General features: G+C 40.0%; 1 protein-coding gene across 6 annotated transcripts; it reads left to right on the top strand.

Moving 5' to 3' along the window:
- Positions 1–21,893: 21,893 nt before the first annotated feature.
- LOC138906468 (uncharacterized) lies at positions 21,894–48,768 on the top strand. 6 transcript variants are annotated; one of them, XR_011413871.1, is made up of 5 exons: positions 21,894–26,531; positions 38,731–38,794; positions 45,792–45,860; positions 46,814–46,877; positions 48,489–48,768. XR_011413871.1 is itself a non-coding variant. In XM_070195299.1 (5 exons), the coding sequence occupies exons 3-4, from the start codon at positions 39,260–39,262 to the stop codon at positions 46,873–46,875; spliced, it is 1,593 nt and encodes a 530-aa protein (XP_070051400.1). In that variant the 5' UTR covers positions 21,894–26,531; positions 38,731–38,794; the 3' UTR covers positions 46,876–46,877; positions 48,489–48,768. The 6 variants fall into 6 exon arrangements, 3 of the variants coding, with proteins under 3 accessions (XP_070051400.1, XP_070051401.1, XP_070051402.1); XR_011413870.1 differs by having other exon boundaries at positions 21,894–22,542; XM_070195299.1 differs by lacking the exon at positions 45,792–45,860 and adding an exon at positions 39,260–40,790.
- Positions 48,769–72,089: the final 23,321 nt, after the last annotated feature.

The raw sequence follows: 72,089 nt of genomic DNA on the forward strand, positions 1-72,089 counted from the left end.
AACTATAAGTATCATTGCATTAGCTTAGGATAACGGTGTAAAATTAATTTTACATTATCATATTATTTAAAAGCTAACTATTCATAAAAAGTCAAATTAGTAACATGAATATAAGATAAGTTACCAGGTACAACATATTAAATATATTAATAATATAAAATCTCTTTACACTATGATTATATTTAACTTAAACTCCTATTATTAGTCTTAGGGAAGGACTTGCTACTCTAACCGCATCAAAATATCTTTTCCGTCTAAATTATGGAATTTGTAACTTGTTCTCCTTATTACTTTCACGAATGTGATTTTCATTTTTTGATGTATACTCGAAAACCAAGTCCAGAATTTTCATTGTTAGTTGGACTGCCGAGCAAATTATTATTGGGACAATTATTATTCCAAGCATATAAACACAGTACAAAAAGTCTATTAGAAAAGATCATCATGTGCATGTACTCAGCAGTCACAATTCAAAGTTACCAAGTTCCTTAGTTAGACTACTTAGAGCAAAAAAAAAATTTCTGTATTTTTATTTTGCTTTAAAAGTTAATTTGTTCATTTAATTTCTTGAACAATGAGACACTGGGGACGTGGACAGAATGAAACGACTCAAGGAAAGTATAAAAGGAGTTCTTCGTGCTAGGTTTATTGCATCTCCAATATTACGATATATTTTATTTTCCATCTAGTAACTTCGATTAATTAATCGTTTGAGTTAATAGGAGTATTATATATAAAAGGAGTATTATATATATATAAACAGAGGCGGATCCAGAATTTAAACCATATGGGTTCAACTTTTAAATTTTTTAGCATTGAACCCATTATATTTTTAAAGTTATGGGTTCATATCTACTATTTTTGTAATTTTAATGAATTTTTACATATAAATTTTTACTCTGCGTCGAAAATTATGGGTTCAATTGAACCAATCGAGTATATACTACATCTGCCTCTGTATATAGACATTGCACCAATCACTGGTGAGGATTGATAAAAAGAATTAAAAAATATTATTTTGAAAATATTTCCACTTAGAAATGTCAATATCGTTTCATATGCATCATCTCAAATACGAACTATTGAGTGTAATTTCCATCATATAGGTTTCAAGCTTTCGTTCTTATATTCTTTTGATAATTGTAATTTTTTGTCAAAAGAATTAAGCGTTCTCTCTTTCAAGCGTAGAAGCAGTGACGTAGTGTACTGTTCGGTGTATATAACTTAAATTCATTGTGATAATTAATTTCAACATTTAAAATTAATTGTCTAATAACTTTTGAGTCAGTCAAAAATTACTTATCATTGAAGTCTAAAACACAATAATTTATATCTAGAACACAAAAATTCTGATCAACCACAAACGTTTGGTACATAGACCTAAAATCTCTTTTTCAGTTCTTTCATTACATCTGATTATTTTTTAAAGATTAGCGGTGAATATTTTTGTTACGGTACATACTAGCACGACAATAAAAATTTGGCCAAGTTTAAGTGCATAATCAATGAAAATAACATCTATATATGTTGGGATTGAAATAAAATATATTAAGGCATGATGCTATACGGAAGTGAATGTTGGGTATCTAAGGATCAACACATCCACAAGATTAGTATATTAAGATGAATATGCAATTATATAAGATTAAATAAGTTTAGAGATAACAAACGACAGAAGGTGCAAGTAGCACATATTAAAAGAAAAAAAAGAGAGAATGTTATCTAAGATGGTTAGGTGATCCTGTCATAGGTGTGACAATATGATCATTGAAAGTGTTAGAACTATATAGACCTAAAATCAGGGAATCAAACTGGTTTTAAAGATTTGCGATTTCTTAGAAACCTTGTCGATTCAGCAAAGTAAAGAAGACAATATAGTGGAGACAAAGTATAGCTAGGTGAGATATTGGGAATAAGGTTACTTATTAGTTGGTACAGTCACATTATGTACATTGTTTGAGTGAAGTCTTCTAAGTTTAGTTTGATACATTTAGTATATGTATGATATTTGGAGCATTCCTATTTTCAGAAAATCCTAATTTTCTTCTAAAGACACATTATTAAATGTGGGGAAATGAAAAAGCCCAGATGGAGCAGAGATGATACAAAGGATTCATATAAAGTTAGCCCTAATAATATTTTTTAATTGAGGCGTAATAATTGTCGTTAAATCATTCTCAATTATAACATATATTAGTAATATTACTGGCTAAAGCATTTTAACTCACAAATTTAGAATCTACACATTTTGTGTGCAAATACATGTCTGAGTTGTAATTCAATTCGTCAAGCTATATTCCTTACTCATGGTAAGCAGTTTCAACAAATTATAAACTGACTAAATTTCTATACCAATTCAGATTACATTGATACAGTTGTATGGTTACATATTTATTTGATATCTAAATCTTATTATGCATATTTGGTAACACATTAAATCTTTTAATAGATAATACAATTCTTTAAATTACATTTGAGAGCTATTAATATTGCCTAATTTCCCCATCACATTCGCACATGGTTCCTTAAAGAATATTGATCTTGCTTCTTGTTTCAAATCACCCATGGCATCATCAACAGGTTCAAACAACACGGTTCCAATTAAGAAAAGGTCCCTTAAGAATCAAAACAATGTAAGTTTTCCTATTTTGGTTATCTGATATGATACTATATAGAAAATATTTATCAAAATGTCATTTTAATTTTAGGTTAGGATAATTAATTTTATTTTCAATTCAAATATGTGCAAATCAACTACGGCTTTGTAACACGTACATAGATCTGGTTCATTTATGAGTACTCAATTAATATTTTGTTAGTTTATAAATGTATAACAAATAATTTTAGTAATTACTGAAAAAATAAAATAATGTATATATGTGAGACGAAGTATACAGTAGAAAGCTTATGTAAAGTACACGACAAAATAGTACGTAGAAGGCTATATAATATTTGATGGGATGACAATTAAGAATTCGTTAAAAAAACCAAATTCTAAACAACGCTTCGAGCCATAACTAAAGGTGTTACTAGCCAAATTTAAATGGTTTTTCTTATATCAATAAAGTTAATTTGTTCCGAATGCTTGAACTATTTCTATTTTGCCTATGATAATATATTTTTTTCCTCTTTGAATATGAAGAACAAAAGTGGCATTGATGAAAAACAACATGAAAAACCTTCGCCTATTCTCAGCCCCACTGAGAGTGCTATTACTCCACTTGCTTCCCTAAGTCCCACTCCTCCTACTAGTGGAGTAGTGGTAGGTGCCACAAGTGACACTCACATTAGTAGCAAGGCAAGTGTCACTTTAGGTGGCATTCCTCGAAATGTTAATGTCGCTCCTAGCCTCTTGCAGAAGCGGTCATACGATGTGTTCAGTGGAGGAAGCCGTATTCTACAACCATGCAATGTTCAACTGCTAAATGTGCCGCATCCTCTTAACTTTCCTTGGAATGGAGAGTATTTAGTGCGTAGTGGAAAAGATATTCATTCACCCAAATCCTTGGTTGGGTATATGAGCTCCCAGCCAAGCCACAAAAAGGAAGGCGCATATAATGAATCTGCTAATGTTCAGCCACTAAAAGAGGTTGCCAAGGAAAAAGGAAAAAAACAAGTTGCATCGCAAGGAAAAGAGGAGGCTGCCCCAGAACCAAGTCCAACTAGACGTAATGGCGAGAATGTTCCTGGTTTGAAATTAGTAGACAATAGGAAGAAGTACCGTGTGCCAGATCTCAACTTTCCTCCACCAGAGGATGATTGATAAAAACATGGTAGAACAAGCGTTTTGTATTTCTCTAAACAATAAATATTAAGTATTTAGTATTTTTTTCACCATACGTGGTAATGGTGTTGAATTACTAAACTTAGTTTTATTTATATTTCTTGTTTTCCATGATCAGGGAAAGGGGACAAACATTAATAGTGATTGCAATAAGTCCTCTTGATTTCTTTAATTAAGCAATATGTTGCGAGAGTTTCGAATTTTTGTACTTTTTTATTTTATGCATATTTTGCGTGTTTGTCTCTCTTCTTATTTTTTCCGTTATAGTAGTCCTTTTTATTTATATCTTTTTGTTTCAATTCTTTTATAATTTATATAACAATAGTACAAAAAAAAAAAGCAATACTTATTATACAAAGTTTACAGAACAAAGCTTGTGTAAAGCATGTGCAAAGCACGTGGCAAAAGTACAAAATGGTTAAGTTTGACTTGAATCAATGTTTTGAGTAAACGACCTTGGAAACGGGATTTGACGATCCCAATAGATTCGTATGATGATTTCAGACTTGGGAGTGTGTTCATATCGGGTTTCGGATGACCCGAGAGCGTTTCGACGCTTAATGTTGATAGTTGGAGCATTGAAGGTTTTCAAGTTCTTTAAGTTTGGTTGGAGTAGGTTTTGGTGTTATCGAGGTCCGTTTGGGATTTCGAGCTTGGGAATAGTTTCGTATGGTGATTTATGACTTACACGCAAAATTTAGTGTCGTTCCGGGTAGTTTAGGCATGATTCGGCGCGTTCGGAGTAAGTTGGAAGAACTTGAAGTCCATACGTTGATTTGATTTGGTTTGGGCTGTAATCCTTAGTTTTGATGTTGTTTTACGTGTTTCGAGGGTTTGAGCGAGTCCGTTTTATGATTACGAACTTGTTGGTATGTTTGGAAGAGGTCTCGGGGGCCTCGGGTTCTATTCAGACGATGTGCGGAACATGTTTGGACTTGGAAGAATTTGCTGAAGTAGCAAGGGTTCTGGTGCATTCGTACCTATGAAGAATTGGCCGCAGGTGCGGCACCGCAGAAGTGACTGGCTGACCGCAGGTGCGGACGTGGGGGGCGCAGGTGCGCGACAGCAAAAGCGGGTAGTGGCCTGCAGAAGCGGCCTGGAGTTGAAGGGGGCAGTGGCACAGGTGCGAGGGCTTGACCGCATTTGCGAGCCCACAGATGCGCAGAAGGCGTCGCAGAAGCGGAAAGAGGACAGCCAGGCGTGGGTCGCTGGTGCGACAGGCTTTCCGCAGAAGCGGGTTCGCAGAAGCGAAAACCTGTCCGCAGAAGCGAAGGGAGGCAACCTGGGCTAGGACTGCACCTGTGATGGATTTTTCGCATGTGAGGTGTCGCAGATACGACCCAAGGTCCGCAGAAGCAGAAATCGCTGGAGGCAGTGAGGTCCATTTAATGTCGGGACTCAGGCTTTTTGGTTCATTTCTTTCACTTGTTGGGCGATTTTAAAGCTCTTGGAAGAGGGCTTTTCACCTAGCACTTTGAGGTAAGTAATTTCTACGCAATAGGAGTTTAATACATGCATTTTGGGTAGATTCTTAACACATAAACTGTAGAAATTGTGGGTTTAGTTGAAAAATCTAGATTTTGATAAAAATGGGATTTAACCACGAAAATGATTATGGAATTGGATAAAAATTATATATATGAGTTCGTGAGGTTATGGGTAATATTTATCTTAAAAAAATTCAAGAATCCGGGCATAGTGGGCCCGGGGGTGAATTTTAGGAATCTTCCAATTTGAGTTGGGTAATTTCTCTAATAGCTAAATTATGAATTTGTGAGTGTATATTGATTAATTTATATAATATTTGGCTAGTTTCAGATATTTTAGCACCAAGTTGAGGCTTTAGAGGCGATTTGTGGACCGGAAGTGAGCTTGAGAACGAGGAAAGTCTCTTGCCTAACCTTATAAGAGGGAACTCATCCCCTTAGGTGTATCTTATTGTGTATTACTTGTGTGGGGAACTACGTACGCAGTAGGTGACGAGAGTCCATGCGTAGCTATATTTCATGAGGTGTCTGGGTAGACTTAGATCCACATCATGCCTTTAGTTGTACTATTGTGTTTATTATGCATATTAATCATCTTGAATAGAGCTGAGACTGGGGATTTTAAAGTTGCAATTTTCGACTTAGATTTCTTATTTTTTGAAGAATTGAGGAATACTTAATAACTTTGAGAAATCCATGGCCTCTCACGTCGCAAGTACTCCGCGAGCGAGGTAAACTTCTCTACTCTTATGGGATCGGCATGTTCGCCTCGATAGTACGATAACACTACTCTTATGGAAGCGGGCCGTTCGCCTCCGCAATCTAATAGATGCATCTATGGTTCGTGTCGTTCGATCCTCGGCAATGTACACATTATTCTTGATCGGGCCGTACGACCTCGGCATAAATCGTGCGTGATAAATGCTTGGAGCCCGAATACACTTGATATTATTTTTATCACTTGAGAGGTTATGATTTATTTAATGGCCTGAAATTGTTGAAGTTAGCATGTATCAATTAGAGATTTTAAATTGACTATCAGTTAAAGAACCATTTATTCAATGCTGATTATTGTGTTATTATTATTATTCATGTGTTCCATGCCTATTTAGAATTTCTGCATTTTTATTATTGGCCCGTAATAAGTTTTCGATGTCGATTCCTTGTCACTACTTCTTCGAGGTTAGACTGGATACTTACTGGGTAAATGTTATTTATGTACTCACGCTACACTTCTCATCTGGCATTCATTCAGGCGCGCACTCCCGATACCTTGAGTCATAGTGGTGAGCTGCTCTCTGAGTCCGTTCTGCAGCACCCGCAGTCACTCTTTTGTATTTAGTTTCAGTCTATCTTATTTCAGACAGTAGCATATGTGTTTTGTATATTCTACTAGTAGTTCATACACTTGTGACACTGGTTCTTGGGAACATGCTAGTAAATACTTTATAGTTTTGAGTATTTATTTTACCGTATTTGCTCTTTCATTAGTTTACACTTTACTTTATTAAATCTTCCACTTCTTATTTACTTAATAAATAAAAATCAACCACTTTGAAAGTATTAAAAGGAATAAATACATGGCTAGTTCACCATTGGCTTGCCTAGCGACGACGTTGGGCGCCATCACGGACTATAGGAGAAATTGGGTCGTGACAACATGGTATCAGAGCACTAAGTTCACATAGGTCCCACAAGTCATGAGCATGCCTAATGGAGTCTTGCAGATCGATGCAGAGATGTACGTATTTATCTTCGAGAGGTTATAGAGTGTTAGGAAACTACTCTTTCTTCATCTCCTATCGTCCAGTTGATCTTGTGCTAAGTATCTTTCTCTTATTCTCTCACAGATGGTGAGAATGCGCACGGAAGATGTACCCGACCGTGGAGGAGCTGCTCCCCTATTACTAGAAGCCAAGGCAGAGGCCGAGAGAGGGCTCCAGCTCGTGGTAGAGGACGAGGGTGTCCTAGAGTTTCTCCAGTTGTGCCACCAGTGGATCCAGTGGAGGATCCGGTTATTTAGGAGTAGGGCGAGGTGCCTGTAGAGGAGACGGCCCCAGTGGATTTCATGTCCGCACCAGGATTCCAGGAGGTCATGGGCCATATGCTGGAGTTCATGGATTCTATGACGCAGGCTGGTTTATTTCCAGCAGACCCAACCACATCTCAGGCGGGAGGGGGAGCACATATCCCTACCGCTCAGGCTCCAGGGCATGCAACTGCCGTATATCAGACCTCAGGCGCACTATCCGTGGGCAGAGCTCAGCCAATTGCAGCGGCTATACCTTAGCCCAGACCAACTGCGGCCGGCGAGCCACAAAAGCTGTTGGATAGATGGATCAGGCTACATCCTCCTGTCTTTGGAGATGGCGACATGAAGACCCCCAGGAATTTATTGATCGTTGCAGGGACAGACTGCACAACATGAGGATATTGGAGTCCCACGGTGTGGACTTTACCACCTTTCAGCTGGAGGCCAGGGCTCGTAGATGGTGTAAGTCCTATATGCTCGGCAGGACAACATGTTCTCCTCCCTTGACTTGGGAACAATTCACACGCCTCTTTCTAGATAGATATATTCCACCTTCTCAGAGAGAAAAGTTGCGATTTCAGTTCGAGCAGCTTTAGCAGGGCTAGATATCAGTGAACGACTATGAGGCGAGATTCTCTGAGTTGTCTTGCCATGCGCTTATGATACTCCCCACTGATGCAGAGAGTGCGGAGGTTTGTTGTGGGGTTGCACTTTAGTATCCAGGCCACTATGGCTCGAGAGGTTGAGATAGGGACTTGTTACGAGCTAGTTGTGGAGATAGCTCGGAGGATCGAGGATGTTCGTCAGCGGAGCCAAGAGCAGACGCCGAGGGACAAGCGATTTTGATATTCTGGAGGGTTCAGTAGTGCTCTGTCTGGGGGAAGAGGTCAGTTTGTGAGGGGTCAGTCTAGCAAGCCCACATATCCAACACCGCCTCCTCCTCGGGGTGCTCCAGTGCGGCTCTATTATAACGCCATTTCAGAGAGCTCCTACCGTCCACCAGCTATTCAGGGTTCCTCGAGTGGGTATTCAGGCCATCAGGGTCAGACTTCAGATCAGCATTCCACCATTCCGAGGGTTTGTTTCAAATGCGAGGATCTTGGCCAAGTGAAGAGGTTTTGTCCCAAACTTCGGGGCAAGGAAGTACATCAGGGTCATCAGCCTATGATAACCGCACCAGCTGCCGCACCAGCCGTCCGGCCGCCCAGAGGTAGAGGGTAGGTGGGTAGGGGCTGTCCTAGAGGTAGAGGCCAGTCAGGTGGCGCTCCAGCTAGGTTCTATGCCTTTCCAGCCAGACCAGATGTAGTAACCTTAGATGCCGTGATCACAAGTATTATTTCTGTCTGCGTTAGGGATGCTTCGGTACTATTTGATCCAGGGTCAACATATTCATATGTTTCATCTCTGTTTGCTCATTTTCTCGGTGTTCCCTGTGAGTCCTTGGGTACTCCTGTATATGTGTCCAAGCCAGTGGGCGATTCTATTATTGTGGATCGGATCTATCAGTCCTGTATCGTGTCTTTTTATTGGTCCAATTCAAATTACATTAATACAGTTGTATGGTTACATATTTATTTGATATCTAAATCTTATTATGAATATTTGGTAACACATTAAATCTTTTAATAGATAATACAATTCTTTAGATTACATTTGAGAGCTATTAATATTGCCTAATTTCCCCATCACATTCCCACCTGGTTCCTTAAAGAATATTGATCTTGCTTCTTGTTTCAAATCACCCATGGCATCATCAACTCGTTCAGACAACATTGTTCCAATTAAGAAAAGGTCCCTAAAGAATCAAAACAATGTAAGTTTTCCTATTTTGGTTATCTGATATGATACAAAATAGAAAATATTTATCAAAATGTCATTTTAATTTTAGGTTAGGATAATTAATTTTATTTTCAATTCAAATATGTGCAAATCAACTACGGCTTTGTAACACGTACATAGATCTGGTTCATTTATGAGTATTCAATTAATATTTTGTTAGTTTATAAATGTATAACAAATAATTTTAGTAATTACTGAAAAAATAAAATAGTGTATATATGTGAGACCAAGTATTCAGTAGAAAGCTTATGTAAAGCACACGACAAAATATTACACAGAAGGCTATATAATATTTGATGGGATGTCAATTAAGAATTCGTTAAAAGAACCAAATTCTCAACAACGCTTCGAGCCATAACTAAAGGTGTTAATAGCCAAATTTAAATGGTTTTCCTAATATCAATAAAGTTAATTTCTTCCGAATGCTTGAACTATTTCTATTTTGCCTATGATAATATATTTTTTTCTCTTTGAATATGAAGAACAAAAGTGGTTGTGATGAAAAACAAGAAAAACCTTCACCTATTCTCAGCCCCACTGAGAGTGCTCCACTTGCTTCCCTAAGTCCCACTCCTCCTACTAGTGGAGTAGTGGTAGGTGCCACAAGTGGCACTCACATTACTAGAAATGCAAGTTCCACTTTAGGTGGCATTCCTCGAAATGTTAATGTCGCTTTAACATGAGTACACCAACTCAGTAAGTAACAACAATAAATAAAGACTGAGCGGTAGTGACGAGCAATAAAGCATAATAAGTTCATATCATGAAATCTCAATAAAATACCTCATGCTTTTAAAATCAGGATTTGAATCAAAATATCTCGTTTAAACCCAGTTCCGGTAAAATCATTTAAAGATATTTTTCAACAACTTTCAAACAGAGGCTAAATGCAAATGTGAGAAACAAATGATGAAATCATAAATAGCCCCTCGGGCAAAACATCACTCATATACAGCCCCTCGGGCAAACCTTATAGTCACTCATGCCTCTCGGGCATACCTCACAGTCACTCGTACCACTCGGAGATACCTCACAATCACTCATGCCACTCGGGCATACCTCACCATCACTCATGCCTTCTAGTCATTCAGCACTCGGCACTCGAAACTCGCACTCAGTAGGTACCTGCGCTCACTGGGGGTGTGTACAGACTTCAGGGGGGCTCCTTCAGCCCAAGCGCTATATCAAACCAAATCATGGCAAAAATAACTCAGGCCCTCGGCCTATATAGAACATGCTTCAGCGTGCAGCCCGATCCCATAAATATCCTCACAAATCAGGCCCTCGGCCTCACTTAGTCATAAACCTGTCAAGCCACTCGGGCATTTCAATAAAAACAGGGCATTCAGCCCAAAACAACATTTATATGCATCAAAATAGAGTCATAAAACTGAGTTATGCAGTAAACAAGTATAACCATGACTGAGTATAGATTTTCAATCGAAAACAGTGAAAGGATAGTAAGAAAATGCCCCTAAGGGCACAAACAGCACTGGCACAAGGCCTAAAATATAGTATTCAGCCCCATTTACAGAAACTCTTTCTAAAACATATAAGTATCATATAGTTTCAATAAAATATGCAACTTTACAGTTGCTATGGGACGGACCAAATCACAATCCCCAACTGTGCACACCCACATGCCCGTCACCTAGCATGTGCATCACTTCAAAAATAGTAGAATGATACAAAATCCGGAGTTTCATACCCTCAGGACTAGATTTACAATCGTTACTTACCTCAACCCAGTCAAATCTCTACCCCGCAATGCTCTTGCCTCTGGACTCGGCCTCCAAATACTCCAAATCTATTCACAATCAGTACAATACCATCAATATATGCTAATGGAATGGATTCCACAAGAAAAACTATCAAATTGGCCCAAAAGCCCGAAATAAGCTCAAACCCGGCCCCCGAGCTCACGTCTCGAAATCGGACAAAATTTATAAAACTAGAAAGTCCATTCACTCACGAATCCATACATACAAAATTCATCAAAATCCGACATCGTTTGGTCCCTCAAATCCTTAATTTAAATTCTCCAAAATCCCAAGCCCTAACCCCTCATTTTCACTCCAAACTCCTACTAATTAATGATGAACAAAGCCATAGATTCACGAAATTTATACCATTATGGATTAGGATCACTTACCCCAACGTTGCTCCTTGAAAACCTTTGAAAAATCACCTCTCTCCCGAGTTTCTCAAATCCAAAAATTGAAAAATGAAGACAAAATCACGAGCTGGGGCTTTTTCTGCCCAGCACATTCGCACATGCGGCCAAATGTCGAATCCTCGCACCTGCAAGAACCACTTAAGTCCTCAAATTCCGGACCTGCACCCCAGGTTCCGCACCTGCGGGCACGCTCCTACGCGCTCCTCAAGGCCTCGCACCTGCGGGCTCGCAGATGCGGCAAATCCTTCGCACCTGCGTTCGCAGCCTAGGATTCAAATCCGAGGTCAAATGCTAAAAAGTCAGACTTGGTCAACTCTCCCAATTTAAAGCTTCAACAATGAAATTCTTTCTTCCAATTCGATTCCGAAATACCTGCAAAATCAAAAATGGCGATTCACATAAGTCAAGTACCTCATACGGATCTACTCATGCCCTCAAACAACCGAGCGATGTGCAAATATTCAAAACGACCGGTCGGGTCATTACATCCTCCCCAACTTAAACATACGTTCGTCCTCGAACGTGCCAGGAGTTGTTCCAAAAGCCATCAAATCACTGTGTAACTTTCCCATGCACATACCCGGGGGTGATCCCACGTCACCCTATCCCATACAGGTCTGATAGCACAGCATAACTGAAATTTCTCACTTCAACCTAGCCCACAAGCCTTCGAATCAAATTTCCGACATCTGAAATTTCCTATAAGATCAAAAGTTCGCATCTACATACCGTATAAGTCTGAACAAGCAGTACCAAAAGCCGTAACCATAACTCAAATACTGAAATTCAAATACCGCATAGCTCGAATGCTCGAAGCAATGATTTCTAATCACGGTATCAACTCAAATCAACCCAGTGCCGGTAATAAACCTCATATCAGACAAAACCTCATTCTAAAACCTTCGTACACTGCCGATGATGAAATAAACATACCGAATTCATAACCATTCATTAGACCAATAGGTCATGGAGCTTCCGTTCCTTCTACAAGAACTATAGCCAATTTAAAAGTCGACTTCCGATATTATCCTCCCAATTATACCACAATCAAATCTGATAGCATCCATTCTAGCCCCAATGACCTCGTCTCATCCAACACGACCTCTCTAGTGACATGACACATCAATACAATCTAAAGCCACAACCCATGCAATCCGTGCACCAGATAGCAACATTCCAAATGTACCCAATCGTAACAATGACCCAAACAGGAGAACCGTTCCGCAAGCTCGACGGGTACCACCCCGACGCAATGCTAAGAACCCATCACACACCGCAGAACCATAACACATGAATCTTACACAAAGGATCATATTTCCACATAACTCTGCTGTAATACGCGACCCTATCCAAATACTGGTCCATATGAAACACCTCAAGCTACCCTGCTAAAATCAATAACTATGCGCAATTCGACATCAAGTACCCAAAGTGCATTACCATAACCACGGAGAAGCAAACGATACCATGCCACACAAAACCCGAAAGAACATGACCAATATGCCATCAACCAAGCAATATCCAATACTATTCTCGCTCAAATTTCGCTATAAGGCCACAATAGAACCGCACCATATGTGCATATAACCAACGAATCACAACTCCTCGTAGCATAGAGGAGTAACTCACAGATCATTTCAGAACATGAATAAGCTTCACATCAACCGAATGGCACATCCTTCAACAATAGTAGTATGGAGCCAATCAATCCGGCTTGGTGTAGAATACACATCCTAATTGGGCCTACCAATGGGCCCCAAATCTACTATAGTCAGCCACCAATAGATAAATAACCAAAGTCCACAATGACTGAATCATAACACATTCTATCATCTGGCTAGCTCCGGCCCCAACTTCACAGTCCACATCCATGAAACAATCTGCTCCTGAGAATTCCCAATCTCCAATTCCATAGAGCACATGAATCACCATTTTTGATTCCACCTCCACCGCCCGAATGCCTAACACCTCTCTCACACACAATCATCCTACGAGAAATACTTTAAAAATTCTTCCGTGCCACCTGGAAAAAATTTGAATATCAACAGTCGATCAACCAGGAGAGTGCCGCAAAACCAGCGAAGTACCCATAAATCAAAATACATTGCCCCTTCTGAAATGTACACTCTCATCAAGCCATACCAAATAGTAATATCATTTACATAGTCATCGAAAACCGTCCATGCCGCCTAAAAATTTATGTCCTTCCCTTCAAAACTGAACTGTGACCTTGTACATGTAAATCCTATTCCCCCACAACATACCACATCTATTATGCCATCATGTGACAAGCATAAGAATTCCATTATCAACTCTGAGTCAGCAAATTACATACCTTATTAGTCAGAAACCTCTTTCTTGCTTCTTTCTTGGAGGAAATCATAACACACAACACGTTCCGTACACCGGTAGCAAATATCCGGTTCAAACCATGGTAGAAACCATAATGAACACTTTGAAATCGATTTGCACATAACCAAGCTATCTGAACTGAATTCCTCTAACTCCACCAAGCCACACAGGTTGCCAAATCTGATAGCATTGCCATGAAACACCTGTAGATACTAGCCACATCATAAGTACCCAAAGAACCGATCATACCCATTACTGTGCTACCCCAACCTACTACCAAGCTGTCCTATTTCTCCAAGTCCTTTCCAAATTGCCTTCAAATTGATACTTTTTCCTTGTTAGAACACTACTATCCTTAACTAAAACTTACCCCACGAACTCTAGCATAGAATCACACCGCCCTAAGGCTTATAAGCCGTTGAATCCACTTTTTATGTATCCCATAGGTACCACAACCAAAAATGCTTACTCCGAAGAGACTTTATGTGAACCTGAAAATGTTTCCTTCACCTTCTTGATAATGAAATGCATAATTCACAATGATATAAAATGTCATTAGTCTCGACACCGTTCAATGCAACTCCCAGTTTTCTAGCCATATATATAAATCTTGAAAATTCCAAATCGCTACATATAAATCTTGAATCCATTAGAACCATTCTTGAGAGTCATCCACTCTATTCAAATCTCGAATTAACCGACCAAACGGACCGAAACGACCTGTGCCCCATTAGCACACCAACACCTAAGGAAAATAAAGAGTAACCCACACTCCTACACAATAGAGAAAATTCCCGCTCCATGTACACTACATTCTTCGTGAATAACTACTCAATTATTTTATGGTCCTCCTATAACCATAGAGTGTAATACAACTTGTGTCCAGAAATTTTTTTACCCGAGTCATCCTCGATCTCGACCTCTGCAAGTCATAACTGATTCACCAGTATACCCCGAACCAAAACTAATACGACACATAACTGTGCAATCAACTCGTCGATAGCAGACTCCCCCACTTAGCCTCAAGCTGTAATTATATAAAACTAGAACCCGCAAGAATTTTTCCTTCTCAATTACCAAGATCTCGCACCGTTAACCCGCCAGACTTCTCGAAGTCTTTTGTTAAGCTTCTCATAAACATTTTGAATTGCCAACCACAGTCACACACTTGACCTCTTACCAGGTAGCAACTAATATTTCTCGCAGAAGTTTCATCAACATCACACCACCGCTAACTACTCACCAGAGATAACCCACATGTGGAATTCATTACTGACATCTTCCAACGATGTTGCGCTGGGTGCAACAACTACGTAATCATCAAATATTTCCTGAGCTAATGCTCGCCTACCATTTGTATAAGTTTGTACTTTCCCTATTGACATTAACTGAAAGTTCAACAATACCTTCCGAACTCAAGTCATATTGCGCCTGAAACAATAATCAGATCTTCACATCCCTCTTTGTTTCAAACAAACTCCTTTCTGCCATATTTAATCTTTCTTTGTACAGTAACCATCACTCCAAATAAAGTCTGCAGGCCAAATCACATTCTATCACGATTCCAAACCGTTCTACACTTTCTCAAGGTGCACGACTACCCTACCATTGAATTCATATGCCAATCTGCCACTTTTACTTCAGTTAAATCATCTCCTTTAAGAAAATTCTCAACCTCTACTTCTCCTACTTGACCTGCTAGTACTTCAACCATCGCGAAACACTTCCCGTCATGTCTTCCCTTATACTTTTCTACCCAACTTCTGCATCAAATCGAAATGCATCTTTGTCGCACCTGAACCAATAAAATATTACCGACTCTAAGTCTCTTCGAAGATCATCTTTCTCGAGCCATCAACATCAGAAATACCCACCACAATTACTACACAATCACTTACTCTTCTTGATTCCAAACTCATTGACAAGACATGAGAATTTAATTTGTCCAAAAATTTAACAACGTAGAGATCCTTCAAAACATTCACACTCGAGACCGTACGTCACATCAAAACGAAAATCAGGCGCCCAATGGCCTTCCTTTACATTTCAAGGAAACACTTCTCGTCACATTTAAATCATCTTAACACATCCCGCAGTTACATCATACTCATCACAAAGCCATTCCACCGCTCATCGAGCCACAAATTCCACTCGTAGGGGCATTACCGGATATATGAGTCCAAATGTACAGGTTACAACTGAAGCCATCAAGCCAAAGCTGTGGTCTAAATCAGGCCTCAAATCCTCCAGACTGGCCCATTACCAAAACACATAACACATTTCAAACATCGTTCGTAGAATCACAAGATGGCGATGAACAACTGATACCGAGTGCTCATGTGCGCATACGAACACGTGGAAGAAATTCAAGGAGTTATGTTCCAAGCTGAATCAATTTCACATGATAGAATACAAGAAAGAGAAATTTTCCTAAGGGTTTTGCAGCCTCTCGAAGATAAGTACGGACGTCTCTGTACCGATCCGCAAGACTCTACTAACCCGTTCATGACTCGTGAGACCTATGTAACCTAGGCTCTGATACTAATCTGTCATGACCCAAAAACCTAACCTGTCGTAATGGTGCCTATCGCGGAACTAGGTAAGCCGACTCATTCCAAAACAAACCGATATTTTCATTTCAAGGATAATTTCAAGGCTATATAGCGTAAAAACCTTCTTAAAGGAGTTCAAATCAAAACAAAAATACGGAAAAGAAAAGTCCGACATCGGGGTGTCACTAGTCATGAGCATCTACTACAAACTGTCTAACAATATCAAGACTAACTCAGCCTGGATAATAGCTAAATACAACTAAAGGAAGATAAGAGGGAGAAGAGTAGGGGCTGCGATCGCCAAGCAGCCACCTTGCTATCCCCGCGAGAATCTGCAACCAGAATAATCAACAACCGCTACCGTGTCCAGCTATACTGGATCTGCACACAAGGTGCAGGGAGTAACGTAAGTACACCAATTCAGTAAGTAACAACAATAAATAAAGACTAAGCGGTAGTGACGAGCAATAAAGCATAAAAAGTTCATATCATGAAATCTCAATAAAATACCTCATGCTTTTAAAATCAGGATTTGAATCAAAACATCTCGTTTAAACCCAGTTCCAGTAAAATCATTTAAAGATATTTTTCAACAGTTTTCAACATCCGGTCAACCTTTCAACTTAAGTCTCCAACCTTGAGACTAAGTGTCTCAACTCATTCTAAAACCTCTCCGAAACCAAACCAACTACCCCGGCAAGTCACATAACAACGATTAAGCAGGCAATGAGCAGTAAATAGGAGAACGGGGCTACAAGTCGCAAAACGACCAGCGAGGTCGTTACATCAATAATGTGTCGGATCCTCTTACGAAAGGCCTAACTAGAGAGGTGGTTGAGAAATCATTGAGGGGAATGGGATTATGGCCGAGGACAAGTCTTTGTGGAGGTAACTCTACCTAGAAGACTGGAGATCCCAAGATCTAGGTTCAAGGAGATCAAACAAAGTCATTAATGACAGTTCAACATTGTCAACTAAAATTTTGGTCCATTCTCGTGTTGAGACAATGTTCAGTACCAAGGATAAAACATGAAGGCTTTTTAATGGTTTCTAAATTTGATATGGGGTATATCAAATAGTGTATCTACGGGATGACATGTTTAGGAATCACCTATGTAAGTATGAAGTGTAGCTCGCCTCAAAGAGAATTTTGTAAGGCAAGTTCTCTACGCACTTATGAAATCAGGCGGTGTTCATGGCTGAAATGAACACAACAATGAGAACCAAAGACGGTTAAGGGTTGATTGTGTGACTTATGATTGTCTAGGTATACACCAAAGTTAGACGGTTCAAAAATATCAAATCTACCGATTGACCGAGTATATCCGATATAAGTTCACTGCGGAAAGTTCAAAGGAAAACCTACTTAGCCATTCCCCATTCATGTGGTGGATTGTTGGGTTTTAAGCTTAGTTTAGCTTAAAAAAGGGTGAATGGGAAATGGATGGAAAAATGAAATTTTGATTTTCCCTCCTTGACAAAGGGACAATGTCCCATATTGGAGGAGGAAAAAACTTTTGATGGGTATATATACAATTGATCTTCTTCTAGCTCTTAAGGATTTAAATAGAAGGCAAGCATTGCGCTGTTGTCGCCGTCGCTTGCTCGGCTCGACTTAGGCTTCGGCTTTGAATTCGGATTCAGTCAAAATGATAGATTGATTGATTAATTTTTTGAACCAAATTTATTTGTTAATTTTAGGATTAACGTAATATTATTTTAATCCAAATTAGCCGTTACAGTTTTTGTAACGGTAAAATTAATTTTCGCGTTTTGATTTCCACCAGCAACAACATGCATTCCGAATGCATCATAGTTTTCTGTAAAATGGCAAGTCTTAGCGCTTAAATAAAGCAGTTAGTTTTCCCACGCCTTTTACACATAATTCAAAAACATGAATTACTTCTAAGCAGTAACCAAAACATGCTGCACACGATAAGTGGAGCAAAATTGTCCACCCAACTTTTGTGTTTTATGATTATTAGAGAAATAATTCTACACCCTAAGATAGGTGATTTATAACAGATTGAACAAAGATCATCTTTCATCCCACCATCACCATCCGTCTAAAACAATAGTTTGTAACATTAATCTATAACTTATTAAGGATTTATACATGAATGTTCATTTATACATGAAGTGCATCATAGATTTTAGTAACTCATAAATTATTTATACGTTTTGTAATGACCTGACTGGTCGTTTTGAGTTATAGCGCGTCGTTCGGCAGTTTGAGGCCTTGGGTAGATTCACTTCATGTATTATGACTTGTACGGATAGTCGAAATTGAATTTCGGGCGGTTCAGAGTTGATTCAGATGGAAAATTCTCATTTCGGAAGCTTTAAGTTGGAAGAGTTGACTAAGGTTTGACTCTAAAGTAAAGGATCTCGAAAGTAGGATTTGACGGTTCCAATAGGTTTGTATGATAGTTCTGGACTTGGGCTTATATTCGGGTTGAGTATCGGGTCGCCCGGGAGCATTTCAGCTCTTATTGTGGAAAGTGGTATTTTGAAGGTTTTAGAATTTCCTAAGTTTGGTTTGAGGTGGAGTTTAGTGTTATCGATGTCCGTTTGGGGTTCCGAGCCTTGGAATAGGTTCGTATCGTGATTTTTGATTTGTGCATAAATTTTGGCGCCATTCCGGAATATTTAAGTATGATTTGGCCGCGTTCGTCGAAGTTTGAATGTTTAAAAATTTAAAGAAAGGTTTTGATCGCCGATTCGTAGTTTTGATGTTGTTTGGTGTGATTTGAGACCTCGAGCAGGTTTGTATCATATTTTGGGACTTGTTGGTATAATTGGACGGGGTCTCAGGGGCCTCGGGTGTGTTTCGGGTCATTTCTCCATGTTTTGCTGCTATTGCTGTTGGTTCTGGAGTTGTTCATCGCGAACGCGTAGTGGTTATCGCATTCGTGAAGAAGGATCATGGGTGCTGGATTTTTGTGCTTTGCATTCGCGACTGTGGTAACGTGTTCGCGAAGGTTTGGGGAGCAACGCTCCGCGTTCGCGATTTGATGTTTGCGCTCGTGACGAAGAAGCTGGCGTGGTGGCTGACTTGGTCTTCGCATTCGCGGAAAGGCAGATGCGTTCGCGATAGGTAGGCTGGTAAAGCTTCGTGTTCGCGTGCCCTTTCTCGCATTCGCGCAGAGGAGTTTTGGAGTTGAAGGTGGATGTGCTTCGCGAATGCGAGGTGATTTTCGCGTTCGCGATGAAGGTCGTCTAGGCAGTGTATAAAATTGTAAAAATGTGTTTTGGCTCATTTTATCTCAAATGTTCCATGGGAGCCAAGCTTGGGGCGACTTTGAAAGAGCCTTTTCATCATCCATCAATAGGTAAGTGACTTCTACATATTGTGAGTTAAATACATGAACTATACATGAAATTTACATGGATTTGAACATGAAAATTGGTGGAAATTGTGAGATTTTGAAGAAAACCTAGAATTTATATTTTTGAATTTTTACCACGAAATTGGACATGGGATTAGGGATAAATTACATATTTGAGTTCGTGTTGTCATGGGTAATATTCATCTTCAAATATTTTTGGAATTCGGGCCCGAGGGCCCGGGGGTTGACTTTATTAACTTTTCGAGCGGAGTTGGAAATCATTATAAATTTAAATTGTAAGCATTGGAGTATATTTTGATTGATTTGCACGTTGTTTGACTAGTTTCGGAATGTTTGGCTTTGAGTTGAAGTGTTAGAGAGGCGTTGGAGCCGGTTATGAAATTTTGGAGCGAGGTAAGTCTCATATCTAACCTTGTGAGGGGGGAACTACCCCTCTAGGCGATGTAATTGTTATGGGCTACTAGTTATGGGTGCTACGTACGTACGAGGTGACGAGAGTCCGTACGTAGCTAAAGCATGTTTATGTCCGGGTAGACTTAGGACTTTATCATGTAATATTTAAATTTTTTTTGGTAACTAATTAACTTTATTACCAATTGAAACATATGTACAATACACAAAATAACTGCTTGTTGGACATCATGTCCCAACAGTCAGTCATAGCTCAAAAGAAGCAACAATCCAAACAAACAAAAGCTACTCAAAAGCCAAACTACTGTAGGTAACTATTGAACCCCTTAAGCCACTTTGCAATGTATATCTTCATGGCACCATTGTAATGGATCTCTTGGATAATCTGCCTAATAAGAATCTCAGTATTTTGCTTTGTGCCCTGAAAAACTCTATAGTTCCTTTCCCTCCACACATGTAATATTTGAATTATGTGAACTCATGCTGCTAGCTTAATTAATTTAATTTATAATTGAAATTGATTTAGAAATATATTGATATATTAGGCAGAGCCTTATTACCTTGAGTTGTTAGCAAGTTATTTGAGAAATGGTAAAGGTTATATTCACTTTGAGCTCATGTACTATATTGTAGGCATGTGTCTCGTAATTCGATGATTTTCTTCCTTTCTTATGGAGTGGGCCGAATATCTCCGTAGTGTAATAGATGCATCTATGATTCGTGCCGTTCGACCCTCGGTAGTGTACACATTATTCTGGATTGGGTCGTACGACCTCGTCATAATCGTACGTTATATCGCTAGCAGCCCGAATATTCACGAGATATTCCTCCCGCTGATGCCTGGCATTTATTATGGTGTTCATTATCTGTTGGTTTCTGGAACGTAATCTATCTGAGTTGTTGAGATAAAACACGAGACTGAGAAATTTATATCTTTAAAAGAAATTTTTGGAAGATTATGTAACTTACAGTTTTACCCTATTATTGTTGTTGTGCTTCATATATGCGTATGATTTATCATATTGCTTTATTGGACATCTTGTAAGTGTCGATGTCGATCCCTCGTCACTACTTCTCCGGGGTTAGGCTCGATACTTACTGGGTACGCGTTGATTTACGTACTCATGCTACACTTATGCACTAAATGTGCAGGATCTGACACGTTCCATTGGTGGTCATCTTGGCGCGTAGGCGCATCTGCTGAGGAGACTTTATTGTGAGCTGCATTCCAGGTTATGTATCGCAGCCCACAGAGTCTCCATCGTACTATTTACTTTATCTTGTCTTATTTACATTCTGTACAGATATTGTATTATTTTTGTACTCTTTAGTAAATGCTCACGTACTTGTGACACTAGGTTTTGGGATATTCTAGAATTCATTTTTGGTTTGCTTAACCTCGATACACTTTTACTTGTATAATATTTAAATTGCATTTATCTACGACTTTAATGCATTTACGTCTCCACCTAACAAGATTCATGATTTCAAAAATAATAAAATGAATAATTAAGTTGTTAGTTCACTGTTGGCTTGCCTAACGGCGACGTTGGGCGCCATCATGATCTATAGTGGATTTTGGATCGTGACACTTTTCTTTTCTTTATGACCGTTGCTACCTAATTAGGGCTTCATTGAGTACTAATTTATTTTGACTCATTTATTACCTTTCTTGTTATCAATTAGAAATTCAAAGTAAAAGCAGAAATAGAATTGGTCAATCATTTTCCCCATCCAATAAATTATTTAACATGTGAAAACATAGTGATATTGGGATATTTTAAGGGAAATACTTCAATAACATAGTTAATAAATGGATATTGTCTTCTTAAATTAAGAGGGGGGGGGGGGGGGTGGTTATTTAGAGGCAAATCACAGCCGGCAACATTTATTTGATGCACATGGAATAATAGAAGAAATTACAACTTTCAGAACTAGAAAGTAGCTAAGATAAAATTCTCTCTCAAGATCTCGGCGCATGTTACGCTAACGTACGCCGACCGTGGACAACCATGGGAGGGAGGAAGGAAAGGAAGACCACGAAAACAACCACGCGTGACTGTCGGAAGCACTGTCAGTGCGCGAGTGATTGCAGAAACCATAGAACAGGGGAACACACAACAAGTAGTGACTCCGATTGGAAATCAATTCCAATTTAGGTCACTAGAACTGGGCTCACATGGAATACATGTTGTGGCATCGAAGAAGCTGAATCTGAGTGGGGTTCAGTCACCTGCCCAAGCGAGTTCTTCAAGCCCAAAATAGAATTTTAATCTGAGTGAGTCCCAATCATCGGTTCCTGGGAAATCCCTAGCTCGAGGAGAGTAAGTGAATCAAATTCAGTCAATTTCCCATGAGATAGCTCTGAACATAGAAGGACAATCTAATTCAAATCAAGACCAACTGATGTCAACAAAATATCAGTTGATCGAAGTAAAGCAGTGAAACATAATGAAGGTATGCACAAGATCCAACCTAAACCGCAAAATTTGGGGAAAGAAACAAGTGAAGCAGCTACGTGGACAAATCTATTTCCAGGGAACAGACTGGCGGAAAATGGTATGGCTCTTTCTTACATTCCACCAAAAGTGATTAATGGTCAATTTGTGGCTAAACTAGATAAATCAAAAATAGAACTAGAAACAAAAAAATGGAGAAGAGCACTGATTATATATGTAATTGGGGAGACACCTGGATACAACTATATAAAGAGATACATGTCGCAGACTTGGAGCAATATTGCTCAGCCAGAATTATACCTTCATGAAGATGGCTATTACATTGTTATATTTCATATCATTGATGATATAAGGGAAATATTATATGGGGGGCCATATAGTATTAACAGCAGAGCAATTGTCATGAAGCAATGGATACCTGACTTTGATTTCAATGCTGAATTCCTAACTGAAGTGCCTCTATGGGTCAAGTTTTCAAAACTCCCTATGAATTGTTGGGGCTGTAAAGCACTAAGCAGAATGGCCAGTACCATTGGCACTCCACTGTTTGTTGATGCTTGTACAACAAATCAATAGAGGATATCATATGCTAGAATCTTGATTGAGGTAAATGTGACTAAAAACTTGTCTACATAAGTGACTGTGATGGATCCATCTGGAAGGCAATTTCAGCAGGCAGTGGAATTTGAGTGGAAGCCAGAGTTTTGTACTGAATGCTTAAAAATTAGGCATGACTGTGCGAAGAGGAAAAATGAGCAGGAAGGTCAACCAATGAGGAGAAGGAAGCCAACAAAAATAGTGCAAACTTGAGTAGCAAAAAGGGTAATGCAACAGCAAGGTGCAGGATGCCTAGGAATGCCTGAGCAACAAGAAGATGCAGGGATACATTTGATAGATAAAGGTAAGGCAACTGCAAGGGGAGCATAAGGAGAGTGGTCACAACCAAAGAGCAAAGGCAGCAGTCCAAAGAAGAGAACAGAATACCAAAGGTTTGAGGCAGAGGAAAATGAAAGGAATAAGGGGCAGAAAGATTCAGTGGCCAACTCAGAAGGAATGTAAGCAGTGTCAACAAAGAATGGCTTCCAAGATATTATGCCTTACAAGAAATTGGGTAATACAATGCTTCCTGATACAAGAGGAGGAATAAATACCATTCAATGACTTGGTTGTTTTGGAACATGAGGGGAATAAACAAGAGGTACAAACAGAAGGAAATCAAGCAGTACCTCATAGAAAATCACATAAAAATAGCAGGTCTTGTGGAAACAAAAGTCAAGGAGAATAATGCACGACATGTTGCTGGGAAAATTGTATGTACATGGAGTTTTCTCAACAACTATGGTGATCCTAGTAATGGGAGAATTTGAATTATGTGGGATAGTAGAAGATGCAGTATAAAAATTGGCAAGTCAAGCACAATATATTCATTGCCATATCATAGGGAAGCACAATGGAGTGGATTACTTAGTAACAGTTGTTTATAGCTTTAATACAATGGAGCAGAGAAAGATGGTATGGTATCAATTAAACTACCTGGGTTTAGGGATTAATAAGCCTTGGTTAATATGTGGGGATTTCAATGCTATATTATATCCTCAACATAGAATATATGGTGTACCAGTGACAATGGCTGAAATTAAAGATTTTGCAGGTTTCTGTTACAATCTCTCACTGAATGAACTTCCATGGAAGGGAGATTATAACACTTGTTCAAATAAGCAGCATGTGTGTGATAGAATATATAGCAGACTGGATAGAGTAATGGCAAATGATGAATGGATGCTACATTATGGGCACTTGAGTACAGAGTATGGGGAGCCATATGTTTCTAATCATGCACATATGCTTATTCAAATGAGAAGCACTATGAGAAACATAAAAGTCCCATTTAGGTTTTTTAACATTTGGGTAGACCACACACAATTCAAATAGCTGGTGGAGAATGGATGGGCAAGGAACCAAACAACTAAGAAAATGAAAAATGTTTGGCTCAAAATGAAGGCTCTTAAAGTAGATCTTAAAAGATTGAATTATGAGGAGTTTAAAGGGATAGCAGAGAAGATTAGTCAGACTAGAGAAGCACTAAAGGATATACAAGGGAGGATGTAAAGTCATTATTCAGATAGCTTAGGTGATCAGGAGAAGGACTGTTTACAACAACTTGAAAAGTGGTCTATGATTGAGGAAAGTGCACTGCAACAAAAAGCTAGAACCTGCTGGATAAAGCTTGGAGACTCAAACAATAAATATTTCTCAGCTGTGATGAAGGAAAAGCAACTTACCAAACAAATCGTGGAGATCAATACTCTATTAGGGATGAAGCTAGTGAATATGGGAGATATAAAGAATGAAATTCTGGATTTCTACAAGTCTCTAATGGGGCCAGCTAGTGCTCAACTGCCAGCAGTAAACAGAATAGTTATAAAGTCTGGACCCTGCTAAACACACACACAGCAAGTTGCATTATGTGCTAATGTAACAGATAAGAAGGTCTATGAAGGGTTATGTTCGATAGGAGATGACAAAGCACCAGGAATAGATGGATTCAATGTTGTGTTCTTTAAGAAGTCGTGGAATATAGTGAAACAAGAAGTGTGTGAAGCAGTCAAAGATTTCTTCATCACAGGGAAACTCTATAAGGCAATCAACTGCACTACTCTCACCTTAATTCCAAAGATACCTAATCCAACTACAGTGAAAGACTACAGGCCCATAGCATGTTGCACTGTACTATACAAACTAATATCAAAAGTGTTGGCTGCTAGATTACAGAAGGTGATGAGTTATATTATATCTGAGGCTCAGGCAGGGTTCGTCCCAGGAAGGGGGATAGCAGATAATATAGTTTTAGCTCATGAGCTAGTTAAATCATATAATAGAAAACATATTTCTCCTAGGTGCATGATAAAGGTTGATATACAAAAAGCGTATGATTCTGTGGAGTAAGTGTATTTGCAACAAGTCATGGAAGGATTGGGATTCCCTAAGAAGTTTATTGGATGGATAATGACTTGTGTACAAACAGTTAACTACTCTATTATGCTTAATGGTGAATCTGTGGAACCGTTTAATGCAGCTATAGGGCGAAGACAAGGGGATCCAATATCACCTTTTCTCTTTGCTATTGCTATGGAATATTTGAGCAGGTTGCTTAATGGACTGAAGAAATAGAAAGGGTACAAATTTCATCCGAGATATGGAAAGCTGGGCATTACTCACCTGAGTTTTGCTGATGAACTGTTGTTATTTTCCAGAGGGGGCAAAGAATCCATTCAAAAATTACAAGCATGCTTTACTACATTCTCAGCAGCATCAGGAATGAATGCTAATATGGCTAAGAGTGCAATATATTGTGGACGCATCAACACTAAGGAGAAAGATGAGATACTACAATTGCTAGGCTACAGTCAAGGAGAATTGCCATTTAAATACTTAGGAGTTCCACTTGACACAAAGAAGTTGACTGTAGTACAATGGCAGCCACTCATTGGGAGAATAGTTTCTAAGATTACATCTTGGACTACAAAAAAATTATCATATGCAGGAAGAATTCGACTGGTGCAATCAGTTATCTTTGGCATGCAATCATACTGGTCCCAAATCTTCACATTGCCAGTTAAAGTTACAAAGTTAATTGAAGCCTATTGCAGAAGCTATATGTGGTCTGGGAGTAATGAGATTACTAGAAAAGCACTAATTGCTTGGGAGAAGATATGTCAACCTAAAGCAGCAGGACTCAATTTACACAATCTGCAGGTGTGGAATAAAGCAGCAGTTGCAAAGACATATTGGGATCTAAGCCAAAAGAAAGATAAGCTATGGATAAGATGGATACATGCATACTACATCAAAGGGCAAAATGTGGACAACATGACCATCCCACAAAATGCAAGCTGGATGGTGCGGAAAATTCTAGGAGCCAGGGAGATCATTACACAGCTGAGTAGACCATTGAGTGAGCAGAAAAGTTTTATCAAATAGATCTACTTACAAATAAGTCCATCTTATCCAAGGTTACAATGGAGGAGGATTGTCACGACCCAAAATCTCACCACAGGCGTCGTGATGATACTTAGTCTCTAAGACTAGGTGAGTCGATTTTAATAACAATTCAAGCCATTTTTTTATTCAATACAAGTGTCAACACTAACATCGAAAATATTCAACAAACAACCTCCCAAGACTGGTAATATTGAGTCACGAACTCTAACAGAATACATGAAATGATCTCAAGGATCGAATACTCAATATTGTTTGATTAATAATTAACAGTACAATAAAATGGGAAGACTCCAAGGGACTGCGACGACCAAGCAATCCTACCTTGAATCCTTGCGATCATACTCTAATCTCTGTCCGAATCCAATATCTCCAATACCTGGCTCTGCACAAAAATGTGTAGAAGTGTAGTATGAGTACACTACAGTCGGTACCCAGTAAGTATCAAGACTAACCTCATTGGAGTAGTGACGGGGTACAGTCAAGACACTCACTAGTCTAATAACATGTGCAATATAGTACACAAAAATTAATAGAAAACAAATAACAATAATGGCAACACTAATCAACCAGTGATATACATAGCAGGGCAACAAGAACACCATTAATATTGCTCAACAAATAACGAATACAAGTACAACCAATTAATCAAGTCCTTCAAATATAAATCTTTCGCTTATATGCTTTTCAAATAATAATCTTCAAGATATAATACTTTCCAATAAATCTCTTTCAAATATAATCCCTTCAAATAAATATCTTTCAAATATAATTCTTTCAAATAAATCTCTTTCAAATATAGTTCTTTCAAATAAATCTCTTTCAAATATAACTCTTTCAAATAAATATCATCATGTGACACCTCATTTAACATTCCTGGTGTGAGAAATATATTCAATATATCACTTCAAATGGCACGGCAATACCTTCGTACACTTGTTTCTTTCTCACCCAATGTATATATGTAGATCAAATCAATTGGCACGGCAACACCCTTCGTGCATTTATCTCTTTCTCACCGTGCATACATATAACAATACCAACTAGGTGGGAGAAAAGTCAATAACAATAAAAGAAATAAAGTGGGAGGCACACAGTAAGCAACAATGACTACAAGTCACATAGAAAACCTAGGTGCACAATAACATCTAAAGATAAAGGCCTAAATAAATACACAATGAAATGATATCACAATATAATGTATGTCTCTTATCCTCGCCTGCACGGAAATACCCTTCGTGCCATGGACATATAATAATATAAAAATAATGGCACGGCATCACCCTCCGTGCATTTAGACTCTCAATGGCACGGCATCACCCTTCGTGCTTTACACTCTCAATGGCACGGCATCACCCTTCGTGCTTTACACTCACTCACATGATAATATAAATCAAATGACACGACATCACCCTTCGTGCTTTACACTCTTCCTTACCAAGCACATGTATATCATTAACAAGCAAGGTAGGAAGCATAAATAACATCAAGGAGAGTGTTTAAGCGACAACACAATACAACAATTCATATCACAATTTGCCCAATGACCACAACCAATTCCAAAGATAGAGCAAAATCAATGAATTTCTCAACAAATAGCCCAAGGATCCGCACAACGTATATAAAACTTCAAAACAACAACAGAGATGGAAAAGTAACTCAACATAGGACAACACCTTCTTTAATTCAAAATTTTGATAAATATATTAATGCCTCTTTTTAAGCTTATTTAATAATTATTTGCAGATAAGAATTCCATAATAAATTTAATTCCAAGAAAATTATCAAATCAACCACACACAGAATTCACATAAAAATGCAAGTGACAATAACACCAAATTATCATATAAAATACAAATTTGACAAATAAGTAATGGGGCATGACAAATCAAGGATTTACTAAGTTCCAACAATTTTTCAATTTAATACATAAGGGCGTCTACAAATTTCAACCAATAATAATTGCACATATAAACCATGTATGTACTCGTCACTTCGCGTACACGGCTTTCACATTACACAAATGGCACATACAGCTCAATGCCTAAGGGGTAATTCTCCTATTCAAGGTTAGGCAAGATACTCACCTTTTTTAAGTTATGCCAATATTTCAAAATCTCCTTCTTGCTTGAATTGACCTCCGAACAGCTCAAATCTATTAAAATTAATTGTATAACTTCATTAAAATTTATCGAAAATAATTTTGGATAATAAAATGTCGACTTAAAATTTTACATTAACAAGTCAACGCGGGGCACGCCTCTCGGAACCCAATATAATTTTTATGAAATTAGATCACCCATTCCGATACGAGTTCAACCATACAAATTTTATCGAATTCCAATAACAAATCGTCCTCCAAATCTTGAATTCCCGTTTTTGAAAAGTTTTACAAAAATCTTGATTTCTTCCATTTAAATCCGAAATAAATGATTAATATAACCATAGATTCATGAAATATAATCACTTTAGGATATAGAACACTTACCCCAACCAAGTTTTTGACAAATCCCTCCAGAATCGCCCAAATTCGAGCTCCAAAAATCCAAAACAAAAATGAAAAAAATAACCAAGTTCAATCCTTATATTTCTGCCTAGTTTCGCACCTGCGGACGAGTTACCGCATCCTCGGAGCCGCTTTTGCGAACCAAAATCCGCTTATGCGGAAGTCATCTGATGAGAGGCCCTCGCACTTGTGGAGTTCTCTTGGCTTCTGCGCAATCGCAGAAGCGATGACCAATTGCGCATCTGCGAAGCTTCTCGCTTCTGCGCTCCATGGCGACCTCAACCTCACTTCTGCGATGGCGCCACAAAAATTGTCAAACAATCCGCTAACCTTCCGAAATCTACCCGAGGACCTTAACCAAATATACCAACATGCCCCAAATTACAATACGAAGTTAGTCGAGGCTTCAAACCACGTTAAACAATGCCGAAATTACGTATCGCACCTCGAATCGAATTATGAGTTTTCAAATCTTCCAATTTCTATAATTTGCGCCGAAACATATCAAATCAATCAAGAATGACTTCAAATTTTGCACGCGAGTCATAAATGACGTAATGGAGGTGTTTCGATTTACGAAAACAAAATCCGACCTCGTTATAAAAAATTCAACTTTCGGTCGAACTTTTCAAAATCTTCTATTTTCCAACATTCGCCAAAATTCGTCTAATTGTCCTACAGACTTCCAAATCTAAATCCGAACACACGCCTAAGTCTGAAATCACCATACGAAACTATTGACATCAACGAAAGTCCATTCCGGAGTCGTTTGCTCAAAAGTCAAACTCCGATCAACCATTTTCATTTAAGCTTCAAAAATGAGAATTGTTCTTTTAATTTAATTCTGAATCTTTCGAAAACCAAAGTCGACCACACACGCGGGTCATAATACATATTACGAAGCTGCTCGAGACCTTAAGTCGCTGAACGGGGTGTAAATTCTTAAAACGATAAGTCGGGTCGTTACATTCTCCACCTCTTAAACTTACGTTCGTCCTCGAACGTGCCAATAATCTTTCTGAGGACATTAAATTACTGAGTGTATTCTTACACACATACTAGCGGGTGATTCTACATTCCTGCAATTTAACACGAGTCTGACAACACCATCTCAGTTGTGATTATTCCTTTTTTCCCTTCTTTATAAACATTAAAGCCAATTCCTTACACTCCAATTAATTTCAAAAGGCCAGATTTTCCATATTAGCACACTGTGTTAGTCTCAACCGGCAGTAGCAATTTCGTGCCGACACACACATTATACGTATATCCATAATCACATCTCTGGCCATAAGAACTGTTCATAATTAATTCCAGCATCCTCAATTAATCTTATATTAACCAAAATCTCGTTCCAAAATTTTCACAACACTGACAGCAACACGCGAGGCATGAAGACCTCATAATTATTTATCCGAATTAACGAGTCGCACTTAACGCCACCTGGACACTCACCTTTTAGGCTAAAACTTAATATTTACAGCACGGATATGGCTAAATATGCACAGAAACACATCAAAGAATTATCAAATAAGCCTAACAGGCATGACTCCTTATCAATACAATAGTACAAATTTTTAATTTCATAAAGGGAGAATTTAAACGCATAAACTTTCATCACCTGGATCTTATCCTTATATAACTTCCACCGCGGCTTGTAGCCAATTTAAATATTTCACATCATATAAAAATGCAAGGATCTCGTCCTCAACTCCGAATCACAAGTATTTTGCACATTGTGCCAACTGCAATTTTCAATTTCTTTTCTTTCTTATTTTCAATAAATTTCGTAAATAATTTTTCTCAGCACATAATGAACTCTCATACCGGTAGGGCATATAATTTATAAAATTGAATTCAATTATTCCGAAATCACATCGAAACCCATTGTAGAGAGTAATAGAAAGTCACATTTGGACTCATAGCTCACAATAATTTACAAAACAAAAATAATACACACGGGCTAACACCATAAAATATCCCAACAAGGATAAACACGGGAGCGGAGTACAAATTCACTAATCCACCATATATAAGGAGCATGAAAGGAGTTCTCACCTCGATAATCGGAATCGAATCAAAATAAGAATGGTGCTCCTTTTACTATTAATTAAATCATACCTGTAACTACACCATCTGGTGCATCGGCCTCAGCCAATTCATAGCAATTATATCAACGGGTCAGGCCTCCACCTCTTAGGCGCCCTCTACCCGCCTATCCTCCACCCTTAACTGGCTATGCACGTGAAGTATTAACTGGAATAAAGCTTGTAGCCTGGATGTTCTGATGAAATCCACCCCTCCCAAGTCTAGGACAATTTCTCTTGATGTGTCTAGCATCACCACTTTCATAACAACCCCTCTGCGTGCACGGCTGCTCATACTGAGTCTCTGCCGGATAACTAGAATAACCATTGTAAGAACCCCGTACCGGTGGTGCACTAAAAGTATTAACTGAAGCACTACGAGTATTCTGAATTGCGAATTGGGCTGACCGACTGCCTGAGCCTCCGCCATGATGAGTCATAGCTGCAGAGTAGAATCCACTAAATCTTCCAGAGTTCTGAGACCTTTTGGCCTCCTTAGACTCCTTCTCCTCACTTCGAACACGTTAAAATATCTTGGCAATCTCTACTACTTGCTGAAATGGAATGTCAGTCTGCAACTCTTGATCCATACATATTTTAAAATCATATCGAGCCATTCATTGAATCCGCGGACTCGCTCTATAACCGTAGGAACCAAGATAGGTATATGGTGGCTAACTCACTGAACCTGATAGCATATTCTGACACTGTCATGGTGCCCTAGCTCAACCGTTCAAACTCTGAGTGCCACGTATCCGAGAGAGTCTGGGGAATAAATCTTTTCAAAAACATCTCCAAAAATTGAGCCCATGTTGGTGGCATTGCACCGGCTAGTCTACCTTCTTCATAAACTTGCCACCACCGATACGCTGCTCCTGACAACTGAAATATAGTAAAGGAAACTCCGCCAACTTATACAATACCCATGGTACGGAGAATACGGTGACATTTTTCGAGAAATTCCTGGGCATCCTCGATAGTTGTGCCACCAAAAGTAGGTGGAGTATACCTCTTTAATCTCTCAACTCTCTTTTGTTCTTCTTCTAATGTCCCTGGCCTGAACTTAGGTTGAACTGGAATAACAGGTTGTACCGGCACCACACCCAGAACCTGACCAATGTAGATCTGCTGCTCTAGAGTATGGGCGGTAGGAGTCTCGGCTCCTCCTCCAATCTGTGAAATATTTAGTGTAACGGAGATCAACCCTACTTGAGTTAATGTACCAAACATGTTCAGGAACTGTGCTAAAGTATCCCGAAGTCCGGGGGTAATAACAGGTGCTTCCGGTACCTGTCCCCCAACCGGAGCTACTGGCGGCTCCTCAATTATTACTCTGATAGGTGTTCTAGCTGCGACACATGCCCTTCCTCGGCTTCTACCTCAGCTTTTACCTCGGCCCCAGCCTCTTGCGGCTCTAGCAGTATGCGCAGGTGTTTTCTCAGCTAACTTGGTAGCACGTGTGCTCACCGTTTGTGAGAGAATAGAGATACAAATGCTCAAATTTCAAAATCAACAAATTCCGCACGACAAGAATGAAAGAAGTGAAAATTTCCTAACAGTTTTGTAGCCTCTAGAAGATAAGTACAGACGTCTCCGTACCAATCCGCAAGACTCTACTAGACTCGTTCGTGACTCGTAGAACCTATGAACCTAGAGCTCTGATACCAACTTGCCACGACCCAAAATCTCACCATATGCGTCGTGATGGCACGGCATCACCCTTCGTGCTTTTACTCTCATCCTCACTTGATAATATAAATGAAATGGCACGGCATCACCCTTCGTGCATTTACACTCTTAATGGCACGGCATCACCCATCGTGCTTTACACTCTTCCTTACCAAGCACATGTATATCATTAACAAGCAAGGTAGGAAGCATAAATAACATCAAGGAGAGTGTTTAAGCGATAACACAATACAATAATTCATATCACAATTTGCCCAATGACCACAACCAATTCCAAAGATATAGAAAAATCAATAAATTTCTCAACAAATAGACCAAGGATTCGCACTACGTATATAAAACCTCAAATCAACAACAACAGAGATGGAAAAGTAACTCAACATAGGACAACGCCTTCTTTAATCCAAAATTTTGATAAATATATTTATGCCTCTTTTAAGCTTATTTAATAATTATTTGCAGATAAAGAATTCCATAATGAATTTCATTCCAAGAAAATTATCAAATCAACCACACACGAAATTTACATAAAAATGCAAGTGACAATAACACCAAATTATCATATAAAATACAAATTTGACAAACAAGGAATGGGGCATGATAATTCAAGGATTTACTAAGTTCCAACAAATTTTCAATTTAATACATAAGGGCATCTACAAATTTCAACTAATAATAATTGCACATATAAACCATGTACGTACTAGTCACCTCGTGTACACTACTTTCACATTACACAAATGGCACATACAACTCAATGCCTAAGGGGTAATTCCCACACTCAAGGTTAGGTAAGATACTTACCTTTTTAAAGTTATGCCGATATTTCAAAATCGGCTTCTTGCTTGAATTGACCTCTGGACAGCTCAAATATATTAAAATTAGTTGTATAACTTCATTAAAATTCATCGGAAATAATTTCGGATAATAAAATATCGACTTAAAATTTTATATTAAAAAGTACACCCAAAAGTCAACGTGGGGGCCGCCTCTCGGAACCCGACATAATTTTTACGAAATCATATCACCCATTCCGATACGAGTTCAACCATACCAATTTTATCGAATTCCAATAAAAATCGTCCTCCAAATCTTGAATTCCCGTTTTTTAAAAGGTTTACAAAAATCTTGATTTCTTACATTTAAATCTGAAATAAATAATTAATATAATCATAAATTCATGAAATATAATCACTTTAGGATATAGAACACTTACCCCAACCAAGTTTGTGAAAAATCCCTCCAGAATCGCCCAAATCCGAGCTCCAAAAATAGAAAACGAAAAAGGAAAAATGACCAAGTTCAATTCTTATGTTTCTGCCCAGTTTCGCACCTGCGGACGAGTTGCCGCATCCGCGGAGCCTCTTTTGCAACAAAAATCCTCTTCTGCGGAAGTCATCTGACCAGAGGCCCTCGCACCTGCAGAGTTCTCTTCGCTTCTGCGCAATCGCAAAAGCGATGACCAATTGCGCATCTGCGAAGCTTCTCGCTTCTGCGCTCCATGTACCGCATCTGCGATCATGCAGGTGCGGGAAATTTTTCGCACGTGCGACCACTGCCCAGACCTGTCCATTTCGCTTCTGCGACCTCAGCCTTGCTTCTGCGATGGCGCATCTGCGGTCAATTTCATCGCAGATGCGATAACACCAGTGGCTGCCAAAAACCAGCATTCACAAAACTTTCCAAACAATCCGCTAACCTTCCGAAATCCACCCTCGGGACCTTAACCAAATATACCAACATGCCCCAAAATACAATACGAACTTAGTCGAGGCTTCAAACCACGTCAAACAACCTCGAAATTACGAATCGCGCCTCGAATCGAATTATGAGTTTTCAAATCTTCCAACTTCTATAATTTGCGCCGAAACGTATCAAATCAATCCTGAATGACTTCAAATTTTGCACGCGAGTCATAAATTACGTAATGGAGGTGTTTCGATTTACGAAAACGAAATCCGACCTCGTTATAAAAAATTCAACTTTCGGTCGAACTTTCCAAAATCTTCTATTTTCCAACATTCGCCAAAATTCGTCGAATTGTCCTACAGACTTTCAAATCTAAATCCGAACACACGCCTAAGTCTGAAATCACCATACGAAGCTATTGACATCAACGAAAGTCTATTCCGGAGTCGTTTGCTCAAAAGTCAAACTCCGATCAACCATTTTCATTTAAGCTTCAAAAATGAGAATTGTTCTTTTAATTTAATTCTGAATCTTCCTAAAACCAAACTCGACCACACACGCGGGTCATAATACATATTACGAAACTGCTCGAGACCTTAAGTCGCTGAACGGGGCGTAAATTCTTAAAACGACAAGTCGTGTCGTTACAAGGATGATGCACCAAAACACTGCACGACCAAAAGCCATTTTTACAATGTGGCTCCACAATCATGGAAGGATGCTAACTGTAGACAGATTGATAAAATGGGGACTCAATATTAATCCCACCTGTGTTTTCTGTCGAGCTGAGAATGAGACCAGGTATCATCTCTTTGTAGAATGTGGAAATGCCAACCAACTGTGGTGGAGATTGTTTCTATGGCAACAGATGCAACCTGTGGCAATTAATACTTGGGGACAATTCTTTCAGTGGTTTATAGAGCAAACAAAAGGAAAATCAAAGCATGCACAAGTGCTAAAAATGATATATGCTGAAACTATATATGCATTTTGGAGGGAGAGAAACAAAAGGATATTTGAAGGCACTTCGCGAGACTATGAAAGTGTAGCACGTGAGATTGTATGTGTCTGCAACCTTAGACCTGGAAGGAAGGTGAAAGGATGGGTACAACAACTATATTACTAGACCTGTAAATAAGAGTAGTAGCTTAGAAGTAAAGCTGTATAGGAATTAGGGAGTATTTTCTTGTATACTGTCTCTAGATGATATAGCTAAGCTGAGTTTAAGCTTAGCTAATGCGCTGTACTGTTTTCACTGATGATTAATGAAACTTTTAATTACCAAAAAAAAAAGTAGCCAAGATAACAGTGAAATGAATCGAAAATATGAGGTAACATACTGAGTTTCCTTTTTTATGAGTAACAATTATAGAATCTCATATTCAAATGCACAAATGATGTAGCTTTGAAGTAAAGAAATGAGAAGTCGCACAAGTCTAGCCCCTTCACATGTTCGTTACGCCAATGAACTAATTTCCTTATTAGTTACTAGTATTAAACTCGCGCGATGCATGGATGGTACTTTTGAATATTAGTATGACAATATTGTTCTAACCATATAATCATAAAAGAAAAATAAATTATAAAAATCATACTATAGATGCGAAGCAGAATGTATTAGATATTAAAGTCACCATGTAACATGGAAATGTAAGTTATACTCTATATAAAATACTCATGTCAGCAGCAAAATGTAGTAAGAAGGTTTGAGAACAAAATCAAATAGCAAAACACCATCAAGAAAGAACTTTTCCAAGCAAGTATCAAAATGAGGGGCTTGTACAATAGCACATTGAGAATCCCGACATAATGTTCCTGTAATGACCCAACCGGTCATTTTAACTTTTAGAACCCCATTTCCTAAAATAAAACTTCTCGTAGGTGCTTGTAATGATTTATGACTTGCGGGAATGGTTGGTTTGGGATTTGAAAGTGTTTGGAGGTGAAACCGGAACACTTGGTTCCTTAAGTTGGCCTTAAAGTGCTAAGTTTGACTTCGGTCAATATTTTGAGAAAACGAGCCCGGAATAGAATTTTGATGATTCCAACAACTCCGTATGGTGATTTTATACTTAGGAGCGTGTTCAAAATTTTATTTGGAAACCCGTAGTTAAATTAGGCTTGAAATGGCTAAAAACAAGAATTTAAGTTTGGAAGTTTGACCGATGAGTTGACTTTTTGATACCGGAGTCAGAATTCAGTTTCGAAAATTTTTATAGCCCCGTTATATAATTTATGACTTGTGTGTAAAATTTGAGGTCAATCGGAGTTGATTTGATAGGTTCCGACATCGAATGTAGAAGTTGAAAACTCTTAGTTTCATTAAGCTTGAATTGGGGTATGATTCATGGTTTTAGCGTTGTTTGATGTGATTTAGAGGTTCGACTAAGTTCATATGATGTTTTAGGACTTGTTAGTATATTTGGTTGTGATTCCGAGGGTCGCGGGTGAGTTTCAGATGGTTAACGGATCAAAAGTTGGACTTAAAAAGCTGCTGCAATTTTTCCTTCTGCTGTATATTCTGGGTTGTGATCGAGCCCCAGATCGAACCCAGATATCGAGCCCACGATCGAGGCCTGAGTCGAAGCCAGGGACGAGGCTCAGTATCGAAGCCACGATCGAAGGTCTAGCTCGAGGGCCATGATCGAAGGCAAGGCTCGAGGGCCAGGATCAAGACCCAAGATCGAACTTGATCGAGGCCATAACCATATCCAAGGCTCGAGGCCTGATCGAGGCCATGACCAGCTCCCAAGATCAAGCTCCCATGATCGAGCTCCCAAAATCGAGCTCCCAAGATCGAGCTCCCAAGATCGAGCTCCCTGAGATCGGGCTCCCGAGATCGAGCTCCCCTGATCGAGCTCCTTGGTCGAACTGGACAGAGCTGTAAGTTATAAAAACAGAGGACATTCGTCCCATTTGCCATTTTTGACGAACTTGAGCTTGAGCAGAGGCGACTTTTGATAGATTTTCAAGGGAAAAAAATATTGGGGTAAGTGATTCTAACTCGGATTTGGTCTATATATACAAGTATATCATTGTTTTCATCATAAATTAGTGTTTTGAGATTTAAATTTGGGAAATTTTTTAGAAATCTCATAAAAATGATTTTTTGAGATTTCGGTATCGATTCGGAGTTGGATTTGAGTGAAACTGGTATGGTTGGACTCGTAATTGAATGGGTTATCAGATTTCGTAACTTTTGCTGGATTCCGAGACGTTGGCCCCACGGACGAATCTTTAATTAATTTTGAAATTGTTTTTATTAAAAATATAGTATTTTCTTATAGAATTGATTCCTATAATTTTTAGTGATTGTGTCGAATTATTTTGGCTAGATTCGAGCCAGACAGAGTTGGATAATCGTGGAAAAGGCCTTATAGTGGATTAAATTAGAGCAAGACGTGGTAAGTCTCTTGTCTAATCTTGTGAGGGGAAAATTACCCCCATAGGGATTAAATTGAATAATTGTTGCTAATTGCGGGGGCTACGTATACACGAGGTGACGAGAGTCCGTGCATAGGTACTATTAATGCTAAAGTCCGGGTAGTTTAAGACTCAAAGCATGAATTACTTGTGTGAATTGTATTCTTTATTAATTAAAATAATTGATGTATATATTGTGAATTGTTATGTAAAGTAGAAAAATATGAAATTTTCATATGCTTAATTTTTGTTTAAATCAATTAATTGTTAAAAGAAATTGTTCTCCTCCCGAATTTACCTTATAATAAATATACTCTCCTTTCAGAGGCACATAAGAAAATGTCCTTTCTTGTGGAGCAGGCCGAACGCCTCGGCGGGATAGATGCATCTATGGATCGTGCCGCACGTCCCTCGGCAGTGTACACAATATTCTGGATCGGGCCAAACTACCTTGGTAGAAATCGTGCTTAATAATAATAATAATTACACGATACTTTGACGATTTATTGCAGCTTGTAAATCTATTTAATAAATTTAAAATTCATTGAAATTGAATTGCAGCTTGTAAAGCTACTTGATATATTGAAATTATATTGAAATTTAAGGATATATATATATAAATTGAAGGATTTATATATATATATATATATATATATACGGAGAATTGTTGCATTTTGAAGGAATTTAATTATTTCTGCTGGTTAAATAAATTATTGTTATATTCTGCGAATCATGCTGATTTAAATATTCTAGTCTTATTTCAATTATTATTATTAACCCATAGTGAGTGTCAAAGTTGGCCATCTCGTCTCTACCACTTCGAGATTAGGCCTGATACTTACTGGGTACACGCTGTTTGAATACTCATACTACACTTGCTGCAATTTTTGTGCAGGATCTGAGACAGGTACTAGTGGAGGACCTATCATCACATATCCACGTCATCCCGAGGCATAGTGGTGAGTTGCCTTTCTGAGCCGTTCTACAGCTACCAGTATCTCTTATATTTACATTCTGTCTATTTCATTTCAGACAGTATTCAGAGTTTTGTATAATCTATTAGATGCTCATGCACTTGTGACACCGGGTCTTGGCACACATTGGTAGAAGTTGGTATTTTATTATTTTCTTGGATTAAAAGTTTAACCAATGTACGTTTGATTTATTAGTTGGCTTGCCTAGTTGTAGTGTTGGGCGCCATCATGACCTATAGGTGAAATTGGGTCGTGACAACATGGTAATCAGAGCACTTGGTTCACGTAGGTCTCACAAGTTATGAGCAGACCTAATAGAGTCTTGCGGATCGGTACGGAGACGTCTGTACTTATCTTCGAGAGGCTATATGGTGTTAGGAAACTACCTTTCTTCATATTCCATCGTGCAATTGATGTAGTACTAAATATCCTTCTCTTATTCTCTCACAGATGGTGAGAACACGCTCTAATGAGATTCCAGACCAAGGAAGAGCTACTCCCCTAGTTGCTAGAGGACGAGGCAGAGGCCGAGGGAGGGCTCCAGGCCGTGGTAGAGGGCGAGGACGTCCCAGGTTTGTTCCAGTTATGCCGCCAGTGGGTCTAGCAGAGAATCCCATTATTGAGGAGCAGGGTGAGGTGCCTGTGGCAGAGCCAGCTCCGATGGATTTCACATCTGCACCAGGGTTTGAGGACGTCATGGGTCGTATGCTGCGGTTCATGAACAATATGACTCAGGCCGGTTTATTTCCGGCAGACCCAGCCACATCTCAAGCGGGCGGGGGAGCACAGACCCCAACCGCACAGGCTCATGGACAGGCAGCTGTTGTATATCATACCCAGGGTGCACTACCCGTGGGTGGAGCCCAGCCAGTGGCAACAGCTACACCTGAGCTCAGACCAGCTGTAGCCTCCGATCCTCAGAAATTATTGGATCGATGGACTAGACTACATCCTCCTGTCTTTGGGGGTGAGCGACATGAAGATCCACAGGACTTCATTGATCATTGCAGGGACAGACTGCACACCATGAGGATATTGGAGTCTTATGGGGTAGACTTTGCTACTTTTCAGCTAGAGGGCAGAGCCCGTAGATGGTGGCAGTCTTATGTTCTTGGTAGACCAGCAAATTCTCCTCCCATAACTTGGGATAGGTTCACTCGTATCTTCCTGGACAGGTATATTCCACCCTCCCAGAGGGAAGAGTTGAGGTTTCAGTTTGAGCAGCTCCAGCAGGGTCAGATGTCAGTGACCGATTATGAGGCGAGGTTTTCTGAGTTATCTCGCCATGCACTTATGATACTCCCTACTGAGGCGGAGGGAGTGCGGAGGTTTGTTGTGGGTTTACATACTGGCATTCAGGCTACTATGCCTCGAGAGGTTGAGATGGGTACTTCTTATGAGCTAGTCGTGGATATAGCTCAGAGGATTGAGGGTGTACGTCAGCGTAGCGGAGAGCAGGTTACTAGAGATAAGCGGTTTAGGTATTCTGGAGAGTTCAGAGGTGCTCCGTCTGAGGGCAGAGGTCAGTTCGTGAGAGGTCAGTCCAGGAGGCCCCCATATCTAGCACCCCCGCCTCCTCGGGGTGCTCCAGTACGACCTTATTGCAGTGCTATACCAGAGAGTTCTTATCGCCCACAAGCTATTCAGAGTTCTTTCCGTGGGTATTCAAGTCCCCAGGGCCAGACACTTAGTCAGCAGCCCATCGCACCGAAGTATTGTCACGAGTGTGGGGATCCCAGTCACATGCGGAGGTTTTACCCCAGGCTTCGAGGTAGACCAGTACAACAGGGTCAACAGCCTATGCTTATCGGACCACTTGCTCCACCAGTAATCCGACCACCGAGAGGCGGAGGACATGTGGGTAGGGGCCATCCTAGAGGTGGAGGTCAGCCAGGCGGAGGCCAGACAATTGGCGCTGCAGCTCGGTTCTATGCTTTTCTGGCTAGACCAGATGCAGAGGCCTCAGATGCCGTGATTACAGGTATTATTTCTGTTTGTGGCAAAAATGCCTCAGTATTATTTGATCCAGGATCTACGTATTCATATATGTCATCTCTATTTGCTCCATTCCTGGGTGTTTCTCGTGAGTCCTTGAGTACTCCTGTTTATGTGTCAACTCCTATGGGCGATTCTGTTGTTGTGAACCGGATCTACCGGTTCTGTATTATTATATTCTGTGGTTATGAAACTAGAGCAGATCTCCTATTACTTGAGATGACCGGTTTTGAAATTATTCTGGGCATGGACTGGTTATCTCCATATCGTGCTATTCTAGATTGTCATTCCAAGACTGTTACCTTGTCTATTCCAGTATTTCCTAAGTTGGAGTGGAAGGGTTCGCCTGTTAGTTCATTTAATCGAGTTATTTCTTTTATAAAGGCTCAACACATGGTTGAGAAGGGTTGTTTGGCTTATCTAGCCTATGTTCGGGATACTACTGCAGAGACTCTGACTATTGATTCAGTGCCTGTAGTTCGAGAGTTCCCCGATGTATTTCCGTCAGATCTTCCAAGTATGCCACCTGATCGTGATATTGATTTCTGTATTGACTTGGCTTCAGATACCCAGCCTATATCTACCCCACCGTATCGCATAGCTCCGAAAGAATTGAAAGAACAGCTTGAAGAGTTACTAGCCAAAGAGTTCGTCAGACCGAGTGTATCGCCTTGGGGTGCACCAGTATTATTTGTGAAAAAGAAGGATGGAACAATGCGGATGTGTATTGATTATCGCCAATTGAACAAAGTCACTATTAAGAACAAGTACCCGTTGTCGCGTATTGATGATCTATTTGATCAGTTGCAAGGTGCTAGGGTATTCTCTAAGATCGACTTGAGGTCGGGGTACCATCAGTTGAAGATTCGGGATTCGGATGTTCCGAAGACTGCTTTTCGGACTAGATATGGTCATTTATGAGTTTTTGGTGATGTCCTTCGGTTTAACTAATTCCCCGGCAACGTTTATGGATCTGATGAACAGGGTATTCATGCTATATATTGATTAGTTTGTCATTGTCTTCATTGATGACATATTAATCTATTCGCGCAGTAAGGAGGAACATGAGCAGCATATGAGAGTAGTGCTTCAGACATTGCGAAAACAAAAGCTATATGCTAAATTCTCTAAATGTGAGTTTTGGCTAGAGTCTGTAGCATTTTTGGGACATACTATATCAGGCGAAGGTATTAAAGTTGATCCCAAAAAGATTGAGGCAGTTCAGAATTGGCATCGTCCCACTTCGGCGACTGAGATCAGGAGTTTTCTGGGTTTAGCAGGTTTTTATCGTCGGTTCGTGGAAGGTTTTTCATCTATTGCAGCACCTTTGACCAAATTAACCCAGAAGGGTGTTCAGTTCCGATGGTCCGATAATTGTGAGTCAAGCTTTCAGAAGCTCAAGACAGCACTGACTACAGCACCCGTGTTAGTGTTACCATCTGGTTCGGGAATATATATACAGTGTATTGCGACACGTCACGCGTTGGCTTGGGTTATGTATTGATGCAGGAAAGGTGAGTTATTGCATATGCTTCACGTTAGCTGAAGCCCCACGAGAAGAATTATCCAGTACATGATTTGGAGTTAGCTGCGATTGTTCACGCTCTAAAGATTTGGAGGCATTATCTTTATGGGGTGTCTTGTGAAATTTACACTGATCATCGCAGTTTGCAGCATTTGTTCAAGCAGAGTGATCTAAATTTGAGGCAGCGCAGATGGCTGGAGTTACTAAAAGATTATGATATTACTATCTTGTATCATCCGGGCAAAGCAAATGTGGTTGCAGATGCCTTGAGCAGGAAGGCGGAGAGTATGTGTAGTTTGGCTTTCATTTCAGCAGAGGAAAGGCCATTAGCCTCAGATATTCAGTCCTTGGCTAACAAACTTGTGAGGCTGGATATTTCAGAGCCCAGCTGAGTTCTTGCATTTGTAGTGGCCCAATCTTCACTATTTGAACAGATCAAGGCTCGCTAGTATGATGACCCATACTTGATGGCTCTTCGTGAAACGGTACTATGAGGTGGTGCCAAGGAAGTTACTATAAGAGCGGATGGTGTTCTGCGACTCCAGGATCGTCTATGTGTTCCTAATGTGGATGGACTGAGGAAAAAGATCCTGGAGGAGGCACACAGTTCTCGGTATTCTATTCATCCAGGTGCTACTAAGATATATCGTGACTTGAGGCAGCATTATTAGTGGCGACAAATGAAAAAGGACATAGTTGAGTATGTATCTAAGTGTCTAAATTGCCAGCAAGTGAAATATGAGCACCAGAGGCCAGGTGGCCTACTTCAGCAGATGACTATACCAGAGTGGAAATGGGAACGAATTACTATGGACTTTGTAGTTGGGTTGCCGCGGACCTTGAGGAAGTTTGATGCAGTTTGGGTGATTGTTGACAGGTTGACCAAGTCGGCACATTTTATTCCTGTTGTGACTACGTATACTTCATAGAGGTTGGCCCAGATTTATATTCAGAAGATAGTTCGGTTGCACGGTGTACCAATTTCCATCATATCAGATAGAGGCCCTCAGTTTACTTCACATTTATGGAGAGCAGTATAGAGTGAGTTGGAGACCCGTGTAGAGCTCAGCACAGCCTTTCATCCGTAGACCAATGGGCAGTCAGAGCGGACAATTCAGATTTTGGAGGATATGCTCAGGGCATGTGTGATCGACTTTGGAGGTCAGTGGGATCGTTTCCTGCCTTTGGCCAAGTTTGCTTATAATAACAGTTACCAATCCAGCATCGAGATGGCTCCATTTGAGGCTTTATATGGTAGACGATGTCGTTCACCTATCAAATTTTTTGAGCCAGGTGAGGCTAAGTTATATGGTACTGATTTGGTAAGGGATGCCTTGGAAAAGGTTAAGTTGATCCAGGAGCGACTTCGTACAGCACAGTCCAGACAAAAGAGTTACGCGGATCAGAAAGCGCGTGATATATCATTTATGGTAGGTGAAAAAGTTCTCTTGAAGGTTTCGCAGATGAAGGGAATAATGAGATTCGGGAAGAAGGGCAAGTTGAGCCCAAGGTTTATAGGCCCATTTGAGGTATTAAAACGAGTTGGGGAGGTTGCTTATGAGCTTGTATTGCCTCCCAACCTATCGGGAGTTCATCCGGTTTTCCACATATCTATGCTCCGGAAGTATCATGCCGACCTATCACATGTGTTAGACTTCAACACAGTTCAGCTAGATAATAGCTTGGGTTATGAAGAGGAGTCAATTGCCATTGTTGATAAACAGGTTCGCCAGTTGAGGTCCAAGAGGATTTCTGCAGTAAAAGTCCACTGGAGGGGCAAACCAGTCGAGGAAGCGACTTGGGAGGCCGAGGAAGACATGCGGAGCAGATATCCACACTTATTCAGTACTCCGGGTACAATTCTAAACCCGTTCGAGGACGAACATTTGTTTAAGAGGTGGAGAATATAATGACCCAACCGGTCATTTTAACTTTTAGAACCCCGTTCCCAAAAATAAAACTTTCCGTAGGTGCTTGTAATGATTTATGACTTGCGGGGATGGTTGGTTCGGGATTTGGAAGTGTTTGGGGTGAAACCGGAACACCTGGTTCCTTAAGTTGGCCTTAAAGTGCTAAGTTTGACTTCGGTCAACATTCTGAGTAAACGACCCCGGAATAGAATTTTGATGATTCCAAAACTCTGTATGGTGATTTTGGACTTAGGAGCGTGTTCGGAATTTTATTTGGAAGTCCGTAGTTAAATTAGGCTTGAAATGGCTAAAAACAAGAATTTAAGTTTGGAAGTTTGACCGATGAGTTGACTTTTTGATACCGGAGTCGGAATCCAGTTCCAAAAATTTTCATAGCTCCGTTATGTAATTTATGACTTGTGTGTAAAATTTGAGGTTAATCGGAGTTGATTTGATAGGTTCTGACATTGAATGTAGAAGTTGAAAACTCTTAGTTTCATTAAGCTTGAATTGGGGTATGATTCATGGTTTTAGCGTTGTTTGATGTGATTTAGAGGTTCGACTAAGTTCGTATGATATTTTAGGACTTGTTGGTATATTTGGTTGAGGTCCCGAGGGTCTCGGGTGAGTTTCAGATGGTTAACGGATCAAAAGTTGGACTTAAAAAGCTGCTGCAATTTTCCCTTATGCTGTATATTCTGGGCTGTGATCGAGCCCCAGATCGAACCCAGATATGGAGCCCACGATCGAGGCCTGAGTCGAAGCCAGGGATGAGGCTCAGTATCGAAGCCACGATCGAAGGTCCAGCTCGAGGGCCATGATCGAAAGCAAGGCTCGAGGGCCATGATCGAAGGCAAGGCTCGAGGGCCAAGATCAAGACCCAAGATCGAACTTGATCGAGGCCATGACCATGTCCCAGGCTCGAGGCCTGATCGAGACCATGACCAGCTCCCAAGATCGAGCTCCCATGATCGAGCTCCCAAAATCGAGCTCCCCAGATCGAGCTCCTAGATCGAGCTCCCAAGATCGAGCTCCCAAGATCGAGCTCCCTGAGATCGGGCTCCCGAGATCGAGCTCCCCTGATCGAACTAGACAGAGCTGTAAGTTGTAAAATCAGAAGACATTCGTCCCATTTGCCATTTTTGACGAACTTGAGCTTGAGCAGAGGCGACTTTTGACAGATTTTCAAGGGAAAAAAATATTGGGGTAAGTGATTCTAACTCGGATTTGGTCTACATATACAAGTATATCATTGTTTTCACCATAAATTAGTGTTTTGAGATTTAAATTTGGGAATTTTTTTAGAAATCTCATAGAAACGAATTTTCGAGATTTCGATATCGATTCAGAGTCGGATTTGAGTGAAACTGGTATGGTTGGACTCGTAATTGAATGGGTTGTCAAATTTTGTAACTTTTGCTGGATTCCGAGACGTGGGCCTCACAGACGAATCTTTAATTAATTTTGGAATTTTTTAAATTAAAAATGTAGTATTTTCTTATAGAATTGATTCCTATAATTTTTAGTGATTGTATCGAATTATTTTGGCTAGATTCGAGCCAGACAGAATTGGATAATCGTGGAAAAGGCCTTATAGTGGATTAAATTGGAGCAAGACCAGGTAAGTCTCTTGTCTAATCTTGTGAGGGGAAAATTACCCCATAGGGATTAAATTGAATAATTATTGCTAATTGCGGGGGCTACGTACGCATGAGGTGATGAGAGTCCGTGTGTAGCTACTATTAATGCTAAAGTCCGGGTAGTTTAAGACTCAAAGTATGAATTACTTGTGTGAATTGTATTATTTATTAATTAAAATAATTGATGTATATATTGTGAATTGTTATGAAAAGTAGAAAAATATGAAATTTTCATATGCTTAATTTTTGTTTAAATCAATTAATTGTTAAAAAAAATTGTTCTCCTCCAGAATTTACCTTATAATAAATATACTCTCCTTCCGGAGGCACATAAGAAAATGCCCTCCTTTCTTGTGGAACGGGCCGAACGCCTCGGCAGGATAGATGCATCTATGGATCGTGCCGCATATCCCTCGGCAGTGTACACAATATTCTGGATCGGGCCGAACGACCTAGGCAGAAATCGTGCTTAATAATAATAATAATTACACGATATTTTGACGGTTTATTGCAGCTTGTAAAGCTATTTAATAAATTAGAAATTCATTGAAATTGAATTGCAGCTTATAAAGCTAATTGATATATTGGAATTTTATTGAAATTTAAGGATTTATATATATATATATATATATATATATATATATATATATATATATATATATATATATATATATATATATATGAATTTTGTATATACGGAGAATTGTTGCATTTTGAAGGAATTTAATTATTTCTACTGGTTAAATAAATTATTGTTATATTCTGCGAATCATGCTGATTTAAATATTCTAGTCTTATTTCAATTATTACTATTAACCCATAGTGAGTGTCAAAGTTGGCCATCTCGTCTCTACCACTTCGAGATTATACTTGATACTTACTGGGTACACGTTGTTTGCATACTCATACTACACTTACTGTACTTTTTGTGCAGGATCTGAGACAGGTACTAGTGGAGGACCTATCATCACATATCCACGTCATCCCGAGGCATAGTGGTGAGCTTCCTTTCTGAGCCGTTCTGCAGCTACCAGTATCTCTTCTTATATTTACATTCTGTCTATTTCATTTCAGACAGTATTCAGAGTTTTGTATAATCTATTAGATGCTCATGCACTTGTGACACCGGGTCTTGGCACACACATTGATAGAAGTTGGTATTTTATTATTTTCTTTGAATAAAAGTTTAACCAATGTATGTTTGATTTATTAGTTGGTTTGCCTAGCTGTAGTGTTGGGCGTCATCACGACCTATATGTGAAATTGGGTCGTGACAGTTCCACTAAGAAGATAATAAGGGAAGTATTTGGGGCATCTTTATATAACGGGGAAAGTATATCAATACAACCATTTTCCCCTAACTGAGTCCTGATAATCTAACCGAGAGTATTAGACACAATTTTGCATTAGCGCCACAACTATTGTGTATCGGCACTTCATGTAAAAACAAATAATCATTACTTACAAAGCCTAAATATGCCCAATAATAATTGTGGAACTGATATAAGCATCAAGGAGTACACAGAAAACCAAAGAAATACAAAACAAGCATCTTCAGTGGGTATTGAGACCATCAATTGATGCGGCCAGCAATTTGATTGGGCCATGAGTAACAAAAGCTAGGGGCTAAAGGTCTTTTCGCCATATTTGGGCTGCTGTTTTCTGAGGTCTGGTGCGTCTTTCTTCGCGTTCGCGAAGGTCTGTGGGGGATTTTTTGGCCATTTGTTCATCGCGTTCGCAATTAGAGGTGTGCGGTCGCTAAGCCTTGGAGGAGAAAGTGCTTCGCGATCACGAGTGGGATTACGCGATTGCGTAAAAGGGTAGGCAGGAGGTGGGCACCATGAAATTGTTCTACCCGTTCACGTGTCTGGCATCGCGTTCGCGAAAGGACGGAGGAGTTGATCAATGCGTTCGCGACCGGTGCATCACATTCGTAAAGGGGAGTTTTGGAGCTGGAGCAGTGTTGTTTTAAAATGGGAGGTTGGCTCATTTTCTCTTCACTTCGTTCATGGGAACCGACTTTGGAGCGATTTTGGAGCGCCATTTTCATCCTCAATCATGAGATAAGTGAAAATTGTGAGATTTTGAAGAAAATCTAGAATTTGATATTTTTGGATTTTGACCATGAAATTGGAGCATGCCGAATGCCTCGGTAGTATAATAGATGCATCTATGGTTCGTGCCGCTTGACCCTCGACAGTGTACACATTATTCGCGATAGGGCCGTACGACCTCGGCATAATCGTGTGTTATATCGCTAGCAGTCCGAATATTCACGAGATTATATTTTCACGGATACCTGGCATTTTATATGGTATTCCTCATTCCTTTGATATTGGCACTTGATATTTTCCGAGTTGTTGAGATAAGATATGAGATTGAGAAGTTTATATCGTTAAAAGAATTTTGAAAGAATATGTTGGTTACCGTTTTATCCCATTATTATGTGGTGCTTCATATCTGCTTACGATTTATCATATTACTTTATTGGATCTCTAGTAAGTGTCGATGTCGACCCCTCGTCGCTACTTCTATGGGGTTAGGCTAGATACTTACTGTGTACGCGTTGATTTACGTACTCATGCTGCACTTCTGCACTAAATGTGCAGGATTTGACAGGTTGATTTGATGGTCATCTGGGCGCGTAGGCGCAACTGCTGAGGAGACTTTATGGTGAGCTGCATTCCAGGCTACGTATCGCAGCCCATAGAGTCTCCGTCGTACTATTTACATTGTCCTGTCTTATTTACAATCCAGACAGATGTTGTATTATTATTGTATTCCTTAGTAAATTTTCATGCACTTGTGGCACTGGGTTTTGAGATATTCTAGTTGATGCTTACAGATTCGCATATTATTATCACCTTTTATTTTTATGCAATACTAATTATTTATGTACCCGTGATTTTAAAGGCATAAATTTCCTTAATAAAATTTATGATTCGAAAGTAATAAAATGAACAATTAACGTGATAGTTCACTGTTGACTTGCCTAACGGCGACGTTGGGCGCCATCACGACCTATGGTGAGTTTTGGGTCGTGACATAAACCATGTATTCTTGGTTGGGATAGAATTATTTTTCTCTATCAGCAATTTCTCGTTCCCCCCCCCCCCCCCAATTATTGTAGATAATTTTTAATCCAAAGTTGATGTTCTATGTTATTGAATTTTGATGTTCTCTTCATTTTATCCTCCAGTAGCTTGGTTTTAAGCACTAATTGTTTTATTCTTATCTTTGTTTTCACCCTTCTTTTTCCAATAAATTCAACTTAAAGAAAAGTCCGATTAAAGGTTCTTTTTAATATGAATAAAGGTAAAACTATTTGAATCTTTATTTGTGGTAGTCTAAAATGTCAGTTCTTATGTGAGTTAACACAAATGGAGATAAATTTAAGAAAACAGTATTTGTAGTTCGCATAAAGATACTACAGTGAAGGTGCGGAAAAGAAAGCATGTAGATACAAGATAAAATATGTTACGATAAAGTTGTCCATGGTAATCTCTATCAAGGTATACAAGGTTACTCCTACCACATTTAGCTTGGGATACCGTCCAATCATACCAACAAGTCTCAATACATGACACAAATCTTCGCGAGGCCTCAAATCACACCAAACAACAACAAAACTACGAATCGACGATCGAAACCTTCTTTCAACTTTCAAACATTCAAACTTCGATAAACGCGTCCGATTCATTTTTAAACATTCTGGAATGACGCTAAACTTTACGTATAAGTCATAAATCACAATACTAACCTATCCCAAGGCTCGGAACCTCTAATGGACATCGATAACATCAAAATTCACTTCAAATCAAACTTAAGAAATTCTTAAACTTTCAAAATGCCAATTTTCCATAATAAGCTCTGAAATGCTCCCGGACCACTTGATACTCAACCCGAATATACGCCCAAGTCTGAAATCATCATACGAAACTATTGAAACCTTCAAATCCTAATTCCGAGGTCGTTTACTCAAAAAGTCAAACCTTAGTCAACTCTTCCAACTCAAATCTTCCAAATTTAGAATTTTCCTTCCAAAACAACTCCGAACTTCCCGAAATTCAATTCCGACCACACGTAGAAGTCATAAAATATGAAGTGAAGCTACTCACGGCCTCAAACCGCTGAACGACGCACTAGAGCTCAAAATGACCAGTTGGGTCGTTACATTCTCCCCCACTTAAACATACGTTCGTCCTCGAACGTGCCAAGAACTGTTCCGGAGTTGTCCAAAATTACTATTTAATACCTCGTGCACCTACCCGTGCCACTATAACCCATGTGAGCGCATTAGCTCGAGCCAGACTGAAGATCCTTTCTGCTACCTTAGCCCACAAGCCTTAGAACCAAATTCCAACATCCAAAATTCTCTACGAGACCTAATTCTAGCCTGCGAACACCATATCAATCAATACACACTGTACCAAAATATGATGATGCACCTATGCTGAAATCACACCATGCATCACATAAGTCGTTTGCCCATAATAATATTTTCCGACCACAATAGCTATAATTTCACAAATCCGATGCCTGCATTGCACCTCATAACACATATAAGCCCTGCTCCAACTCTCGCAATACTGTCACGACGAAAGGGATGCGTAGAAACTCATCACCACCTGCCAAATCAAAAAATCATGGGGTCTCTCCACCTGACAAGAACCATTACCTCATTAAGAACTGAGTAACGATATTTTCTCTTTAATAAACCCTGCATAAATCCGATCGCACTGATCTCAAGTCCAATAACCTCATCTCAACTAGTACAAGTTACTCGGGCAATAAGCCACCTTAAACACCGTCTAAAATCTCATATAGTGCCGTCAAAGCGCCAACAAGCTACAACTCAAATATGACCCATAGGTAGAACGAACTCTGGCAAAGAACCATCCAGCCCGCGTAATGAATAAAACGGCCAAACCGAATGTTATGGCTCTATCTCAGAGATGAGAAACAAGGCACACAAAATAAGTATAAGGAACCATACTTAGCACCTCATTGTTGCGACATCAACCCGATCCAAACATGATACTATTGCGGCGTGCAATCCGATCCGAATGTGACATCATTGCGGTGTGCAACCCGATCATAACATACCCGTGGCAGCGTGCCACTCGATCCACTCATGACAATCAATAAGGAAACACTCATCAAGCCGTAATGCGTATACTTACGAAATGCCCGAATATCGACCACAAGCACGCCAAGTGCATAATACAATCCCTGGGGAGACGGATAGCGTCGTACGCTACAAAACCCAAGCACGACTAAGGTGCAATAAATGACATGCATCGCGAGATCCATCTTGCTCATATAACACCACAAGCTACACGGGAGCACAACACATGTGTGAATAATCAAGTCGTCTCATAACCCACATGGCACAATAGAGTATTACATGGAATAGCTAACAGCGGGAATAACATCCAAAGCCCGAAGACTCCTCCATAAGCAATGCTATGCCGAATGAACACATCCGACCTGACGTAGAGCACACATTCACATTAGACCCACCATCGGACCCCAAGCTGATGACGATCATCCCATACTAGGCCAACAACCTTTCAAGGATCCACAATGGCCCTATTAATGACACACACAAGTAGCCGTCCAATCCGGAATAAACTCCCACAGTCCACAACCAAAGGAATAGAGCGCCTTTCAAGCGTAAACTCTCACATTAGCAATAGTACCATAATCTCCATACTTGGTTTCAATCTTTAACAATCAAGTGACTAACATGTCACACTTATACAATTTTCCCGTGGAGTATGCTCCCATGATCTTCCTCACTAGGTAGCAAAGTCTGCACCTCCATACCACCAACCGTACTAATTCTGTAAAGCAAATCACGAATCTGCAATTCAATACACAAAACCTCTTACACAAGACACCGTTCTCAGGTGACACTAAGATAATGCCAGCTTACTCTGAACTTTTGAATCCTCCCCCCCCTTCCTGCGAGCTCGTGACATCCCTAACAAAACTGAACAGTAACCTTGATCCTCAACTTCCAATTTCCATATCGCTCACTGCACCTGTCATGCCGCTACGCGACAGTACAATAACTTCATCATGACCCCTGAACCCTCAGTAGAACAAATACTTCATTCTCTAGAAACCTTTCACTTAACTCATTTCAGAAGAACCATTGCAACACGCACCTGAATTCCCATAACCGCAGAAAATACAAACCTCAAGTCGTGGTCTAAACCGCTATAACTCTTCCGGGATCCATTTACACATAACAAGGCCATTAGAATCATATACCTCCCAAATCAATCCAATTATGGTGGTTGTCAAGCCCGCACGTACAACCACCAGCCACCTATATAACTTAACACACTGAAGGAGTTGATCATTGCCACAATCATGTTGATTCAAACCATTACTAATCGACCCAACTACCTCCAATTTACTCTTGACTTGCCTTAGAAATAATAATAATAATAATAGATCCATTCAAAAATATAACTAAACTCAACAACACTCATCGTGAGTGACCCAATTTACGAGACCACATCGTCTCAATACCCATGAACCAACTCATACCCTCCTCACTTGCACAATAGCATCTCCAACTGGTACACCCATTCTGAAAGACCTTCCATGAATCCAAAACTATTTCTCCCATTCCTCCAATACTACCCCCCAGACCCGGTGATAACATAGAAATTCCCCAAGTATTCTTCACACTCTACTGCAAAATTCTGGTCTCCAGCCACACAACGAACCCAAAATCCTTAGACACCGCGCTTACATCCTTAAACCCATTGGAACAACTATTGAGAGTCACCCACTCTGACCTGTTCCCGAATATAATCAAACTCCAACGCTCTGTTAGCCTATGAACACTCCCAAAGAAGCAACCAGATGAATTCTTTTCTTTGTACATCACATCCACAAGAAACATAAACTCGGAGTCTTCCAAAAACCTGCACATGAATTGATAAGGCAAAATATAACACATAATCATCAAGTTCTTTACTCGAATTACCCCTGATGTTTTCTTTTCTTAGTCATATATAATCCACCAATGCACTGATAACCAGAAACCGCACAAACAGACAATCACACGATCCAGTCATAGACGATGGGCTCCCCCACTTAGTTTTAAGCTACCATCACATAAATGTATAACCCACAAAGATTCCTCTTTCTCAATTACTATGATCTCGCACCACCAACCCGCCAAATTTCTCGTAGTCTCTTGTTAAACTTTTCATGAACATTCCGAATTATCATCCACCATCACATATTCGACCTCATGTCGGGTAGTAAGTAGAACTATTCGTAGAAACTTTATCAAAACCGTGCAACCGCTAACCTACTCACAGGAGATAACCCCACATGTGGAATTCCTTACCGACATCTTCCAACGACGCTGCACTGGGTACCACTACTACGAAATCAGTAAACCCTCCTGAGCCGATGCTCGTCCACTGGTTGTACAAGTCTGTTCATTCCCTATTGACATCAACTGAAAGTCCGACAATACATTCCAACTCAAAGTCATGTCATATCCCATAACGATAATCAAGCTCTTACACCCTCAAACACTCCAAGCCAACTTCTTTCCGTCATATTCAACCTTTCTCAGCACAGTAGCCACCATTGCAAATAAGATCTGTAGACCTAGTCACTGTCCACCATGATCCCCAAATCGCTCTAAACGTTTCTCAAGGTATGTGGCTATCCTACCACATAATCCATACGCTACCATGCCACTCCCACTATGGTTAAACCATCTCCTTTAAGCAACTTCTCGACCTCTGCCTTTCATACTTGACCTGCTAGCAATTCAACCACCGCGAGACACCTCCCACCATATCCTTCCTCATCCTCCGCTGCCCAAATGCTGCCTCAAATAAAAAACCCATCTCTGTAGCACCTAGACTAATAAATTGCTACCAACTCTAAGCCTCCTCGAAGAACATCTTTCTCAAGCCATCGGTATTAGAAATACCGATTCGATTCTGAAACTGCTACGCACCTCCATCTCTAACAACCGCTTCTCAGGCACTATTTCACAACACCCTGCCCCGAAGGCAAATCAAAGAAGACCAAAACACCGGCGAACCTTAATGCGTTCAAACAAGGACAATGACACCATATCGTACATGAGAATTCCACCACGTTCAAAAATATCAAGTCTCATTACTCCATCAACCAAAGCCTGAACGTCCATAGTCTGATTGCCTTTCCTCCGCTGGAATTAAATGTTGAACTCTAAACTATGCACTAAGAAATCCTCCTTTTGAGTCATTCACTACCTCGACCCATAAACAAGCACCCAACCATTACACCAACACTATGCGATAACAATGCATGAATATCTTAATAATCTGTGCATAGCCTCGAAACCATAGGAAATACAAATATTGGGTTGAAACGACAAAATACCCTTCCGCAAGGTGACGGTTATAGCATGTACGAATAGGTAGGGTGAAACATCCTGCACCACTTTTGCAGTACCACTACAACCCCTCGATACCCTTCCGCAAGGCATATGCTCTAATGGAATCAAACTGCATGAAGAGGAATCAAGAAGGGAAGTGCTCCTGACAACCCTGTGGCCTCTCGAAGATAAGTACACACGTCTTTGTACCGATTCGCAAGACTCTACTAGACTTACTCATGACTCGTGAGACCAAAGTGAACCTAGAGCTCTGATACCAAGCTGTCACGACCCAAAACTAACTATAGACTGTGATGGTGCCCAATGTCGCCGTTAGGCAAGCCAATAGTGAACTATCATGTTAATTGTTCATTTTATTACTTTCGAAATCATACATTTTATTAAGTAAGGAAATTTATTCCCTTAAAATCATGGGTACATACATAATTAGTATTGCATAAAAATAAAAGATGATAATAATATGCGAATCCGTAAGCATCAACTAGAATACCCCCAAAATTCGGTGCCACAAGTGCATGAGCATTTACCAAGGAGTACAACAATAATACAACATCTATTTGGAATGTCAACAAGACAGGACAAAGTAAATAGTAGGATGGAGACTTTTTGGCTGTGATACGTAGAGTGAAATGCAACTCACCATAAAGTCTCTTCAGCAGTTGCGCCTACGCGCCCAGATGACCATCAAATGAACTTGTCAAATCTTGCACATTTACTGTAGAAGTGCAGTATGAGTATGTAAATCAATGCGTACCCAGTAAGTATCTAGCCTAACCCCAGAGAAGTAATGATGAGGGGTCCAAATCGACACTTACTACAGGTCCAATAAAGCAATATGATAAATCCTAAGCAGATATGAAGCACTACATAATAATGGGATAAAACAGTAACTAACATATTCTTTCAAAATTCTTTTAACGATATAAACTTCTCAATCTCGTATCTTATCTCAACAGTTCGGAAAATATCAAGTGCCAATATCAAAGGAATGAGGAATACCATATAAAATGCCAGGCATCAGTGGAAGTATAATCTCGTGAATATTCGGACTGCTAGCGATATAATGCACGATTATGCCGAGGTCGTACGGTCCGATCCCGAATAATGTATACACTATCGAGGGTCGAGTGGCACGAACCATAGATGCATCTATTATACTGTCGAGGCGTTCGGTCAGCTCCACAAGAAAGAAAGAAAATTATCGAATTACGAGACGTGTGCTTACAATATAGTACATGAGCACAAAGTGAATATAACCTTTACCGTTCAAGGTGATAAGGCTCGGCCTAATATATATATATATATATATATATATATATATATATATATAAAATTCAATTTCAAATACAAAATTCAATTAAGTAAGCCAACAGAATGAGTTCAAATAATTCAAATATTACATGATAAAGTGCTAAGTCTACCCAAACATAAACATGCTTTATCAACGTATGGACTCTCGTCACCTCGTGCGTACGTAGCACTCACAAGTAGTAGCACATAACAATTACATAACCTAGGGATAGTTTTCCCCTCACAAGGTTAGACAGGAGACTTACCTCACTCCGAAGTTCCATAATCGGTTCTCACGCCTCTCTAACACCTCATACCAATGCCCATCGATCTAAAACTAGTCAAACAATGTGTAAATCAATCAAAATATACTCCAATGCGAAAAATTTAACAATTTATAATGATTCTCAACTCCGCTCAAAAAGTCAACAAAGTCAACCTTCGGGCCCACATGCCCAGATTCCAAAAATTCTTGAAGGTTATCGTTACCCATAACACCATGAACTCAATTATATAATTTATTCCTAATTCCATGTCCAATTTCGTGGTCAAAATTCAAAAATAACAAATTCTAGGTTTTCTTCAAAATCTCACAATTTCCACCAATTTCCTTGTTCAAATCCATGTATAATTCCAGTATTTAACTCACAATGTGTAGAAATCACTTACCTCATGATTGAGGATGAAAATGGCGCTCCAAAATCGCTCCAAAGTCGACTCCCAATGAATAAGTGAAGTGAAAATGATCCAACCTCCTATTTTACAACAACACTGCCCAGCCCGACCTTCTTCGCGAACGCAGCCTTATCCTCGCGTTCGCGAAGAGCATCCCGCTCCATCTCCAAAACTCCCCTTTCACGAACGCATAGATCAACTCCTCCGTCCTTTCACGAACGCGATGCTAGACACGCAAATGCGTAGAATAATGTCCTAGTGCCCAACTCCTGGCAGCCCTTCAACGCTATCGCGTAATCCCACTCGCGATCGCGAAGCACTGCCTCCTCCAAGTCATTGAGAAAGCGTACCCCTAATCGTGAACGCGATGAACAAATGTCCAAACACCTCATAGATCTTCGTGAAGCGACCCTTTCTTCGCGAATGCGAAGAAGAATGCACTAGACCTCATAAAAAGGCAGCCCAAACATGGCGAAAAGACCTGTAGCCCCTCCGAAACACAATTGAGGCCCCCGGGACCCCGTCCAATGATACAAACAAATATCAATACATGATGCAAACCTGCTCGAGGCCTCAACCACACCAAACAATATCAAAATTATGAATCGACGATCGAAACCTTCTTTTAACTTTCAAACATTCAAACTTCGACGAACGAGTCCGATTCATACTGAAATATTCCGGAATGATGCACCACTTTACGTACAAGTCATAAATCACAATACGAACCTATCCCAAGGATCGAAACCTCTAACAAACATCAATAACACTAAAGTCCACTACAAATCAAACTTAAGAAATTTTTAAACTTTTAAAATGTTAATTTTCCATAATAAGCGCTGAAGTGCTCCCGGACCACCCGATACTCAACCCGAACATACGCACAAGTCCGAAATCATCATACAAACTTATTGAGACCTTCAAATCTTGATTCCGGGGTCATTTACTCAAAAATATAAACCTTAGTCAACACTTCCAACTCAAAGCTTCCGAATTTAGAATTTTCCTTCCGAAACAACTCCGCACTTCCCGAAATTCAATTCCGACCACATGTACAAGTCATAAAACATGAAGTGAAGATACTCACGGCCTCAAACCGCTGAATGACGTACTAGATCTCAAAGCGACCGGTTGGATCATTACAGTTTAGTTATTACGCTTCCCAAACCAGCCATTTGTTTTGACTCCTCTAATAGACCTTGTTTATTTCCTCTACAGATGCTAAAGAACTAACACCACGAAAACTATAATTCAGTTTCTCCATCGCTTTCTTTTACTGCAATTCACATATTTGGAATCTAAAAATAGGGTCTTTATTATTAATAACATATTGACATCTTCAATTTAGAACGTACTTCATAATTATAAGACCACTAAAGATAAAATAACAGTTACGTGACAAAAACAAAAAACACCATAAGAAAAAGCAGATAGAGCTAAAGAAGATGAAGAAAACAGAGATGACAGTCTACACAATCAATTGAAAGATGAACAAACCTTTTTTTGGTAACAACTGTGAAATTACCATTTGATAACAAATAAGATACAAATTAGCAACACCTAAGGAGCACCCACTTCCACTACCAATCCAACTTATTTCAGTGAGAGTTAGTCTCATGATATCATCTAATTACAACTAATTACAAAGTAAAGAATGCAGAAAAGTTCTATTTTGTCTTTTTTTTTTTAGACATCCAAAGTATACCTATTCTCTCCTTAATCTTATGTTTAATATGTTTTAGCTCTATATTTATTTGTACATTTACTCCGTTAAACAACTTCCAATTTCTGGCTTTCCAGGTATGATATACTACAGCCCCCCAGATTGCCACTACCACTTCCTTCTTTAGTCTGGTCTAACGTTGCCTTTTTATTCTCTCCAAAGTTTGTTGAACCTCACCAAACTGTATATATGAATGCCGGCACATTGCATGAGTGGTTCTCTTACTACCTTCATCCAATTACAATCTACAAATAAGTGTTGGGATATCTCTGGTGTTTGATAAGCACATAGGCAACATAGCATATCTTCTACCTAAATGTTTAGCTTGAACAGTCGATCTTTTATAAACAATCTCTGTTAGTTAGCTAGCCATAGTATAAATCTATGCCTTGGCATTACCATTCTACTTCAAATCAGTTCAATTGTATCCAATAAATATTGTAGACCAATTAGTGCATTGTAACTACTACTGATTGAGTAGTCCCCTCCCTCTGTAAGAGTATAGTTTCCCCGATGATATCATGTCTGCATCTCCTCCTTCAAACCATTTAGTTTTCTCCAATACCAACTACTATTTTGAGGGGATTGATATGTCCATACATTGGTATCCCCTTTTGTATAAATTCTATCCACCCATTTTATCCAAAGAAAGTCTTTATTTTCCACAAGTTGCCATAGCAATTTTCCCACTGAAAGCAGTATTCTAGTTCCTGAAACCTTTGACATTTAAGCCTCTTATTTTTTTAGGAAGACAGATCTTTTCCCACGCAACTAATGAAATCTTCCTCTTTCCTTCTGTGGATCCCCATAAGTACTCTCTGCATATCTTGTCCACTTCTTTCATGACACTCTGTGGTAAGATGAAAACTGCCCCCAGAAGCAATGTATTGTGAACAGTACTGCATTCACAATTTGCAATCTCCCAGCATATGAAAGTTGCTTTGAGTATGAAAATTTTACTCTGTATGTTATCTTCTCAATCAACTGCTTACAATCATATTTGTTCCACTTCTTAGGAGACAAAGGCATGCCTAAGTATCTAATAGGGAAAGTTCCCACAAAGAACACTATCATAGCTAGTAGTTGCTCCTTGACACGGTCTTCTATACCAGCCATGAATATACTAGATTTCTCATTATTTGCCACCAGGCCTGAAGCTTTGCTGAAATGAGTTAAAGCTTCTATTACTCTAGATATTGAACGTTGATCAGCTTTACAGAAGATCATAAGCAAAGATTAAATGAGTTAGATTCAGTTGTTTGCACATTTGATGAAATATGAAATCCGGCAGTGAGATCACACACTTGAGAAGCCTGGATAGATACTCTATTACCAGAATAAACAATAGTGGGGAAACATGGTCACCCTGCCTCGTTTTATTTTTCCTTCAAAGTAGTCATAACTTTCACCATTTTACATTCACTGAGAAATGGCACATATGAGATATGGTTTAAGTGTTCAAATGTAACGTACTTAAGATAAAGTGTGTAAGTGAAAAATGAGAATAACTTTAAGGGGATGCCGATGTATTTGGCCTTAAATAATTTAGATGCTAATTGATCAAACTTTTTGTCACGGCCCCAAATCCCCTCCGTAGGATGTCATGACGGCACCTAGTCTCTAAGATTAGGTAAGCCTAACAATATGCGTGAACATCAAATAAACACTTAAAATTTCAAAACTTCAACAAATTCATTAATAGACTATAAGCTCAATACATACAATTTTCCAAAACCCGGTGAGATATAAGTCACAAGATCTAGTTACAATGCTGAACAATCCTATACATCATTGTCTATCAAAATATAAAAAAATAAGGAAAACAGGGTAGAAGGGGATTCTGACGCCTGCGGACGCATAAACCTTATACCACCGCATGCATATGAATAATCAACACCCAGACCTTATACCACCGCATGCATATGAATAATCACAACGGCACGGCATAAACCTCGCGCAAACAATAACAACTGCACGGTAGAAACCTCGTGTAACAAAAACAACTGTACGGCAGAAACCTCGTGCAACAACCAAAAAATCACCTCAACAATAATACGATAACTAAATAAATGATATTTCACAACTTACACCTTGCCTCAACAGAGCCACGGTTTTGCAATTCAACAACAAACTCAATAGCAAAATATTTCAAGGATAGCAAATTTCAAGTAAGGAATTCCACAATTAAGTAATGAATACGGAAATCAAGAAAAGCAAGTAATTCAACTAAACATGTGATACAAGTTGCAAATAGGAGATAAGACACGTAGACACGAAATTAAGCTAAACATGATGACTATGACATGCTAAAGTGGCTCAATTAAGGAATGAAAAGGAAACTAGGTAGCAAAAATCGGAATTTTAAAATTTAGCCCGTGTACGCACTCGTCATCTGGCGTACACGGCCTTCACATAATACAAATTATCACCACAATACCAAATCCTAAGGGGAATTTCCCCCACACAAGGTTAGACACGTCACTTACCTTAAACCACGCTCAATCAATTAATTAGAAGTCTTTCCCTCGATTTTCCAACTCTGAACGGCTCGAATCTAGCCAAATAATTTCATATTATAAATATAACTATAGAAAACTAATCTAAATAATGAAATTATGACTTTTGCAAAGAATTGAAAAATTGCTCCAAAAAGTCGACCCGGGCCCAACCTTGGAACCTGACCAAAATTATAAAATCCGAACTCCCATTCGATATCGAGTCCAACCATACTAGAATTATCCAAATACGACCTCATTTAGCCTTTCAAAACCCAAAACTTTGTCTAAGAACTTCTATACTTTTTTTCTAATTTTTGCCACCCCAAATCTCTAATTACATGATGAAATAAATGATAGATTGGTGGAATTTAATCAAAACGAGTTAAGAATCCTTACCTCAACACTTCTTCTGAAAATCCCTCAAAATCTCGCCTTAATCCGAGCTCTCAAAGTCCAAATGTGAAATAAAAGAATGAACCCTCGTTTTGAAATTTAAGTTCTACTGCCTAGTTATTTACACATCGCGATCGCGGAAATTCCTCTGCGATCGCGAGAACAAAATTACCACCAGCTCAAAAATGCTAATACGCGAACGCGGAACACTGGTCACGAACGGGGAGAGGACTTTCCCAAAGCCACACGATCGCGTGCACCAATTCGCGTCTACATAGAGTAAAACATCTTCCGCCTAGGTCCTCCCTTCTTTACTGCAAATGCGGAAACTACCACGCGTTCGCGATTCACTAGCGCGTATGTCTTCACGCGATCTCATAGAACAAAACCATGATTTCCAATCACAAAGCTTCGCGATCACGGCCCTTTATTCGCGATCGCGTAAGAGGAAACCAGAACTGAAGAGCGCCAGAATTTCTGCAACACCAAAATGATTCGAAATGCGCCGAACATGGTCCAAAAATATGATACGAACTTAGTCGAGGCCTCAAATCACATCAAACAACATCAGAAACATGAATCGCACCCCAATTTAAGCCTAATGAATTTGTAAACTTTTAACTTCTACATTCGATGCCGAACCCTATCAAATCAAGTCCGATTGACCTCAAAATTTGCACACAAATCAAAAATGGCATTACGTACCTACACAAACTTTCGGAATCAGAATCTGACCACGATATCAAAAAGTTCATTCCCGGTCAAACTTTCAAAATCTTCCAACTTTCGCCAATTAACGCCGAAATGACCTACGGACCTCCAAATCAACATCCGGACATGCTCCTAAGACTCAAATCCCCATACGAAGCTATCTAAACTGCCAAAACTTCATTTTGGAGTCGTCTTCGCATAAGTCAAACTACGATCAACTCCTATGACTTAAACTTCAAATATAAGGCCTATGTGTTCCATTCCACTCCGAAACTCTCCCGAACCCGACACCAAGCGCCCCAGCAAGTCACATAATCAAGAAAATGAAATATTGGGAGCCATAATTAGGGGATCAGGGCTAATACCCCCAAAACGACCGGCCGGGTCTTTACACATTTCCTTTCTCACTTTATTTTCAAGCAAACCTATCAAGCCTACTCCTTTATTATTTCAGAGGAGTTGAAACTCCTTCTGCTTATTGGGGCCATTCAGCCCTCTCACATTTCAAACAATGAAGTTAACCATCCCCAAGTGGAGGGTAGGTCGACCTCCCACATTTACATCCACTTCCAACCCTTTATACTTTTACCCAGTGCATTCAACACCTGAAATGAGTTCTTATTCATTATTTTTTGGTTTGCTTCTGGCCTGCCTTTCCTATTTTCATTGGTGTAATCCACCCTGAATTACCTATTGCTTGTGCTTTCATTTTATCAATTTATTTGTCCTTCTGCATCTGTACATTTTGTACTGGCATTTCAATAGTAGGGGAGTTTTGTTTTCCCATCTATTCTTGTGCCTCGTCTATTTTTTTGAGATTTCTCTTGCTCCTTTTGGACAGGCTTAGTGGGGTTCTTATTTCTACTAATGCCCTCTGCATGACCATATTTCTTACAGTAGCCACACAATGTTGGTTTCCAATCATACATCACTTACTGCTCTATCACAGTTCCTCTTTCATTCATGAAGAATACCACTCCTGGCAAGGTTGCTCCCATGTCAACTTCCACCAAAAGTCTAGCAAAATTAAGTCCAATTTTCTTCTCACTATTGTGATCAGCGATTAGAGGTGTCCCTACATAGCTACCAATTTTGCTTAACCCCTTTGGACTCCAATATTGAAGTCTAGGCCGGGGAATTTCACCCAAATTGGAACTGAGAGGAGTTCTTCTCTGGTAAATTCCATCTCTGGGGACCAAGCTATAACAATAAATGGCTTATTATCAAAGTGATATATGCCCCTTTGAATCACCTCATTCTTCCCCATTTCATTGTCAAATCGTACCAGAATTATGACATATTTCAGCATTAAAACCATAATTAGCCCGTGTTTAGCCCATAACCTGTGTATATATCCTTTAACTACAGTGAATGGAGGATGAGCTCCTAGAACGTAGCAGACCACGGCAGATCTCCAGTACTTAATTTCATTGGCGAAATCATCCAATTCAATAGTCTCACCTTGCTTCATTGGTGGAACATATTCCAGTTTGAATCACATATGGTAGGTTTTTCTCTCGATCTCTCCTCGTCCTCAACTTTATCAGCCCATGACTTTCTCCAGCTGCTTCCTTCATCAAATTGAGCTGATGTTGTCACAACTTCACTCCATTGCTTATGTGCTAAGAGCTTTTGAGGTTGAACTTCATCAATTTTGCGAGTTACTATTTTATTGGATTGAAAACTAGGTTGAGCCTCATCTGTTTCAATTTGGGACCCTAACGTTGCCTTCTGACCTCGCGGAGCTTGTGAGGATGTTGCCTATGCCATTAATGCCTTCTGTGAAGGAACGCGTGCTCTCTTCCCCGTGGTCGGCGCACGCTTGCTAACTTGCACCTAGAGAGAGACGAGTCATCGCACAGAAGGAGACCTCCCCACAATAATTAAGAGGAGTAAACCTGAAATTGTAAAATCGAGCGAAGGAGATGAAGAGAGCCGAAAAGTTCTTCGGAAGCATTTTTTGGAAGTATGAAGAAAAAAGAGAAAGAAATGAAAGACTTACTAAATGTTTCAAGATTGATGTTGCGTTTATTGGAGAAGGCCAAATGGAGCATAGTGAGCGTGGATTGAATACGTAAGACAAAGTTAGAACATTTAAGAGCTAGTAAGGAGACTAAAATGACCCTAATCAAAATTTTAATGACAAAAAACTAACATGTCGAAACTTTAGCTCTTATATATAATAATATAAATAAAATTGATGAGAAATTAAGATTAAAAAAATAGAAATAAAATTAAAATAACTACTAGTATAACGGAAAAAATAAAAGAGAGAAATGATACGTAAAATATGCATTAAAGAAAAAATATGAAAACATAAATATGTTAATTGCTTGATTAGAGGAACCAAGAGGACTTATTGTCACAACCCAAATCTCAGCATGTTGTGATGACGCCTATCACAGTAATAGGAAAGCTGACAATCACAAAATAACTACGCATTTTAAATTAAAAGTATGATGTAATAAGTTTAACAGTAGAAACATCTCATAAATAATCGATAATAACAATTGCGGCTCAACTACAAAATCTCCCAAAATTCGGGTGTCACTAAGTACATGAGCTATTAAATGTCAACACAGTCAAACTCCTAATACATTTGTCTGGAAAGATAGAACAATGCTAAATAAACTGAAAAGAAAGAGAGTCGAGGTTTGCGGACGCCATAGCAGCTACCTCGGTAGTCTCCAAGCAGGTACTCCTCCAAGTCTAGCAACCACCAATTCCAGATGTGCTTGGATCTGCACACAAAGTGCAGAGTGTAGTATGAGTACAACCAACCCAATGTACTCAATAAGTAATAGGACTAACCTTGGGTTGAAAGCACCGACGAGCTCAGAAAGGTACAGTCCTAATCCAGATAATAACAGTACAGATAAAACAGGAAAATGATAGTAATAACTCAGAGAATTTCATAATCGGTTCGTACACAGTACATGAATGTAGGCATGCCTTCAAATTCAACAATTAAGCTCAATACTAGTAAAATATGCCAAGTATAGCTAGCATGGGGAATGTTACATCTCTATGTCTATATATCAAATATGCACGTCAAATGCAATGCATCATAGTGATACTCCCAGGTAATCACACGCTTAGAATATTCAATCTGACTATCTCAACTCTCACTCAACACACTCAATCACTAAGCACGGTACGATACATGCTCTCACTGCTGTTATGTCAGACTCCAGAGGGACAAATCATGCCAAGCGCTAATATAAGTCATCATGGCCTGCTGCGGCGTGCATCCCGATCCCATAAATATCTCTCACAATACGGCCCTCAGGCCCCGACTTAGTCATCAATATCTTTAGTCTCATAGGCTCACAAATCTCATACCACTCGGCCCGAACAATGATAACATGATGCAACGGTAAATGATAACAAAGATTGAGACATGATATGCAAATGAATGTATAAGGCAGAGTACATAAATGCAGCTTAAGCAAATAACTCAACAGCAAAAATGGCCTCAGTGGGTCCCAATAGATTAAGTATATAACTTAACATGATTTCTAACATGTATCACAACTCAACTATGCTAACATGTAGGAATTTCGTGGATAGAAACAAGGTTAGATAACTATACCGTACCACCAAATCAACCGAGTTACAATTACCGCGGTGTACGCCCATACGCCCGTCACCTCAACACCAACCACATAACATATATTTCAGGAATTCCTACCCTCAGTACCAAGTTTAGAAGTGTTACTTACCTCAAACCGTACAAATCACAACTCCAACATGCCCTTAGCTTGCGAATTGGCCTCCGAACGACTTAAAGCAAGCCACAAACAACTTAATACAATCAATACAAGATATAGGAATCGATTCCATATGATAAGGCTAAGTTCTTTAACCAAAGTCAAAAAGTCAACCTAAAAGGCCAACCCCGGGCCCTCATCTCGGAATCCGACATAATTCATGAAATCCAAATACCCATTCAATAATAAGTCCAATCATACCAAAATTATCCAATTCCGACCACAAATCAACCTTCAAACCTCTAAATCTCATTCCCCAATCCCTAGTCCAAAGATTCCAAAATTTCACCTCAAAATACCTAATCTAGGTGGGAAATGGGTATTGAATATTAATGAATAAAAATGATCAAAAGTTGCTTACCTATTGAAATAAAGTGAAACCCCTCTCAAAAATCGCTACTAGTCGAACTTGCAAAGTCCAAAAATAAAGAAATTACTCTAACTGTCGTCTTTATGTATTTTGCCACGCCTCTCGCACATGCGGTTCATTTAATCGCTTCTGCGGTCCCAGAGGTGCGGTCCAACGCCCGCTTCTGCGGTTTCCCTTAAGCCCCCCATGACTTCGCATCTGCAGACAGGCCTCCGCTCCTGCGGAGGCGCACCTGCATCCAAGACCCTGCATCTACGAAAGGCTCCAGTCCCAGCATAGTCCGCTTCTGCGACCTTCCTCCCGTATCTACAATTTTGTAGGTGCGGAACCTTCCTCACACCTGCGCACATGCCCAACCTCACTCAGAGGCACACCTGCGACCCTATGGACACTTCTGCGGTGCCGCACCTGCGACCCATTTCTTGCAGGTGCGGTTGCACCAGATCATATCACACTAGCACTTACACAAGTTTGAAAATCAATCTGTTTTCAATCTGAATCACACCCGAGGCCCCGTCGGAACCGATCCAAACATACAAACCCATCCTACAACATCATATGAACTTGGTCGAGGCCTCAAATAACATCTAAAATACAAATCGCACCCCAAATCAAACCCAATGAACTAAGGAACTTCCAACTTCTAAAATTAATGCCGAAGCACACCAAATCAACTCTGATTGACCTTAAATTTTGCACTAAAGTCATAAATGACAAAACGGGCCTATTCTAACTTCTAGAATCATAATCTGAGCCCGGTAAGAAAAAGTCAATTCTCGGTCAAACTTCTCAACTTTTCAAACCTTCAACCTTCCAACTTTGGCCAATTCAAACCAAAACGACCTACGAACTCCAAATCAAAATCCAGACTTACTCCTAAGTCCAAAATCACCATACTAAGCTATCAGAACCATCAAAACTCTATTCAGGTGTCATTTTCTCATAAGCCAACATCCAGTCAACTCTTTCAACTTAGGCTTCCAATCTTGGGACTAAGTGTCCCAATTCATTCCGAAACATCCCTCGAACCAAACCAAGCACCCCGAAAAGTCACATAACAAAAAACGAACATAGAATAAGCAATAAATGGGGGAACGGGGCTACAATACTCAAAATAACCTGCTGGGTCATTACATTTTCCCCATCTTAAACATACGTTCATCCTCGAATAGGTCTAGAATCATACTTGGAGTCTCAAATAGGTATGGGTAGCTGCTCCGCATCTCCTTCTCAGTCTTTCAAGTAGCCTCCTCGACTAGCCGACCTCTCCACTGTACTTTCACTAAAGCTATATTCTTTGACCTCAACTTTCGAACCTGCCGATCCAAAATGGCCACCGGCTGCACATCATAAGTCAAACCCCCATCTAACTAAACTGTGTTGAAGTACAAAACATGAGATGGATCACCGAAATACTTTCGGAGCATGGAAACATGAAACACTGGATGAACACTCGATAGAATAGGTGGTAATGCAAGCTTGTAAGCCACCTCTCCAATCCTCTCAAGCACCTCAAAAGGGAAATATACTGAGGGCTCAACTTGACCTTCTTCCCGAACCTCATAACACCCTTCATGGGTGAAACTCTGAGTAATAATACCTTCTGTCCCACCATGTAGGAAACATCACGAATCTTCCGATCGTCGTAACTCTTCTGTCTAGACTGTGCCGTGCGAAGCCAATACCGAATCAACTTGACCTTTTCCAAAGCATCCAGAACCAAGTCCGTACCCAATAGCCTGGCCTCACCCGGCTCAAATCAACTAACCGGAGATCGACACTGCCTCCCATACAAGGCCTCATATGGAACCATCTGAATGCTAGATTGGTAGTTGTTGTTGTAGTCAAACTCTGCAAGAGGTAGAAACTGATCCCAAGAACCCCTGAAATCCATGACACAAGCGCGTAGCATATCCTCTAATATCTTAATGGTGCGCTCGGACTGACCGTCCGTCTAAGGGTAGAATGTTGTACTCAACTCAACTCGTGTGCCTAACCCTCGTTGCACTGCTCTCCAAAACTGTAATGTGAATTGTGTGCCCCGATCTAAAAAAATAGACACTGGCACACCATGAAGATGAACAATCTCGCGGATATAGATCTCAGCAAACCACTCCGCAGAATAGGTAGTCCCAACTAGAATAAAATGCGCGGACTTAGTCAGCCAATCCACAATCACCCAAATAGCATCAGATTTCTTCAATGTCCGTGGGAGCCCAACTATGAAGTCCTTGGTGATACGCTCCCATTTCCACTCGGGAATCTCAAGTCTCTGAAGCAAACCGCCCGGCCTCTGATGTTCGTACTTCACATGATGACAGTTCAAGCACTGAGCTACAAACTCCACTATATCCTTCTTCATTCTCCTCTACCAATAATGCTGCCTCAAGTCCTGATACATATTTACGGCACCTGTATGAATGGAATACCGCGAACTGTGGGCCTTCTTAAGAATTAACTCGCGTAACCCATCCATATTTGGCACACAAATCTGACCGTGCATCCGCAACACCCACCATCTCTAATAGAAATGTGGTCAACTGGCGTGAAGCATAAGCAATCATTCTGACCTCCTACATCAAGACACACCCAATACCAATCCAAGAAGCATCATAATACACCGTATAAGAACCCGGTGTTAAGGCAAAACTCGAACTAGAAATGTGGTTAAAGCAGTCTTGAGCCTTTTAAAGCTCTCCTCACACTTATCAGACCACCTGAATGGGTCACCCTTCTGGGTCAGCCTAGTCAAAGGCGCTGCAATGGACGAGAAACCCTCTACGAAGTGGCGATAATATCCGGCCAGTCCAAAAAAACTCTGAATCTCAATAGTTGAGGACGGTCTGGGCCAACTCTGAACCGCCTCAATCTTCTTTGGATCCACCTTAATCCCCTCTCTAGACACCACGTTCCCCAAGAATGCAACCGAACTGAGCCAAAACTCACACTTGGAGAAATTAGCATAAAGCTTATTATCCCTCACTATCTGTAGTACAATCCTCAGATATTGTGCATGTTCGTCCTGGCTACGTGAGTACACCAGGATATTATCAATAAATACTATGACAAACGAATCAAAATATGTCTAGAATACACTATTCATCAGATGCATGAATATAGTTGGGGCATTAGCCAGCCCAAAAAAAATTACAAGGAACCCATAGTGACCATAGCAGGTCCTGAATGTCGTATTCAGAATATCAGAGTCCCGAATCATCAACTAGTGATACCCAGACCTCAAATTAGTATTGCAGAATACCCTAGCTCTCTCAAACTGGTCAAATAAGTCATCAATGCGCGGCAAAGGAAACTTGTTATTAATAGTAACTTTGTTCAGCTGTCTATAGTCAATGAACATCCGCATATTACCATCCATCTTCTTCACAAACAGAACCGGTGCACCCCCAAGGTGACACACTAAACCTAATGAACCCTTTATCAAGAAGCTCCTAAAGCTGCTCTTTCAATTCCTTCAACTTCACTGGTGTCATACGATACTGAGGAATAGAAATGGGCTGAGTGACCGGCTCTGGGTCAATACCAAAATCAATGTCCCTGTCGGGTGGCATGCCTGGCAGGTCTGCAGGAAATACATCTAGAAAGTCTCGCACTACCGAAAGAAAATCAATGGTAGGAGTATTAGCACCAACATCCCTCACAAAAGCCAAATATACCAAACACCCCTTCCCAACCATCCATTAGGCTTCAGATATGAAATCACCCTGTTGGAAACATAGTCCAGAGAAACTCTCCACTCTATCCTAGGTGACCCAGGCATCGCCAACGTCACGGTCTTGGAGTAACAATCTAGAACAACATGACATGGGGACAACCAATCCATGCCAGAATTATGTCAAAATAAATCATACTAAGAAATAAGAGATTAACTCTCGTCTCCAATCCCTCAATGGTCACCACACACAGCCGATACACACAGTCCACAACAATAGAATCGCCCACCGGAATAGATACATGAACAAGAGAAACTAAGGACTCGTGGGGCATATCCAAATAACAAGCAAAATACGATGATACATATGAGTAAGTGGAACCAGGATCAAATAATATCGAAGCATCCTCGTGGCACACTGAAACAATACATGTGATCACTTCGTTTGAAAAAAACGGCTTCAGGCCTAGTAGGGAAAGCATAGCATCGAGCCTGACTGCCACCTAATCGGCCTCCCCCTCTAGGGTGACCTCTAGCTGCCTCAGCCCCACCCTGAGCTGGCTGAGTGGGTGGTGAAGTAACTATTGCGGAAGTCATAGCCTGACCCCTCTGCTGAACTAGACCTCCCAAAAGACCGGGACAATGCCTCTTCATATGACCAAACTCTCCACACTCAAAGCAACCCGGATTTATCAATGGCGGCTGGTACTGAATCGGAACCCAAGAACCAGAATAACAACTAGAAGGGCCTGGTACAGATGTACCCTGAACTGATTGGGCGCGAGATAAACTCTGAGCTGGGAGGGCACTGAGAGATGACAGACCCGGACGAGCACTGTATGAACCATGGGTAGCGGATGCACCACGATGAACTAGACAAGCTATCTGAGTGGGCTCGTAAGGGCGACCCCTGCTGTGATGGGACTGTCCTCCAGAAGAAATATCGTTGAAACCACTCTAACCCGGGCCCCCATCTCGGAACCCGACCAAAATTATAAAATCCGAACATGCATTCGATATTGAGTCCAACCATACAAAGATTACACAAATCTGATACCAAAAACTCGCTCAAATCCCCGAAACTCGGCCTAAGAAGTTTCCTCTATTTCCCCCCCAATTTTAACTCCAAAACACTAATTAAAAGATGTAATTAACAGTAGATTCATGGGAATTAATCAAAAACGAGTCAAGAAACCCTACCCCAACAATTCCTCTGAAAATACATCAAAATATCTCCTCAAACCGAGCTCTCAAAATCCCAAAATGAAAATGAAGCAAAACCCTCGAAAAATCCCCTTTTATGCCCAGTTACGTCGCACCTGCGACCACACTACCGCATCTACGGCTCTGCACCTACGGAAAAAGCATCGCAGGTACGGACTTCACTTAATCCCAAAGAATCCGCTTCTGCGAAAAAAGGTACGCACCCGCGCATGCGCACATGCAGCTCACGCATCGTACCCGTGATCCTCTCCATCGCAGAAGTGAAGCCGCTTCTGCGGAACCTTTTTTGAACCTGCGAGCCCAGACCTGGGCTGCCTTCTCCGCTTTTGCGCTCCCTCACACGCACACGCGAGCCCGCACCTGCGGAGTAAAGCTGGAAATTTTCAAAAATTGCACATGTCCAAAAATGATCCAATATCGATATGAATCACACCCGGGGGTCTCGGGACCCCTTCCGAATATACCAACCAGTTCCAAAACACCTAAAGGACCTACTTAAGGCCAACAAACCACATCAAACAACTAGAATTCAATGAATCGCAACCCAAATTCAAGCCTATGAACTATGAACTTCCCAATTCCGAAACCAACGTTGATTCATACCAAAACAACTCCGACTGACACCAAATTTTGCACACAAGTCATAATTGACATTACAGACCTATTCCAAATTTCGGAATCAGAATCCCACCCCGATATCAAAAAGTCCACTCCCGGTCAAACTTCCAAAAATCCTCAAACTTTCGCCAATTTACGCCGAAACGACCTACGGACCACCAAATCAATATCCAGACACACTCCTAAGACCAAAATCATCATACGGAGCTATTGGAGCCATCAAAACTCCATTCCAGAGTTGTCTTCACACAAGTCAATCTACGGCCAACTCCTACGACTTAAACTTCCTAGTTAGGGACTATGTGTCTCATATCACTTTGAAACCAAAACCAAATACCCTGGCGAGTCATGTAACTACAACATAACACAGAGGAAGCATAATTTAGGGGATTGGGGCTCAAATACTCAAAACGCCAGGCCAGGTCGTTATATGCTCCCCTTCTTAAAACAAACGTTCGTCCTCAAATGAGTATAAAAACATACCTGAATTGGTGAAAAGATAAGGATAACCGCTACGCATATCGTGCTTGGTGTCCCAAGTCGCCTCCTTGACTAGATGACCCCTCCACTGAACCTTCACTGAAGTAATGTTTTTCAATCTCAACTTTCAAACCTGCCTGTCTAAAATGCCCACCGCCTCCTTAACATAAGATAAATCCTTGTGCAACTGGACTGAGATCAAGTCTAACACATGAGACAGATCGTCGTGATACTTCCAGAGAATAGAAACATGGAATACTGTATTAACTGCAACTAGACTGGGTGGTAGTGCAAGCCTGTAAGCCACCTCTCTAACCCTTTCAAGAATCTCAGAAGGTCTTATATACCTACGGCTCATCT

The sequence above is a fragment of the Nicotiana tomentosiformis genome, chromosome 2 (genome assembly GCF_000390325.3).
Source record: "Nicotiana tomentosiformis chromosome 2, ASM39032v3, whole genome shotgun sequence".
NCBI lineage: Eukaryota > Viridiplantae > Streptophyta > Magnoliopsida > Solanales > Solanaceae > Nicotiana > Nicotiana tomentosiformis.

Coding starts and splice junctions, on each gene's coding strand:
- LOC138906468 (XM_070195299.1), top strand. CDS start 39,260: ATGGTGAGAACACGCTCTAATGAGATTCCAGACCAAGGAAGAGCTACT. Junction 40,791..46,813: donor CTCAGATGCCGTGATTACAG/GTATTATTTCTG, acceptor CTTTTTGTGCAG/GATCTGAGACAGGTACTAGT.